General features: G+C 38.1%; 3 protein-coding genes, 1 long non-coding RNA gene and 1 pseudogene across 4 annotated transcripts in view; 2 read left to right on the forward strand and 3 right to left on the reverse strand.

Annotated features, from left to right (window-relative positions):
* LOC111409254 overlaps positions 1-2,067 on the forward strand; it is a 2,529-nt gene extending 462 nt beyond the window's left edge. The window contains exon 2 of the mRNA XM_023039272.1: positions 1-2,067. This exon is cut by the window's left edge and continues 132 nt beyond it. Within this exon, the coding sequence (XP_022895040.1) occupies positions 1-140 (140 nt within the window). The 3' untranslated portion in view covers positions 141-2,067.
* A 10,218-nt stretch (positions 2,068-12,285) lies between these two features.
* LOC111409666 lies at positions 12,286-12,990 on the reverse strand. The gene is made up of 3 exons (XR_002705510.1): positions 12,957-12,990; positions 12,530-12,568; positions 12,286-12,357 (listed from the first exon to the last, which is right to left on the reverse strand). It is a non-coding gene; the product is annotated as an uncharacterized LOC111409666 (long non-coding RNA).
* A 14,539-nt stretch (positions 12,991-27,529) lies between these two features.
* On the forward strand, positions 27,530-31,938 carry LOC111409546 (annotated as a pseudogene).
* Positions 31,939-32,074: 136 nt separating this feature from the next.
* On the reverse strand, positions 32,075-39,109 carry LOC111409256 (threonylcarbamoyladenosine tRNA methylthiotransferase-like). Its single transcript, XM_023039273.1, has 11 exons — positions 38,880-39,109; positions 38,706-38,744; positions 37,066-37,157; positions 36,088-36,337; positions 35,795-35,914; positions 35,647-35,722; positions 35,013-35,221; positions 34,783-34,891; positions 33,928-34,020; positions 33,139-33,299; positions 32,075-32,735 (listed from the first exon to the last, which is right to left on the reverse strand). The coding sequence occupies exons 1-11, from the start codon at positions 39,072-39,074 to the stop codon at positions 32,196-32,198; spliced, it is 1,884 nt and encodes a 627-aa protein (XP_022895041.1). The 5' UTR covers positions 39,075-39,109; the 3' UTR covers positions 32,075-32,195.
* Positions 39,110-47,885: 8,776 nt separating this feature from the next.
* LOC111409547 lies at positions 47,886-52,431 on the reverse strand. The gene is made up of 13 exons (XM_023039587.1): positions 52,372-52,431; positions 52,058-52,305; positions 51,575-51,793; positions 51,278-51,451; positions 51,008-51,208; positions 50,472-50,932; positions 50,037-50,360; positions 49,675-49,898; positions 49,467-49,614; positions 48,905-49,249; positions 48,528-48,727; positions 48,260-48,417; positions 47,886-48,033 (listed from the first exon to the last, which is right to left on the reverse strand). Exons 1-13 carry the CDS (start codon positions 52,429-52,431, stop codon positions 47,886-47,888), a joined length of 2,910 nt encoding a protein of 969 aa, XP_022895355.1.
* Positions 52,432-72,089: the final 19,658 nt, after the last annotated feature.

Here is a 72,089-nt window from a genome sequence, read left to right on the forward strand (position 1 = left end):
GTATATCTACTGAAATTGATCATAAGGCTATTATCAAGGAAAGAGACAGGAATAGCGTGAAGGCACCTTTGATGATTAAGAGTCGGATCTCATTTTGTAGTGTGAAAGCAAATTGTTGCAATATCATAGAGATAAATTAATTATTTAGTTTCCTATTTTAATTCATATTTTAGGAAACATGATTAGAGTGTGATTTAATTAACTTTTATGATAAATACTCCAATATCCGATCCACATAATCAGGAGAATGGAAATATGTCAAGGCCAGATGAAGAGAATTCTCATAAGTGGGGTTCTGCATTGAGGACACCTAGGGATGGTGCAAGAGAAGTTGATGAAGAGACTGATACTTACAGATGTGTCTTAGGATGCATCTTGTCCTATGAAGAACAACATGATGTAACCGTTGGTGAAAGTTTAATTTGCTATGGCAATTCAAAAAACTTCAACTGCTCAACTGAAATGGAAGAACATATAAGATCATCTGGTGAAAATGATAACCGTGTCCCTTTTTGTTCCAAGAAGGTAATGATAAATCCTAAAATGTCAGGGGGAAGTGAAAATATGTTGTCTAGCAATGATGAATCAGTCAAAATGGATCCTAGAATGACCGAAAAAAGTTAATGATTGCTTTCTGTTGTATGACTCAACTGAGTTGACAAAAACTACAAAAGTTTTTGCCAGGGATCATAATTCCTCTTTTGTTGGATTTATACTGAATGAAGATATCAACACAAATGAGTTAGATAATGGCGAGCAGTCTGTTGTAGAAACTGTATCTTCTCATCATGTTATACACGTCGTAGCAAGAGCTGGGGTTCCTTGGGGTAGACCTATGATCCCATTGAAGTTTGAAGGTGGATTAGGTTGGAAGGGTTCTGCTGCAACCAGTGCTCTCTATCCTGCTTCTTTTTCGAAGAGTTTTGATAAGAAACCATATTCTAGCAATTTCACGGAATTGACCTCAATGTCGCTGCTATAGAAGATACTTCAGAGATTGGATTTCAAATGGAGCATGAGCATATTCAAGATTCTTGTTCAGGAGTTGGTTTCAGAAGAGCAGAGAGGCTTGACATTATTCTCAATTGCCTTTGTGATGATGTTGATGAGTCCCCTCAATCTTCTCTTCCAGCTGAATTGAGAAATTTCTATTTGGCAGATTTGGACTTAAATGCTAATACATCAGCCAGAGACACATGCAATGATGTTGACTAGCAAGGCCAAGTTGGCCAACCATTGGAAAACAGAGCATCATTTTCTATGAATTTCATAGAACACGATTTTAATTTTACTAAATCCACTTACTTGCCAAATTTGAGTTCTGTGAATATTTTTACTCATGCTCATGCCCATTCACACTTGATGGCTGCACCAAATGTCCTAAAACAAATTGAGGAGACGAAGAGAGTTTCTCCACTGCAACCAAAGTTACCATACCCCTTACATATATTACCACATCACAATTACCTTTCTCATGCTCCATTGTACATTGGCCCTATGAAGCCCTTTATGTTCAATATGCACTACCCTGGCACCATACCGTGTGTGAGAGATCCTCAGTTGCTGAAGCCTGAAACAGTTCTCACCTCTCTTGGGATCCCACGTCTAGTGGAGGTTGCTCATGGACAGAACTGTGTTGACGTTACAAGTTCTAGACACAAAATTGTTGTAGAAAGTGAGGACAGCTCATCAACAAGCGTAAGCAAGAGGGATAACGCTGGGGAATTTACATTGCCTGCCAAAAATTCATATGATCAATCTGACAATCAAGAAGCGTGGTACGCAAAGCTGATGAAAAGGAAAGAACCAGAGGGGGATGGGACTATTACCATGTAGGCCATAGGCAGGTGACTTGAAGCAGTGACTCTAGATGCTTCCCTAATCTAACTGGTAGATCACATTTAGGATGTCCCTGCTAGAGTATACTTAAAGCTTCTACTATAATTTACTAATCAAATATGTGCATTGATTCAGTCTTCTACTCTCCTTGAGGAGGTGACATGAACTCTGAATTTCCCCAAATGTTTTGTACCATGGGCTCCAACAAGTAGTCTTTTCTTACTGTTCTCTTTATCTGCCTGTTTATGGATCAAGTTATTAGATTACTTGATAGTTGTATGTCGTTATTATTCAGTGCATACAATTACATTGTTGATAGGCTCCAATAAGAAATAAGAGGCAATCTGTTATTACTTTCAGTTAGTAGTTTTTTTATCAGTGGGGGAAAGGGTAGTGAGTCAGTCAGGATTTGTCTATAAATGTGATGGCGGAGGGGATTTAGGGATTCATTCCAAGCAAGTAGTGGGAATAGTGTGGAGAGCCAGGCCTCTCAAATGCCTATTTCATTTTATGTTCTTTATCATTTCAGTACAATAAACATTTATGTAATGTTTTACAATTATCTATCAACCTTAAGCACGTACTTCGCTGTATCCTAAAATGTCTTTTCAAATAGCATTTCTATCAAGGGTAATCCCTACCATATGTTCGTTTTGAGGTCTACGGTACGGTAAGAAGTACTTGAAATAGTTCCTTTTAAGTCTGCAGGTTTCAGAAAGTTATTTTGCAGTACCTTGGATGATAGAATTAGATTAATGCAGCGGGAGCACGCAAGTTAGTAAAGGCGAGAAAGTTTGGTGTCTCTGTTTTACACTTTTGACTTCCAATTTTCTGCCAAACTTTTTAGTCCATAGAATTTGGGCCCATTTAACATGGCTTTTGATTTCTGTTAAAGAGGGTTATGAGGAAGTTATTTTAATTTTTGTCTGAAAACTAATTTTCAAAAGCTTCTTATTTCGAAAGTGTTTTTAAAAGAAATCACATTGAACTAAATTTCTTTAAAAGCTCTTTTAATTAGAAGTACTTTCATAAAATTACTTAAAGGGATTCAAAAGTAGCTTTTAGATCTCAAAAACTTCTTTTGGGTTCTTAGAAGTCATGCCAAATGGGCTTGAATTATCCTTTGGGTTTAGATATGAAACAATATGCCAAGATTTACAATTTCTTGTTAAACTTTCGAATGGGGTTTGTAGTGCTTCTTTTCATGTTGTGCATTACTCATTTTATCATCTTTGTTTTGCAGTTTCGATCCCCTTTTTTGTCTTCATTTTTTTTTTTGGCTAGAACTACCTTGTGATTATTCAGTATGTATTTACCGTCTGTTCTTATGTATTTTGCAACAGTTGATTGTATAGAATCATGAATATCTACAAAATACAAAAGACATGTTTTACATGTTTGTTAGATTATACTCAATGTTGATACTTTACTAGCTAAATAAAGTATGTCTGAATCTCCATGGTCATGCTACTATTGGCATGAGTTGTCTACAGGAAAATTATAGGAGCAAATTAAGGAGGCAAATTCCTACATTATGTGGCCAACAGATCAATCAAGAGGCAAAATTATCATTAGATTATAGCAAGATATATGTATACCAAAATAGGATGAATATTCATTGTGTTTATATACCGTTGTCACTGTAAAGAAATACAAGAAAATAAAATATGATTTTCTTCTCCAAAATAAAATGGTATGAGAGCAGCTGTTACTTTACCCTCTATAACCTTGAAACTAGAACCCAGTAATGCAGAGACAAGAATTTTTCACCATGGTTGATGCAGACCTACATTTGGAAGAATCTTCTGCAACTACTATTCTGTCCGAACTCACTGAAAACCCAACTCAGATTGCCAACATGTCCAATCCACCAATCAGAATTAAGCTGGATGGGACCAATTACGCCCCGTGGTCTCAAAGTGGTGGAAATGTGCATAGCTGGCAAAGATAAATTGGGGTATATCAATGATGATCTTCCCCAAACTCCATCGATCTACCCAACTTTTCGGAAATGGTGCACCGACAACGGCATAGTGAAGGGTTGGTTGATCAATTCCATGGATCCATCATTGATTGGAAACTTCATTAGATTTCCAACGGCAAAAATAATGTGGGACACCATTGCAACAACCTACTTCGATGGGAGTGATGCCTCCCAAGTATATGACCTCCGTCACCGAGTAATACACTTAAAACAACCTGGTGACTCACTGGAAAAATACTACAACAACTTGCAGGGACTATGGAGAGAAATTGACTTTCGAAGGCCGAATCCAGTGCAGTGCTAGACTGATATTCAGAAATATAACAGCGTGTTATAAGAAGATTGTGTATATACCTTCCTGGATGGCCTAGATGATAAGCTAGATGGTGCTCGAAGAGATATTTTGCAAATGAAACTTTTCCCTACCGTGGAGCAAGCATATGCCCATGTCCAACGCGAGGTGGTATGGCAAGCAGTAATGACAAAGGCCACAAGTGAGGAACCACCGGGTGCTGTGATGGCATCCAACAGCTTGAAGATTAGAGCGCCTACACCAAAGGTCATGGAAAGATGAATTCCACTTCTATATTGAAGACTGCATTCGACAGGGAGAAATGCTCTTATTGTGGAGGATCTAAACACACTCGGGAGACATGTTTCAAGCTCAATGGCTATCCCGAATGGTGTCATGAATTACAGGCAAAGAAAAAAACGTGATAATGGTATGGGTGCTTTGGTGGGCCAAGCTTCACTTGTTGCAAATGACTCGACTCTCTCTCTCTAATTCCAGCTGAAGCCCATAATTTCACTACACAGGAAAGCTACAATGATGCCACCACAGGTACCATTCTGCTTGGGTCCAACATGGAGGATGCTTATACCGAGTGGATACTTGACTCGGGGGCTTCTGACCATATGACTTATAATAAAAGGGATTTTTCCTAATGGTTTACACCCTGAAGAATGAGCATTGCGAATGCTAATGGAAAAGTTTGCTCGGTAATCGGGGCGGGTACTGTGGTATTGTAATGGGACCTATCTCTATATAACACATTACTTGTCCCTTCCCTTTCTCATAAATTATTTTTTGTGAGCCAGATTACCAAGGAATCAAAATGTGTTTGATTATTTATCTTGATGTTTGTTTTCTTCAGGATATTCTCACCCAGAAGATCATTGGGCGTGGTATTGAGAATGTGGGACTCTACTATATAGAGAATTTGAAGGTGGGACGTGCATGTCAGATTTCCCATCAGAATAAATCGAAGGAGGAGCAAATTTGGCTTTGGCACTGTCGATTAGGTCATCCTTCATTCAGTTATTTAAAGCATGTATTTCCTAGTTTATTTTCGGATGTATCAAGTTCGGAATTTAGATGCGAGACATGCATTCTAGCTAAAATCCATCGAACTAATTATCCTTTGAGTTTAAATAAAAGTACGATTCCTTTTACACTGATTCATTCTGATGTGTGGGGCCCGTCCCCGAAACCTACTATGCTTGGCTATCAGTGGTTTGTAATATTTGTCAATGACTGCACTAGAATAACGTGGTTGTATTTGTTAAGACATAAAGATGAAGTAGTTGATACATTTCGATCCTTTTATGAGACGATCTGGAACCAATACTGTGCCAAAGCCAAGGTTCTTTGCTCCGATAATGGCGGCGAATATGTGAATACTCAGTTCCATGATTTTTTGCGCCACCATGGAATTATTCATGAGACGTCATGTCCCCAGACCCCGCAATGAAACGGGCCTGTCGAGCGGAAAAATCGCCACATCCTTGAGACCGCACGAGCCCTTCTTCTTGGAGCTAATATGCCCAGCCATTATTGGGCAGATGCAGTCACTACGACTGTTCATGTTATTAATCGAATGCCATCAAAAGTCCTTAAAATGCAGACTCCTCTCCAAGCACTATCCACTTTCGTCACCTTGCCTTCCGTCTTGATGATTCCACCACGTATCTTTGGATGTGTTGCTTTTGTTCACTTCCACAAGGATCAACGCACTAAAATCGATCCTCATGCAGTTCGGTGTCTTGGGCTACAACGTACATCAAAAAGGGTATAGATGCTACGATCTCATTCATCGACGTACATATGTGTCAATGGATGTTACATTTCTAGAATCTAAGACTCTCTTTACGTCCAAAGCATCCAATTCTCCTCTTTCAAGGGAAGAATCATGAGAAACGTGATGAAAAGGTAAACTGGCTGCGATTTGATTGGCCAGGGTTTAATGACCCAGATATATCTCCACTAATGGAAATTGAAGGCACTACAGAGACAGAGACGACCCCTCCCGTAGATCCCCCTCACTCCTCAACACCCAATGACACTTTTCCTGAGAATATCACTGAGGTAAACTCTCCTAGCTCTCCAATTACACCTCAAATTTCTAATACCATAAATATCCTTGCTCCAGTTAGCCATAAGTTACCTTTTAGGCATAATTGTGGTAAGCCACCAAATCGATACTCTCTTGAGGTGGAAGAACAACGGTCGAAATGTTCTATCGCCAATTATGTATCCACTGATAAGCATCTTAAACTAATAAAGAGTTTTGCTGACAATCTTTCGTCTCATCACATTCCTACCGGAGTTGAAGAAGCGTTAAGGGATCACAAATGGGTCCAAGCTATGAAGGAAGGGATAGAGGCCCTACCAAAAAAAGAGACATGGGTACTAGTTTCAATACTTGAAGGAAAGAAGACGATGGGATGCAAATGGGTCTTCTCCATCAAATATAATGCAGATGGGTCCGTTGTACGATACAAGGCAAAATTAGTGGCTAAAGGTTATACCCAAACATATGGAGTTGATTATCAAGAAACCTTCTCACCAATTGCTAAACTTGACACAGTTAGAGTCCTATTATCTCTTGCGCAAATCTTGATTGGCCATTACATCAACTAGATGTGAAGAATGCGTTCCTTCATGGTGACTTTGAAGAAGAAATTTACATGGACATTCCTCCATTCATATGACAAGTTCTGAAGCAAATGTCGTATGCAAATTGCAGAAAACTCTGTATGGTTTGAAACAATCTCCTCGAGCTTGGTTCGGGAAACTGAGTTTGGCAATGAAGAAATATGGCTTTCAATAGAGTAACTCTGATCACGCTATTTCTAAAACGCAGACAGGGTAAAATTACAGCACTAATTGTCTATGTTGACAATATGATCATTACGAGAGATGATGCAGACGAGATTGCAAGACTTCAAAATTAGTTAGCATCAGAGTTTGAAGTGAAGAACTTAGGAGGGCTCTAGTACTTCTTGGGAATTGAAATTGCTAGATCTAATCGTGGGATATTCCTTTCTGAGCGAAAATATGTACTAGCTAGTTGAAGTTGGGCTACTAGATTGCAAGCCAGCTGATGTACCAATAATCCAGAATCACCGACTTGGAGAATATCTGGACCAAGTTCCAACAAACAAAGATAGCTATCAGAGACTGGTTAGTAAACTGATTTATTTGTCACATACTCGACCTGACATTGCCTATGTAGTAAGCGTGGTGAGCCAATACATGCATTGCCCGAGTGAAGATCATATGAATGCTGTATTGCAAATTCTCCGATACTTGAAGTCGTCCCCTGGAAGAGGACTTCTATTTTCAAAAAATGATCATCTAAATGTTGAATGCTAGATAGATGCAGACTCGTCAGGAAACATATTAGATAGGAAATCTACTTCAGGCTATTTCACATTTGTTGGTTGGAACCTAGTTACCTGGAGGAGTAAGAAACAAAAAGTAGTGGCGTTATCAAGTGCAGAAGCAGGATTTCGAGGAGTGACGAAAGGACTTTGCGAGCTTCTTTGGCTTAAGAAACTTTTAACTGAGATTGGGTTTGCTCCTAAGTGCGAGATGAATCTATTTTATGACAATAAGGCGGAGATTGACATTACACATAACCCAGTCCAGCATGATCGGACCAAACATGTAGAAGTTGATTGGCATTTTATCAAGCAGAATCTGGAAGCTAAGACAATTCGCCTTCCTTTGTGAAGTCCGAAGACTAGTTAGCAGATATACTAACAAAGGCTATATGTAGTAGGAGTTTTCACAACTCACATGGAAAGTTGGGCATGATAGACATCTACGCACCAACTTGAGGCGGAGTGTTTGCATGAGTTGTCTACAGGAAAATTACAGGAGCAAATTAAGGAGGTAAATTCCTACATTATGGGGCCAATAGATCAATCAAGAGGCAAAATTATCTTTAAATTAACAAGATATATGAGTACCAAAATAGGAGGAATATTCATTGTGTTTATATACCGTTGTCACTGTAAAGAAAATCAAGAAAATAAAATCTGATTTTCTTCTCCAAAATAACAACTACTATGGGCACCACGAAGTTGTCTATGTAGAACTTTTTTAAGTTACCCTTACTTATCTTGGACCATCATTTTGAAGTCACTTTTTTATTTTTTTTTCCTGTAATTTGAGCTCTGCATTAAAGAATGAATGGTTCCTGGGGCTAATTTTTCTTTGACAAATCAAATGCACTAAGATCCTGCTTTTTCTGATCTGCAAGAAAAGTAAGCCTTTTTATTTTTTCTTCTGAAGTTTCTCACTTTTAGCTTGATTTCTTGCATTGAAACATGCAGGAGATTTTTCTAATGCAGAATTTTCTGGAATAGTCTTAGATCGCTTTTAGGTTCTGGCAGAAACAGAAATCCAAAAGTAAGATGTCGTTTTCCAGTTTTCAGTTTATTCCATGTTTCTTGAGAATTATACGTTTTCAAGGATCAAAGTGCCAGAAAAAATTATAAGTCGTTTATGATCTACTTTTATCACTTGGATACACAATACTGTTAGTTTATCCACCCCTAATTTATATATTTATAATCTAAACACTTCGTAACCAATTTTCTAGACATTGATGCTTTGAACTACTTGTCAGTGCATTTTAACAGAAGTTTGTACAAGGAAGGGCGTAGTAGTAGATTAACGTTAATTAATTGTTGTTGCATTATAAGTAAACAACTTAAGCTCCATAAATCTTTCCTCTCAACCTAAGAATAAGTTAATGATTTCCAGTTTGATTATATTCAGTCTGTCCGAAGATTAAAAACAATTAGAAAGGCAAACTCTTAATGATATTTCAGTAGAAATTTCAACAATCTAGGTTAATATGATTTTTTGCATTGGCCTCACCGCAACATTTCTATCTTTAAACCCACAAAAATTAACAATTTCCCCACCCCTGGCATTTGTAACATTTTCCACTACTTAGTTCATAACGACTCGGCCTCTATACCCAAATAATTAACTTACATACTGTCCAGAGTCTAGTGCATTTTATCCCTCAATGATTTTTATCGTATCTTTAGAATTTAAGAGAGACTTAAATTAAATTCTGGTACCAATTGAGTTGTAACGGTCTGACCTCTACACTTTAGCCGTTAACATACGTAGTGTCCACTCTTGAAGAACCTAAACTTATCTAGGAGAACCTTCTTACCAAACACATCTTTTATCATTAAACACAATCTCTTATATCTTTGAACGTTGAAACCCTTTATGATTATTGGCAATGCAGTCAGTGACACAGCTAACAAGAGTTGGTGATTGCTCCGTTATATTTTTATATTTCTTGTAGAAGTTTTGAAAGTATAATATATACATAATGCACGTATGTTTTCCTCCAAAAATGATTTTGGTTCCTTATCTTGAAATTTCTGACTCCACCACTCAATGCATACATTAACATAAGATTTAAAGAGGTTATTCATCTACAAGTAAAGGATTTCTATACTGCTTAGCTTGCTTGCACATATTTGTTTCAACATTTTTGATTGATTTTATCTTAACTGAAAAGTAAACCATTAAGAGGGACGAGTTCATAGATCTACTTTATTTTCGACATTTTTATTCCATGTGAATAGTTTACACTAATACTTTATGGGAAAAGGTTGAACCCTAATCTTAAGGGTCTCCACCGCCCCGTCCCTCCCCTGGAGTATCGTGAGGGAGGTAAATTACAGGATGTGCTCCAGCAGGCCAGGGAATAAGAACTTGCCCGTACACTGGTATCCACAAAGAATCCAATTTCATATCTCAAGAATCAAATCATCACATTGTGACTGCCAGCAAGATTGAGACTACCTCACTCTTGTCATTTGTACAACTGAATTATACCTCGAGGGGTTTTATGGGCGACATATAGTACAAGCTCCAAGTGACCCCTAAACCTGGCAATGTCAGAGCCAATACATAAATAAAATTATTTATATCTTAATCTTAATTATTTGTTTAAGAATAATTCAAAATTTTATACGCGACAGAGTGTTGAATTCGGCAATAATGAATTCTCTCTCCCCTCCTTGTCGATGGAAATACTGTTTATGTCTGTAAAAAATTTGAATTTTCCTTATCTTATTTCAATAATTTAACCTTCCAATTTGTAATAATTTATATGTTAATCATGATCATGTGTACTTTATAATCTACTTTCATCTTGGACGGACCCAGACCTTTAGTATTGTGGGAGTCAAATTTTAAAAATAATTTTTTTAATAAACAACATAATATCAATGAAAATAAGTTTATATGTATTTTGACACTTTGAAAACGTCGTATAATTACATCATTATTAATATTATTCAATAAATTTTACTACTTGTATAGTTTTGTTTATCATTTCATTGGCAAATGCTGAGCTAACATTGAATAAATTAAATTGAATATATAGATTAAATGAATTGAAATAAAATTCAAGTTTAGTTCAGGAAATAAATGAAATTCAAATTTAAAGCAAATATAATTCGAAAGTAATTCAAATTGTATTTAATCCGTAACGACCCTAAAAATTTTACGTCATATTTCATGTAAGACTTCCAAATGAAACGATATAAATTATATTGAAAAATTTATCGTACAAAAATATTAATTAATTGAATTTTTTAAAATAAAAAACGAGTTAGACGTCTTTTTTGAGGCGTACGTTCGATACATATTTAATTATTTTCGATATCCGTTTGGACCATTCGATATGAAAAAGATGTAGTTTTCGAAACAAACTTTTACATGACATAGACGATTTGTGGATTCAGATAGCATATGATCGCAAACGAATTTTTAAAGTTAGGATATTATCGAAATTCTCAAAATACTAGTTTCAAACGCCCTACTTTAACATGTCATAACTTTTGCTATAGTTGACCACTTCGCATGTCATTAATGGGTGAAAAACTAGATCATGAGTACTTCGAAATGGTTTTAAGGATGTAATATTTTGATTTCATTTGGCATCCCGACGAATGCATCAAAGTAGATTGTACAAAAAAAAAGGGCAAAATTTTGTGGGGTCATTTGATCAAACATGACCCCATGTGGGTCCGCCCCAGACTTTCATTATATTGCTATTTGAAGTTAAACAATCCCTTGATACAAAAAAGTACAATCTTACAACAATGGTGCTAGGGGTACATCACCATGTATAAGGGTGTACATAATGGATACCCGGTGCCTCGTCATTGGCGAGGCGCTTGCCACGCTCAAGGGCCCACAGGCGCGTCGCCAATAATGAGGCGCTTGGTGTCCACAATGGACACCCTTAGGTATATGGTGACGTACCTTTAGCATTATTCATCTTACAATATTAAAAATCTTGACACGCGTCCTCTCTGTTATTGAGTCTATCACATGCAATTCTGACAAGGGTTCAACTAAGATGGGTTAGCTCTCTGTCAACTTCCATCCACAGCATCAACAACTTTGTGGTAATTGAGTTGAGGGACCCTTTTAATTTACCCATTCAACTTTTAATTTTCAAAGTTGTATCTTTTCAAACTAATGGCTGATGTTCAGGGGCGGATCCAGCCCGAACTTTCAGTTAGGGCGGACTTTGACTTTGACTTTGACCTTGACCATTGACCGTGAACAATCAACGATCGTAATAGCCCCGTCTGGCCGGTGTCCGATCGTTTATTAAATTTTGATTAAATAAAATTAAAAATTATTCAATATACATGTAAATGCACTAAAACGTAAAAATTATATTTTATATGATTTTATATGTAAATGCACTAAAACCATCGACAATCAGCGATCGTAATTAAATCTATTGTTTCATTATGAATTCCTCAGATAACGTGCCATCAAAATTAGCATCACCAGGAACACATGTTATACCAACTAGCAGGTTCTATTTGTTGTTCATCTCATAAACAATAGGGACCCGTTGAAACTTTCATTAAGGACAATCAATTTATCATATCCAATCCACCTTAATTTGCTGTAAGCCATAGATGCAACACAAAATTATCATTAGTTTTGTTCTCATTCTCCTACTACGCAGCCAGTAACAACTACCACTAAAATGACTGGCTAAAAAATGTATTGCAGTAAATTCAAATGCTAATGTTTGCAACCATTGAAGCACATGCATTCATACAAGGGTTCAGTGGAAAAAATTACAGAAGTGGAAAAATCATCAATTCACCTCACCTGCCAATATTTTGACACACAACGGTCAATGCAACTGTTTTCACCCATGTTTAACTCAGATTCCTTGTACCTGAATACGCATGGAGTAAAACCCCTTTAAGCACCCAAATTGAATACAAAAACCTTTATTCAAATGGAGCAAGTGTTCTAAACTGCTCCAAATTGCAAGATTTATAGAAGTCAGTACTTCAATTTCATGCTTAAAATGAGTAATTTCAGTAAATGAGGTTTAGAACGCATACTTGTTCTCAATGCACTTGTTGAAACACGTGTGCGTAAGCCTAGATTAAAATAAATCCATCATCAAATAAATTCTGCAGGAAAAGGTGCACAAAATTGCAGGCATCAATAATGTAACCAAGATATAGTTGTCGTCAACAAGTGCCAAGCATTCTAAGTTTTCATCTTTCATCAAGTTAAGCTCACAAGTCAGAAAGTTTTAATTGGTCCATTAACAAGCAACATCCTTGTTAAAATAAGCCGGGAAGAAATTCTTAACATAACTTTCAATTTAGCTCAGAAAAGACATAATTCCAGTGTGTCTAAATACCAAGTTGATTCAAGCTCTGCATTAACATTAAACCGCCAAAAAAATAAAATATTTTCACCAGAAAGATGGAACATTAATGTTAATAAGAATTATATGCAAGGGCAAAAGGCAGGGTTCACCTACTTGTTGAACAAAACCACACTGTATTCCATCCCTTTCTCTGCCATCCCAAATATCTACTCAAAAGTAAATTAAATTATCCAAAATCATGAAAGCCATCATCTAAATAGACTCAATCACAGTCACGTACTCACGATTTGGGGGAAATTGAAATTATAATGGACCAAGACAATGGGCAATTGAATTGGGCCTATGATTTTTTAACAAAAAGAGGCCCATTTGTGAAGAAAATCAGCCCAACAAGACAACAATTTAAAAAAAAGGGGCCAGCCCAGGAGCCATTTCTTTTTTCTCCAGATTTCCTCCTACCGGCTCTCCTCCGTCTAAATCCTGCAACGCCTGCAACTCAGCCACCAGCGCCTCGCGGTCTGAAGATTCTGGCGGAGCCAGCTAGGGCGGCTGCCCTAGCTCGCCACTAGCTGGATCCGCCCCTGCTGGTGTTTGTCATCTTTATTGCCATCTTCCAAGAAGCTTAACGTCTAAGGTATTTCTTTGACTTTGAGTCAACTAAAGTTTTATTTGAAGAAAATTTGTTAGAATTTAGATTTGTAGTGAATCACGATCTTATTTTAAAATAATTGACCAAATTAGTGCCTTAGGGGCATATCTTCAATTCAGCAATTGTTACAATTTTTCGAAATCGCCCACTGTCAAATACATCCTTGGGCATTAAACCCATTATCAAATACGGCCTTGTGTAGTAAGTGGTTGTTTGGTAGGAATTTGGATAATTGATTTTTTTGATTGTTAGAGATAAAGTGCGTCCTACATGTGAGAGAAAAATTTAAAAATAACGACTGAAATAATGAAATAACGATCAAAAAATTGATTTTAATTGACTTTTAAGCCATACCAAACAATCTCTAAATTGAATTTATTAGTGAATCTAGAAGGATCAAACAAGCTACATATAATTGTTGGCCTGAATAAAAAAAATGATTATTAATTTGTATTTGGCTTAACAAGATCAATACCCTTTTTAAATATAAAAAAGAAAAAGAAAAGCCCCACTCTAAAAATCATCCAGTAATATTATTATTATAATTATTATGTCAATGCTTTGGATATATATTGTAAAGGAAAAGAATATCAAAGTACATGAAGAACTATTCACGTACAATAACTTTTCGACAGAGATTATTATTCTCCGAGTCAATTCGTTTTACAGTTGGAACCATTTTTTTGAAAATAATATACTTATACCGAAAAATTAATTTCATAACTTCTAATTTAGCCTGTTTGATTTTCATTATAAGTTTCTTAAATTATGAGTTGATAGAATTGAACGATAAATAAGTAAATAATAGCATGATTAAAATTAAAAATTGACTTTCACCATTAAATTTTGATGAAAATTTATTGATAACTTACTTGATAAAGTAAGCATTAATGAAGACTGTAACTAATTATTATATGCCAAACACTTCAACAAAAATTGTAACTCTTTTAGTGCCCGTTTGCTCCCCATTATTCTCTCATGTAATGAGAATTTAATTTCGAAATAGTAATTTTTTGAAGAATGTGTGATTAAAAATGAAGGAAAATTTTTGAATTTATGCGTAATAAAAAATACTGCTGAATGAAACTTAAATTATTAGGGATAACCTGTGGTGCAAATTTAGAGTTTATACAATTGTTGACCTTAAAGGAATGATGTATTTTCCTTGAAAAGGAACTCCATCCAATTAACTTGAAACAAATACATTTATAAACTTTTTCTTAATTTCCATGAATGAATCTATACCACTTCATTCTCCCTATTCCTAAACCCTTTTAATCAATTCCATTTAAAATTCAACCCCTCATCCACCCCCGCACACTGTGATCAATTCCACACCTACTCTCCCAATATGCCCCCAACATTTATATATGAACACGTGGAAAGATCGTTTATTAATATTATTTTATGAAAGATTGTGTGATTGAAAATATGAAAGAGAAAAATGAAATTTAATGTAAAGGGGACAAGTGAGGGCGTGGTATCTCGATTCACAAATCATTCAAGTTTTACAGATAATTTGAATGTAGAGTAAGTTGGCTGATTCGTTCAACAGCTTTAGTGCCGTGACATGAGCAATTCGTGGTCTAATTGATCATGATTTGAGTAAACAATCCTTCAACTTGTGCATATAAGATCATTCACATATAGTATTTCCATCATCTAATCGAGCCCTCTTCTCTCTGTATGACTGCATAGAACACGTAGAGATTTATACATACAAGATTCAAGAATGTATAGGAGATATACAAGCGTAGAAGCGACCCTCACTCCCACGGTCCCACCAAAAACACAATCGTGTCTGTTTCTCCAAGATAACAACTTACAAACGTATGTTCTCTTACGCCAACTAGTGAGTACCCTCAATGACATCCCCACTGACTACTACTTTTCTCCACCTCTCTCTCCTTATTTCTTCATTGTCGTTTTCTTTAATCCTACTCTCTCTCTACCCACTTTTTTTTTTCAACCATAATTTCTTTTGCTATCTGTTGACCCCAAAAAGTGTTGCCAACAGATGCCGGTCCCATCCGCGCACATGTGGACGAATGTCCAACACGCTAAGACAAGTGGACGGTCCAAAACGAGCGGTTCAAAGGGCGTGGGAGTAGCCCAACGACGCGGGACGGTGACGTTCGGAATCCGGCGGGTTGTTCGTGATCCGATTGTATAATAATTATCAACCGGTGTTCGTAATTGTATATGTAAATGTGTATAAACTCAATTTGTGTATTGCAAGTAAATGAGAGAGAGAGTTGAGTAAAGTGTAGTTCCTTGTGTTGATTCTTCCATTAACTTTTTGATGTTACACAAGGAAAGTATTTATAGTGGTACATGTGAAATGAGAGTCCTTGGATGAGGTGGCACGTGGCCTCATCTTTTTGATTTAAACATCTTATCAGGCATGAGGTTTGACTTGCCAGCTTGCGGTGCATTTATTGCTTGTGTAGAGCCCCATACTAGTGACAAGACTTGATCTTTATGCTTATGACAAATGTTTCATCAATCATTCGAATAAAATCTTTATGCAAACGATCTCTTTGGAGAAGTGAACATGGAGGACACTCCCTTGTGGTTCGGAAGCTCCTGCATCAGCTTTGGGGCTTCGGTCATTTCACACAATACTTTCGCTTGAGGGCTTCAGCTATCTTCAACTAGTTTCAGCATCATGGCTTTGGTTCATGGGCCTCGGCATGTGGACCTCGGGTATGTTCACAGGCCTCCATAAAAAGGCGCCTCGGTTAGTGGACTTCGGCTTGAACGGCTTCGGCCATTGTCCACCTCGGTAATATATGCCACCTCGGCTGGAGTGCCACGTGGTTCGGCCTGAGTGGGTCATTGGCCCAGGTGGATTGGCCAAGTATGACAACACGCAACAATAGTTCCCCAAGTCCAAATATGGTCATTCATGTAATACGTGGACTTTAATGAAGTAAAAATTGAAAGAATTTTTGAACCCCAAATAATAGTCCAAGTGTAGATATTTATATCAGAGTTGGAATTAGAAATGTGTTGCCGTGGGAGAACGATGAAGAGACCGAGGCTGTGTTGATGTTGAAGACGAAACTAAGCTGGTTGTAAAGTCGAACCTGACTTGTTGGCTGAATGTTGAAGTTGAAGCCGAGGTGGTTAGGAAATCGAACCTGGGAGGCTTGGTGGCTGAATGTTGAAGAAGAAACCGAGGTGGTTGGAAAACCGAACCTGCGAGACTTGTTGGCTGAATGTTGAAGTTGAAGCCGAGGTGGTTGGGAAACCGAACCTGTGAGGCTAGGTGGCTGAATGTTGAAGAAGAAGTCGAGGTGGTTGGAAAACCGAACCTGCGATACTTGTTGGCTGAATGTTGAAGAAGAAGCCGAGGTGGTTGGAAAATCGAACTTGCGAGGCTTGGTGGTTGAATGTTGAAGAAGAAGCCGAGGTTCAATGGTAATGATTGTGCCTTGATAGCTGTGCCAATGATTTGATGTTTTGTGCTTGTTTTCGAGGAAAAGTGGCTGAACTGTTACGACTTCTAAGGTGCCTGCTGCCGTCAAATTAAAAACACAATTATGATGGCAGTTGGAGCTTCTAGAAGCAGACGCGTTGGATGGGGTGCGTGGGAGGCATGCTTGAATCTGAGGCGTAGGTTTGAAAAATTGTTTGAATTCAACGCCTCGGATTTGATCTACAATGAAGGGCTCATATAGACTGAGATTCGATCTGACGGCTGGGGTTCGTCCTGGACCTCTATAAAAGGTGAGAAAATTCTATTTTTCAGGATTTTTGAACACTTGCAATCTGATTCTTTCTCAAATTCTTGAACTTTCCGGCGTCGATGCTGCCCGTTCTTTAATTTTCCGACCTATATCCGTTTGCGTAGTTCTTCCCTTAGGTATTATTCGTAGAAAAGCCCTTTTTGTTGTGTTAATATTGTGAAATGGAGTCCACCTCAGGTAGGGAGTTGGTGATTGTAGCATCGTTAGATTAGGGGGTCAGTCAAAGAGGGGATGCCGAGGCTGATAGGTACGCCATGACTGAGGAGCCAGTAGATTATACCGAAGAGTGGGGGGCATCTAGGGTGCCTTCAAGTATAACGTGGAAGAGGTTGGGGGAGATTAGGGAGAGATACAGTGTCCCCCGTACTATAGAAATGTTAGTTCCCGAGACGAACGAGCTGACCTACTATCCGAGGCCCGGTTGTGTGGCAGTCAGTGAATACCTATTTAAGGTAGGTATGTGTCTTCCTTTGCACCCCTTCTTTAGGGTGGTGCTAAGGAATTTCATGTTGTCGTCGACCCAGGTTCTGCCAAATGGGTGGAGCCAGCTCGTCGGCTCGTACTTCCTGTGGAAGGAGGTGTTACTTGGGGAGGACATGCCTCTCCATGTATTCATGACCCTTTTCCAGCCTCGGGTTATAGGGAAGGAGTCCAGGGGGTGGTATTACCTTACACCTTGGGGGGCTCACGTACCCTTTGTGGTGGAACTGCCTTCTTCCATCAAGGGATGGAAGGAGTCCTGGTTTTGGGTGCGAGGTAAGTGGCAGGCAATGGAGGGGGACAAGGCCCTTTCTTGCACAGTGCCGACCCAGTACTACGAAGCTCATGAGTCACCCAGTCCCTGTTTGTACTTCTGAACTGAATACTTGAACTTTTCTAACTGTTGGGGCTTCCATTGTAGATAGTAGTACGAGGTTCGAGCTCAGCAAGGAAGAGTTCGAGGTGATAGAGGACATCTACAAGAGGCCTCTGAAGCTCCGCCACTTTGACCACCTGATCGACAGGAGTCGCTACTTCCTGGATTTTGGACTGATGGCTTCCAGAGGTACGAAGCTTCCACAGTTGTAAATTTTCTTGTTCTTTTGTTTTGATACTGATGTCCTGACGTGCTATGCAGATAAATTCAAGAGGAGGGAGTACCCAGCTCCGGACATGGCTTCTATTCTGAAGGCCACATCCACTGTCAAGATGAGGCCCCTGAAGCCAGGGTCTAGTGGAGCCAAGAAGGTTTGAGGCAGGGTGGAACGCCTTTCCAAGGACTGCACTCCAAAGGCTTTCAAAGAGGGGACTCCTCAGAGGCAGGAGAAGCCAAAGAAGCCTCAGGGGAAAGAGAAAGTCCCTGAGGAGGCGAAGAGAAGGAAGCTGGTGCACGTCACCAGCTCGTCAAGGAAATTTGGGACATCAGTGTCCCACGAGGCTAAATCAACTGGCGAGCCAAAGCTGCTCGCATCCGCCTCCAAAGGCATTAAGATAGAAATGGTTAGAGAGACCGAGGCTGAGGAGGCCAGAGAAGAGGCTGCGAGGAGAGCCGCCGAGGCTGCTGAGGAGGAGACAGCGGAACAGAAGCCTCTTCGAAAGAAGGGCAAGTCTCCAAGCTTCCTAGCTAGTAGGGAGGAGACCTTGGCCCCAGCTTGGTGGAGGCTCTGCCCCAGGTGATCCGGAGCGCTACTGAGAGCTTCTACCTGTTCTGGACTGATAGGTGGCAGCTGCATGCCTCGTCCTGTGACGCGACTGACCTGATGAGGGCCTTGGTGAGCCAAAGTGTCAGAACCTTTGGCCTCACACTTGAATGCAGGGAGGCCCTGAGTGATTTTCAGACAAGGACCCAGTCTTCGGAGGAGAAGACAGCCTCCCTTGCAGAGGATTTGAAGGCAGCTAAGGCTGAGGCGAAAGAAGCCAGGGCCCAGAAAGTTGAAGAACTGGCCACACTTGAGTTTGCCTTGGCTCAAATTGAGGCCTTGAGAAAGGAAGTGTACAAGTCACAGGTGGCTTCCCTGACAAAGAAGGTGGAGGTCTCCAATGAGCACCAGAAAGTGATCGCCGAGGCCCTGGAGAAGGCAAATGCCCACTTGGCGTCATCCCAAGAGGCTTACCAGTTCTTGGAGGGCCAAATCAAGTGGTATGTGGATGATGCCTCCCACACAAGAGAGGAGGCCCAACAGGCTAGGGAGGAGGCGGTGCAGGAGTATGTCGCCAACTTCCATAATACAGAGGAGTATAAGAGCTTCAATGCTTACTAGAGAAACTTTGCCTATGCTGAGGTGATGGAGCGGGCAGAGGAACTGTATCCCAATTTGGATCTGACTCAACTCAGGTCTGGATTTGTAGACGAGGTACCTCAGACTCCTGCTGAGGAGGTGTAGGGTGATGAAGTAGCTGAGGTAGAGGAGATAAATGCCGATGCTCAAGCTGCCAAAGCCCCAAGTGCTGAGGCACCTCCGCCATCTACCCAGGCTTAGATTAGTTTTCTTTTCAAATGTAATGGCCTGAGGCCCACTTTTGTAATCCTTATTGAAGATCAATATAATGCCTTTTTCATCCATTGTTGTTTCTTTATCCAAGTGTATGCTCCTCATTAAGAAAATGAACTTGAAGTTGATAGAAGCATTAACTAAATAACTTTAACTTGATACCTTAACTCCAATCACTTAAAACAACTGGGTTGAATGACTGTATGAGTCTCGAACTTAAACAAATGAACTTTACTTAAGCATAATAACTGTATGGGCCTCGAACTTAAGCGAGCCTCGAATTTAAGCAAATGAAATTTATTTAAGCATCTGTATGGGCCTTGGACTTAAGCGAATGAACTTTATTTAAGCATAACTGTATGGGCCTCGGAATGCACGTGAGGTGGCTTCTCCCCTTGTCGTTCAGCCTAACCAAAGGGAGGCATGTGCTAGCGCCTCAGTTTTCAAGCGAGGTGGCCCAGAGGTGGGACGCGAGCCTCTCCTTTGAGGTGACGATGCATCCCAGACATGGTGAATGGTGCAGCCATATTGAGGCTTCTTCCCTTGGCCTTCAGCCTGGCCAAAGGAAGGCATGTGCTAGCGCCTCGAAGTTCAAGCAAGGTGGCCCAGAGGTGGGACGCGAGCCTCTCCTCCGAGGTGACACGCATCCCAAACATGGTGGATGGTGCAGCCATGTTGAGGCTTCTCCCCTTGACGTTCAGCCTGGCCAAAGGGATGCATGTGCTAGCGCCTCGGAGTTCAAGCAAGATGGCCTATAGGTGGGACGCGAGCCTCTCCTCCGAGGTGACGACGCATCCCAGACATGGTGGATTGTACAGCCATGTTGAGGCTTCTTCCCTTGGCGTTCAGCCTGGCCAAAGGGAGGCATGTGCTAGCACCTCAGAGTTCAAGCGAGGTGGCCCAAAGGTGGGACGCGAGCCTCTCCTTTGAGGTGACAACGTATCGCAGACATGGTGGATGGTACAGTCATGTTGAGGCTACTCCCCTTGGCGTTCAGCCTGGCCAAAGGGCCAAAGGGAGGCATGTGCTAGCGCTTCAGAGTTCAAGCGAGGTGGCTCTGAGGTGGGACGCGAGCCTCTTCTCCGAGGTGACGAGATAGTACAACACATTAATTTAATCACTGAATTTTATTAAACCATAGAAATGTTACAAAGGCTGGGAAAGGTCATCCAGCAAGATAGTACATTTATTGGTAATAGATTCTGAGGTGTCAATGTTCCATGGACGGGGTTGTGTCTTGCCATTCATGTCTTCAATCTAGCAAGTCCTAGGTCGAACCTCTTCTCTGATTTGGTATGGACCTTCCCAGTTCGGGCCTGGGGAACTGGAACCGGGCTCTTTTGAGGACAGGAAGACCTTCCTGAGTGCAAGGTTGTTGATTCGGAATGACCTCTTCTTAACTTTCGAGTTGAAGTACCTTGTCATCTTTCTCTGATATGTGCCGAGCTTGAATTGGGAGTCATCTCTTCTTTCCTCGATGAAGTCAAGGTCGCACCTCTGAAGCTTATCGTTGGTTATCTCACTGAAGTGTAGACGTCTTGGAGATGGAAGTCTGACCTCCACGGGGCTTATCGCCTCAGTTCCATATGCCATGAGGAAGGGCGTCTCCCCTGTTGGGGTCCTGGTGGTGGTTCGGATCGCCCAACGGACTTGGGGCAGCTCATCAACCCAGACCCCTTTTGATACATCAAGCTTCATTTTCATGACGTGCTTGATTGTCTTGTTCATAGCCTTAACTTGGCCATTTGCTTGTGGGTGGTGAGGTGTGGAGAAGTGCTTCTTTATGTCGAGCTCTTCGCATAATTCTCTAACCTTCTTGTTGTCAAACTGTCTGCCATTGTTTGAGACAATTGAGTAGGGAATTCCGAACCGGCAAATAATATTTTTCCATAAGAACTTGGAGGTGTTGGCTTCAGTGATTTTTGCCAGAGGTTCAGCTTCGACCCACTTTGTGAAGTAATCAATGGTCACAATTGCAAAACTTGCACCTCCTCTACCTTTAGGTAGGGGACCTATGAGGTCTACACCCCATTTTGAGAAAGGCCAGGGGCTAGAGACGGTGGTCAAATCCTGTGATGTTTGTCTTTGCACAGGAGAGAAGGACTGGCATTTATCACATTTTCGTACAACTCGAGGGCGTCCCGCTTTAGGGTAGGCCAGTAGTACCCTTGCCTCAATATTTCTTGTGCTAGAGATAGACCTCTAGAGTGGTTGTTGCACACGCCCTCGTGGACTTCTCTTAATATGTAGGTAGCATCTTCTTCCCCGACGCACCGTAAGAGTGGAGAGAAGAACTCCTCTTGTAGAGAATGTCATCAATGAAGAGGAAGTGGGCTGACCTCCTCCTTAGCTTGTAAGCCTCATTCTTGTTAGTGGACAGTATCTGGTCTTTGAGGTACGCTATGATTGGCTGCATCTAAGTGGGAGTTCCAGCGACCCACATTACAGTAGGGGCCGCTCAATAGGTACTACTGTGAGTAGCTCTGAGTCCTTGCTACTAGCCAGCTTCGAGAGTACATCCGCATGTGCATTTTCGATGCGGGGGATCTGGATCAACTCAAACTTTTCGAAGGATGGGATAAGGTTCATTACCATTTTCAGATAGGAGGCCTTCGTTTTGTCTTTGGCTGAGAAGTTACCATTGACTTGGCTAACAACCAGCTGGGAGTCACTATTGATGAGTAGCCTCTTTACTTGCATTTCTGTGGCCAGCCTGAGGCCTGCAAGAAGTGCCTCACATTCTGCTGCATTATTGGTAGCTTTGAATCCGAACCTCACCGTCGAGGTGAGTTTGTGACCTTCGGGGCTGATGAGGACAACCCTGGCACCTGAGCCGACATCCCCAGCCGACCCATCGATAAAGAGGTTCCACGTGGGAGGCTCGACGGGTTCCATGATTTCATCCACCTCGGGTAGGTTGGCGAATTCAGCCACAAAGTCAGCCAAGGCTTGCCTTTTGATGACTGCCCTAGCCTTGAACACAAGGTCAAATTCACTTAGTTCCACTGCCCATTTTAATAATCTTCTTGAGGCATCTGGCTTTTGGAGTACCTACCTCAGGGAAAAGTTCGTCAGGATATGGATGGTGTGAGCTTGGAAGTAGGGTCTCAATTTCCTAGAGGCCGTGATCAAGGCCAAAGCGAGCTTCTCCATATTGGGGTAATGGGTTTCTAGCGACAGGAGCGCTTTACTTGTGTAGTATACGGGGAGTTGGGTGGACCCTTCTTCCCGTATCAGAGCTGAGCTAATGGCCTCATTGGAGATGGCCAAATATAGTTGTAGGATATCACTGGACTTCGGTTTGGAGAGGAGGGGGGCTTGCCCCAGGTGCCTTTTCAGGCATTAGAAGGCCTCTTCATAATTCTCAGTCCACTGGAATTTCTTCCCAGCCTTCAGCACTTTGAAAAATGGGAGGCATTTGTCCGTAGCTTTGGAGACGAAGCGGCTAAGTGCTGCCACTCGCCCAGTAAGACTTTACACCTCCTTTGACTTTTGGGGAGACCTCATCTTACATAGAGCCTCAATCTTCTCGGGGTTGGCCTCAATTCCTCATTGGTTGACCATGTACCCCAAGAGCTTGCCGGAGGCTATCCCAAAGGTGCACTTGAGGGGGTTGACCCTCATCTTATACCTTCTTACTATTTGGAAAGTGCTGTTGATGTGCGTTATGTGGTCCTCAGCCTCCAAACTTTTTACTAGCATGTCGTCCACGTAGACCTCCATTGTTTTGCCAATGAGGTCTATAAACATCTTGTTTACGAGTCTTTGGTAGGTTGCTCCGGCGTTTTTCAACCCAAAGGGCATCATTCTATAACAATAGAGGCCTTGGTCCGTGATGAAAGAGGTGTGCTCTTTATCGGCCGGGTGCATGGGAATTTGGTTGTAGCCGGAGTATGCATCCATAAAGCTCAACAACTCGTGCCCAGCTATGGAGTCCACTAGTTGGTCAATCCTTGGGAGTGGAAAGCTATCTTTCGGGCAAGCTCTATTGAGGTTGGTGAAGTCAATGCACACCCTCCACTTGCCGTTGTGTTTCTTTACTAAAATTGGGTTGGAGACCCACTTCGGGTAGGTTGCCTCCTTGATGAAGCCATTTTGGATAAGCTTATGAACTTCTTCCTTTAGGGCCTCATACCTCTCAGGATTGAGGGCTTTCCTTTTTTGTCTATGCGGGGCAACCTTAGGATCGATTTTCAGGTGGTGGCAGCTGACCTTGGGGTCTATGCCTACCATGTCCTCATGCTTCCAGGCAAAGACATCAAGATTCTTGCTCAGGAAATCCTTAATCTTTTCCTTCAGAATGTTGGATAGGCATTTGCCTACCTTCAGCACCTTTGATGGATCTCGGGGGTCTACCGAGAAGCTCTCAAGTTCCTCTACTGGGGATGCTTGAGGCTCGTGTTCCATTATGCGGGGGTCAATCTCATCAATGACCAGCACCTTCGGATTAGGTGGTGCGTCGATCATATCAACATCTTCTTATTTGATGGGAACATCACCTGGGACATCAGCCATGACCACATCAACTATGATTACATGGACGTCTCGGGGCTCTAACTTCTTGATGGAGCTTAGATAGCACTCTCTCAAGCCTCTTTGGTCGCCTCTCACAGTTGCCACCCCATTTTCTGTCGGGAATTTCATGCACAGGTGGTGGATGGAGGTGACTGCTCCCAATTCCTTTAGAGCTGGTCTGCCCAACACTCCATGGTAAGCCGACCAGCTGTCAACAATGAGGAACTCCATGAAGTTCATCATTGTTTGTGGGGATTCTCCCATCTCCACTACAAGTGTTATCTTTCCCCTCAGAGTGATGCTATCTCTGGTAAATCCGTGCAATGGAGTGGTGGTGGGCGTCAACTGGTGATCCAATATCATCTTGTTAAAAGCAGATCCGAATAAAATGTTGACAGAGTTGCCGTTGTCAATTAACATTCATTTGAGCCCATTCCGGGTTATGACATCCCTCACCACAAGTGCATCGCAATGTGGGGAATAAACTCCTTCAGCATCTTCCTGGGTGAATACAATGGGTGGAACTTGGTTTTTCGGGAGCTACTACCCACAATGTAGCTTGTCAAAGGGGGTGTTTAGCCTCCCGAGCGTAATTTCTTTTGGCGTTTCGTGTTTCACCGCCAACATACGGGCCTCCAAATATGGTATCCACCTCGTGAATAGGGGCCTCATCTTGAGCTTGCCGATTTCTTCGATGCCTCCGCCCTTCTTTGGGCCTCTCTAAATCATGCTCCCTTCATCGTGGGGATACATCCCTTTGAATGGGAGCGACCTCCTCACGCCACGTCGGTTGTCGTGTCTGGGCGGGGGCCTGTTCGCCTGGGGCGAATCATGTCTATCTCTAGCGGGTTCCTGCTGGGAGTGGTGTACATAGTCTCTGCAATTCGCTATGTCATGTCCGTAGGACCTATGATGCACACAGTATCCTGGGGGGGTTCGAATTTGACCTATTTCTAGGTCCTGAACCTCGGCCTCGGCCTCTCCCCTGATGGGGTCCTTGCTGGGCCTCCATCTGATGGGGGTCAGTAATCGGGTTGACATCTTCATATGCAAAAGTAGGAACCGCATTCAAAGTGGCGGCGGCAAGTGCTTGGCCAGAGTTTTCATTTTCGGCCTGGTTCATTTGGTAGCCCATCAGGTGAGAGGTCGGGCCTATACCATACTGTCTTTGAGGAGGTGGGAGGTCTCTACTTGCCCTGTTCCTATGCTTAATCAATTCTTCATTGATGATCTCCCTTCTCATCATTTCGAGTAGGGTGTCATAGGTGGTGGGGTCTTGATTCTGCACGTCCCTCCAGAATAGGGTATTCATGTTCAGACCTCCCCTCAATGAGGATAGTGCCTCTCGGTTAGTGACTTGTACGCAGTACGTCATCTCATCAGTGAAGCGTGATAAGAAGCTCTTTAGGGACTCCTTATGTGCTTGTCTCATGTCTTGGAGACGTTAGATGGGGGCTTCTCCTTCTTTGCTCACCGCAAAACCTCTTCAAGAATGTCGTCTTGAACTCGGGTCAGCTTCTAATGCTCCCAGGTGGCAATATCCTATACTAAAGTTCAGCTGCTCCACTAAGTGTTAAATGGAAGGCTCTGCACTTTACGGCTGGGGTGGCGCCCCTTAGGCTCATGTGAGTTTTATAAGCATTCATGTGCTTCTCTGGGTCGCCTCTTCCGTCATACTTTGGTATTTTTGGCATAGCATAGTGGCTCGGGACCTGGGCATTCTTTAGTTCCCTTGAGAATGGTAGATTCTCATCATCATCGTCCAAGTCGCAGGACCTCTGCTGTTCATCAGAGTCGTACTCATCAGCTTCATACCCTGATTGTTGGTGAGAGGTTCTGGGACGGTCCCTAGCCTCTTCCTCCCTCCTCTGCTGCCTATTTCTAGACGGAGCAACACGGGGGGCATTTTCATGTCTTCTCTCCGGCTGCTGGAGTATTGGAGGTGGAGGAGGTAGCCTTGTCCAAGGCTGTTGCCTGAGCCTCGGTTCGGCGGGATTGATTTTGTCAAAAATACTTCCTACCCTCCTATGTGTTGGATCTTGCTCATACGGAGGTGGAAAATTATCATGGCTCATTTGGACCTCAGTGGGTCGGCCAGAAGCGTAGTTGGAAGAAACATCAACTTCCACTTCCCTTTCAAATGGGCTTCCACCTCGGCCATAGTCTGGCGAGGCAGCTCTATGACTTTGAACTTCATCCTCTTGATGGTAGTGCCCTTGGGGGCGTATGGAGGAATGGGGAAGCCTCCCTGGCCCTGCATTTGGGCCATAAGCTCTCTCATAGCCAAGTTTTGGCTAGCAATATCCCTCATGTTGGCTGTCATGGCGGCCATTTCTCTTGATAGTAGTGTTGTCGCACGCATCCCACCTCTTCTTTGGTGGTGGTAGAGTCTCTGCTGAGCTGCTGGGGTAGCGGGCTAAGGAGGCGGTTCGTGTTTTCTCTTACCCTCCTGGGGGGAGTATCTTCATTGGAGCTCATTTTCTTTTTTTAGACTTCAAATTTTGCTTAAGTAATGGGGCTTTCTCCTGTTCTTTTTCAAGAACAAATCCTTTTTCAAGGGGGGTTGCCTAAATATTTTTTCAGTAAGCTTTTACCACAGGGTTGCTCGTGGTTATGGTATGGTTTCCCACAGATGGCGCCAATCTGTTGACCCCAAAAAGTGTTGCCAACAAATGCCGGTCCCACCCGCGCACATGTGGACGAATGTCCAACACGCTAAGACACGTGGACAGTCCAAAACGAGAGGTTCAAAGGGCGTGGGAGTAGCCCAACGACGCGGGACGGTGACGTTTAGAATCTGACGGGTTGTTCATGATCCGATTGTACAATAATTACTAACCGGTGTTCGTAATTGTATATGTAAATGTGTATAAACTCAATTTGTGTATTGCAAGTAAATGAGAGAGAGTTGAGTAAAGTGTAATTCTTTGTATTGATTCTTGCATTAATATTTTGATGTTACACAAGGGAAGTATTTATAGTGGTACATGTGAAATGAGAGCCCTTGGATGAGGTGGCACGTGGCCTCATCTTTTTGATTTAAACATCTTATCAAGCATGATATTTGATTTGCTAGCTTGCAGCGCATTTATTACTTGTGCAGAGCCCCCATACTAGTGACAAGACTTGACCTTTATGCTTATGACAAATGTTCCATCAATCATTCGAATAAGATTTTTATGCAGACGATCTCTTGGGAGAAGTTAACATGGAGGACACTCCCTTGTGGTTCGGAGGCTCCTGCATCAGCTTTGGGGCTTTGACCATTTCACACAATACTTCCGCTTGAGGGCTTCAGCTATCTTCAACTAGCTTCAGCATCATGACTTTGGTTCATGGGCCTCGGCATGTGGACCTCGGATACGTTCACAGGCCTTGGTAAAAAGGCGCCTCGGTTAGTGGACTTCTGCTTGAAGGGCTTCGGCCATTGCCCACCTCGGTAATATATGCCACCTAGGCTGGAGTGCCACGTGGTTCGGCCTGAGTGGGTCATTGGCCCAGGTGGATTGGCCAAGTATGACAACACGCAACACTATCTAAATTTTCGGCACGGAATTTGGCCGAATCATCAATGGCGAAACTTGTGGTCTTGACGCTAGTGATCTCATGCCTAAAGATGGCCATGGCTCTGCTAGTCCCTTTGTAGAAGTAGAATTTGAAGAACAACGCTAAAGAACCTCAACAAATCCTAAAGATCTCAACCCTCAATGGAATGAAAAGCTTGTTTTCAATATAAAGAATCCCAGAGATTTTTTAAATCAAACCGTTGACGTTTTTGTATACAATGATAATAAAGAAGGACATCATACGAATTTTCTAGGCCGGGTTCGGATTTCTGGTGCGTCTGTTCCTTTTTTTTAGGCTGAAGCCATGGTTCAGAGATACCCTCTTGTTAAAAGAGGGTTTCGTTCTAACATAAAGGGTGATATTGCTTTGAAAATTTATGCAGTGCACGGAAATGTTAATGGATTTCAGGCTCAGGCCGAACCTCTTCAGCCACCGGAGGAAGTGCAAAATCCTTCTTATCATCATCATCATCATCATAAAGCAGAAATAGGAGGTACTCCTTTGTAGGAGATTAATACTAATAAGCTTGATGAAGAAGACTACTACAAGGAAATTCCTGAGAAGAGCAAGAAGAAAAAGAAGGAAAAGGAAGTGATGACCTTTTACTCTCTTGGAACTGGTCCTGGTGGTGCAGCAGTTGGGACGCCGCCTCCTTCGGCTGAAAAGCCAATTTCCATGGAAACCCGGACTGATTTTGAGAAGGCTGGACCGACCCCTGCAGCCAACGTTATGTAGATGCAATTTTCGGGGCAGAAACCTGACTATGGATTGGTAGAAACTAGGCCTCCTTTGGCTGCAAAATTGGGCTATTGGGGATGGGACAAGATTTCGAGTACTTATGATTTGGTAGAACAGATGAATTTTCTGTATGTACATGTTGTCAAAGCCAAGGATCTTCCAGTGATGGACATATCAGGGAGTCTTGATCCATATGTTGAGGTGAAGGTTGGTAATTACAAAGGAGTGACTAAGCACTTCGAGAAGAATCAGAATTCGGTATGGCATAAAGTTTTCGCGTTTTCTAAAGAGGGATTACAGTCCAATTTGATTGAAGTTACAGTGAAGGATAAGGATATTGGGAAGGATGATTATGTGGGGAGAGTTTAGTTTGATATAGTAGAAGTGCCCGTTCGCGTGCCACCAGACAGTCCATTGGCTCCTCAATGGTATAAATTGGAGAATAAGAAGGGGGAGAAAATTAGTCATGGGGAGATAATACTTGCAATTTGGATGGGAACACAAGCTGATGAGGCGTTCCGTGAGGCTTGGCACTTTGATGCTCACAACGTAAGCCAACTAAGCCTCACCAGTACGCGATCGAAGGTGTATTTTTCACCAAAATTATATTATCTCCGAGTCCATATTTTCTCCGCACAAGATCTTGTTCCTTCAGACAGGGGATGACAACCGGATGCATTTGTGAGGGTGCAGATAGGGCACTAGAATAAAACTACTAGGCCTTCTCCAGAGAAACACATCAATCAACAGTGGAATGAGGGACTTATTTTTGTAGCATCCGAGCCTTTTGATGAGTATATAATTCTTAGTGTCGAGGACAGAATTGGACCAGGCAAGGATGAAGTACTTGGAATTTTGATCATACCAGTTAGGGAAGTTCCGCAGAGAGTTGATACCCCTAAGCTTCCGAATCCACGTTGGCATGCTCTTCACAAGCCTTCTGTAGCAGAGGAAGAAGGAAAGAAGAAGAAAGAACCAAAATTTGCAAGCAGAATCCTTCTCCGGCTCAGTATAGATGCCGGTTACCACGTTCTTGATGAATCTACGCATTTTAGTAGCAATCTCTAGCCATCATCAAAGCATCTAAGGAAGGCCAACATTGGACTTCTTGAAGTTGGAATTTTGAGTGCTCGCAATTTGCTGCCAATGAAGGCTGTTGACTCTGAAAAGTGTTGCCAACAGATGTCCGACCCACCCTGCGCACACGTAAGCGAAAGTTCTACATGCTAAGACACGTGGACGGAAAGTTCTACATGCTAAGACACGTGGAAGGTCTGGAACGAGCCTCTTTAGGGGCGTGGGAGTAGCTTAACGACGCGGGACGAGTACGTTCGGAATTCGACGAGATATTCGTAATTCAATTGTACAATAATTACCAATCGGTGTTCATGAATGTGAATGTAAATAGGTATATATTTGTGTTGTGTTGTAAGACAATATTAAAGAGAGAGTAAAGTGTGGTTCCTTGTATTGATTCTTGCATCCGCCATTCGATGTTATACAGAAGAAGTATTTATAGTGTTAAATGTGAAATTGCAGCCTTTTGATGAGGTGGCACGTAGCCTCATCTCCTTAACTCAAACATCCAATTCTAGGCATCATCCTTGACTTGCTAGCTTGCTGTGCATTTATTGCTTGTGCAGAACCCCCTTGCTAGTGATAAGACTTGACATATGCACTCATGACAAACGTTTCATCAATCATTCAAACGTATCTCTTGGGAGAGGTGATTGTAGAAGATGTTCCTTCATGGTTCGGGGGCCTCTGCTTCAGCTTTGGATTCAGGGCTTCTGCCACTCACGTAGTACTTCCGCTTTAGGGCTTCGGCTATCTTCACTGGCCTCGGCATATGGGCCTCGGATATACAAACCACTTCGGCTGGAGCGCCACGTGATTCAGATTGAGTGGGCCATAGGCCCACGTATGTTGGTCAAGCATGACAACACGTAACAATAGTCCCTCAAGTCCAAGTATAGTCATTTATGTAACGCGTGGACTTCAATGAAGTAAAGTCAGTGGGTTTGAAAGAAATTTTTGAACCATAAATAAAGGCCAAAGATGGAAGAACTGCATATGCTTATTGTATGGGAACAAATGGGTTCAAACTCGAACACTTCTTGACGCACTGAATCCTCGGTGGAATGAGCAGTATGCTTGGGAGGTTTATGATCCATGTACGGTGATCACAATTGGTGCTTTCGACAATTGCCACATCAATGGAAAAGATGATGTTAAGGATCAGAAAATAGGAAAGGTGAGAATTAGGCTCTCAACTTTAGAAACTGATAGAATTTATACACACTTTTATCCACTGCTGGTTTTTTCACCTTTGGGATTGAAGAAACATGGGGAACTCCATTTAGCAATACGATTCTCCTTTATTGCTTGGATGAACATGGTAACACAATACGGGAAACCATTGCTTCCGAAGATGCATTATGTTCAGCCCATATCGGTTAGGCACATTGATTGGCTCCGCCACCAGGCAATGCAGATAGTGGCTGCAAGGCTATCCAGGGCTGAGCCACCACTCCGAAGGTAGATAGTCGAGTACATGCTGGATGTTGATTACCATAAGTTTAGCCTCAGGAGGAGTAAAGCCAACTTTTATTGTATAATATCGCTTCTTTCTGGGATTTCACTTGTCACTAGATGGTTTGATTGAATCTGTCACTGGAAAAACCCCTTGACCACTATCCTCGTACGCATTTTGTTCTTGATACTGGTTTGCTTCCCGGAATTGATCTTGCCCACTATATTCCTCTATCTTTTTGTCATTGGCCTGTGGAACTACCGGTTCAGACCTAGGAATCCACCCCACATGGATGCTCGACTCTCTCAGGCAGAGAATGTTCATCCCGATGAACTGGATGAGGAATTTGATACATTTCCAACCTCTCGACCCTCAGACATTGTGAGGATGAGGTATGACAGACTACGAAGTGTTGCAGGCAGAGTTCAAACTGTGATGGGAGATTTGGCAACACAAGGGGAAAGAGCCGTTTCCATATTAAGCTGGAGAGATCCCAGGGCTACAGCTATTTTTATCATCTTTGCATTGATCTTGGCTATGTTTTTGTATGTAACCCCATTCCAGGTCGTGGCAGGGCTGGCCGGGCTTAACTGGTTGCGCCATCCTAGGTTCAGGAGTAAGATGCCATCCGTACCCGTCAGTCCGCGTACGCGTAGGGTAATAGGTCCGTCCACGAGCCTCCCAGTTCGTATAGAGCAAAAAATGGGCATTTTCGCCTACCATCCAAATTAGACATGCTTCTATGAGATTTAACGTAGTCCAATCTGAGTACGCAGAACGATAGCTTGCTACATACATCTAATAATGTTTGCGACGGAAGAAACAAAACTTTGCATTATTGCTTGCAACTTTTACTTCAAGAGATACTTCCAGGTGATCCAGATGTAACAGACCGGACACGTTTCAATTTTCCAATGAATTAGATGCAAGGAACTGGGCGCAAGCGTTACTACTTGTTTAGATGTAAATAAGGATTCATATGCCATGTTCAATAAATTCTTTCATCAACATATGTTTAAATACTTAGCACATAAACCCAATGGAATACAAGATCACAACATAATTTTGAATTTCTATCACTATGATGATTCAAAGGTCTAGAATTAAGTGCAAAATTTAGGACCCAAAACGCAACAGCTCCCCCCCTAAAAACCCCCGCAAGTTCATTTAGAAGACAAGCCTCTAGAGCCTAGATACAAAAATGAAGCAATTATTGTCAATAAGCTCACAAGAATTCCACCAAAAAGAGCTTTATCAGCAGGACCCCAATTGCACCCATGATGAGAAGTTCCTGGGTTTTCGTCATATTCCAAAACTGCTTCATTTTCCATCCTTTTGTGAAAACTGTTCTTCCGCTTTCGAAGTAACCATCCAATGAGGTTTTGGCTACTATATTCACTGGGCGTTGGGACATTCCTGAGAACCGAAACAATCTTCTCCTCAGTATGTCCACAGCTACTTTTCAATTCACAAGCACATGGTTCTGGCTCTTTTGAACACGCACAGGTTCCATCCAAGTTTGAGCGTGGTGAGTTTATGTTAGCCCGACTCTCACTAGAAGCACTACCTCTATTGAGAATCTCAATCACCTCTCCAAAAACGGACCATCTTCCAACAGACATTATCTTCACAATGGCTGAAGTCCCCAACATGCTTTCCTGCCCAAGTACCAGCACTTGAATGTATCCCTTTGTGTGGCCCACCTAAAGCAAGGGAAATGTGTAATAGTGATATGGAAGGCACTTAACAAAGAACATGATATCTGAAAACCATTTGCATGTTTTGATTGATGGGATGCTTGAATAGGTTTTCTAAGTTCCACACAGTTGCACCAAATTCATTCGAAATGTTGGTATCAAAATGAAACTTCTCCTTTTCTCTCTTAAGTTATAAGTGCTGAATTCAAATATAACTAACTGCCCGTAATTGCACTATAGTTATCAGACCATTCAGATAAATTAACAGCCGAACTTAATATAGAACCACTGACGGGTATTCCTCAATTGAACACCACTTGTGACTGACTGTGAGCGCCACATAAGAAATGAATAAGATTTCTATAAAATTCACAGTATCAAACATCAGTAAACCCCAAGATGATCTTACCAAGTGAGTTCCATCTGTGGCAATTTCTGTAATCCATATCCTCTCCACTTTGCCTTCCATTCCAACATATGGGGTAAATGATTCGAATACACTAGTCAATTCACGACTTCGTCTCTTCACTACAGTACTAGGAACCTTTTTCATCCTTGCAGCTGGTGTTCCTGCATTGAGAAAAAATAGGCAATAAAAAATCCATCAACTACAATGATTTGGCTAAGCAACTTTTAGACAACCAGATAGTTATAAAATAAGCATAATGTAGTCGAATTACACTTGCACATATTCATCCTGGCAACTACACGATGAGGCTTCAAAATTTCAGGAGAAAAAAATCTACCAGTAAAGGAAGACAGTGATAACAGACAAAATGTGAAAGTACCACTGCTTAAGTTACGTAGCATATGCAGGGCACTAAAAATCGAAAAAACTTATTCAGTTTCTCACTTTTCTCTTTGGGAGTGAGGGGTTGGGTAAAGATTGTGGGGGCTACATCCTGTTTTATAAGAAAATATAAGTTCACCGAGTAATATAAATTTTTTTGATGAGTAAATATTCCCCATAGTTAATTTATCACTTTTATGGAAAGTTGATTTTTTAGTTTGTCGCTATCATGCTTTGAAAGGCAGAAAGATAGCACATGACAGTGGTAGCCAGCTTATACTTCCACAAATAAGGATCTCAAGGTGCAAAAACTGTAGGGATCTTTGAGAGGACACGCAAGAAATTGAAAAATGAAGTTAAAAATGAAAAAGCTAGTACGAATTAGAACTACAGAAAGATGAAAATTACCAGGCCGAGGATAGAATTGTGATATGTGAACTTGGGAAAACTTGTACTCCTTGATAAGGTTGACCGTCTGCTGAAAATCTTCATCAGTTTCACCTGAGAAGCAGAATATTCCTTATATATATACACACATCACATTAACTTCAGACTGACTGTGGAATGGATAGTGCAACTTGCCTAATTAATATTATCAGAGGCAAGGAAGAACCCTCAAATTTGGGAAAAATAAAATAAAAGAAATTAATTTCTGAAAATATGAGAAAGAGACAGAAAATTGTCCCTTTGTAACATCATTTGAACATTACATTTACGCCCGTCTTCCAGAAAGACAACTGATTTATTTAATCCAACAAATTCATCATATCCCTGAATCAAACTACGGAAACCAGCAAATTACGATATCTCAAAACATTGAACTCAATCATATAGTTAGGATCTCAACATGGTCCTTAATTATTTTATCATATATGAGGGTTATGTTCTTTTTTACTTTTCTTCAGTATGCTTCTCTGTGGGCAAACCTATATTGAACTCTTTCATTTTCAAGTGGCAAACAAAGACTATTATCAATCATCTAAATTTTGATATATTAAGCCTGCACCGTTCAAAGAAAACATAGAGGGTGTTTGGTGGGGATTAAAATTAGATTTTTTAGTAGATTGTGGTAGAAGTTATTGAAATGTGTTGTTGAAAAGTTGTGAGACCCATGAAAGATGTGGTTCATATTGATTGTTTGATTTTGACTTAGATTAAAATCAAATTTTAATTCAAACCAAACAGGCTCATAAAAATCTTAAATAGAAATTGAAGCATAGAAGGGAGTAAGAGTAGAATGAAACCTAAAATTGTACGACATACCAGGAAATCCACAAATTATATCAGTTGCTATCTGCATTCCAGGGACCATTTCAGTTAATGTATCAACCACCGTCTTAAACTCGCCCACTGTGTACTCCCGGTTCATTGCCTGTAAACCGATTGCAATGGGAAAAATGACAACATTTCATAGTTGAAGTATCATTTCACAAACTTATATCCACAGCATACAATCACATGGTTCATACGAAGAAAGACTAATTTATACTCACACTCAAGATGGTATCACTTCCAGATTGAACTGGGACATGAAGGAAGGAATACACACACGGGTGGCGCAAAACTTCAGCTATTTCTTTCAAGTGCTCTAGCATATAAGGAGGATTAGTCATCCCAATTCGAAGCATTGTGCTTCCATCAGAGGGAAGCTCTACTACTAAAGCGTTCAACAAAATTGTAAGATTAACTCCTAGGTCACGACCTGTAGATTCCAAAGCCAAAACTATAACAGTTGCATATAACTTTTGATAATCATAAATACAAAAGTAAAAATATATATATTTACTCACAAATTAGCAAAAAGAAATTATTTTCTTATCAAACCAGAAAGGTATCAGTATCTCAACATCTTCCATCATAAGAATTGACTTAGGCATAGAGTTGTAGCAAAGGTGGTGGCTACATACACCATGTTTTTAGAAGCTTTATTGTATTTCCCATGTTCTTTTCAAACTTGTAGAAGTGACAAATTATATATTCCATCATGGTCACTTCCTAATTTCAATAGTGGAACAGTCTAAAGTAAATGAAGGCTTCAGGAGAAGCCAAAACATTTTTTATACACATCCCACTGCCAATAATACTAGTTTTCTGTATGCAAGATCAGGAAAGAATAGTGCTAAATACCATATGCTCCAGTGTCTTCACTACTTAACCAGATCTCCCTTACTCCATCAGCTATGACACTTCTGATACGACCCACCTACAATATCAAACTTATTAAAAGAATTTCAAATAATTGATGATGTTTAAGTCTATCTGGTGGTAAGCTTACAAGGCTGTCAACTGTGTAACTTCCTAAATGACCACGAGCATGCTTTGTCTTGCAATAAGTGCAAGCACCTAAACAACCAACATTGATTGGAAGGATCTCAACAAACTTGTTCTTTCTCACCTGAAGGAGAAAATAGCTAAAATGGCTTAGAAATCAATTAATAAATGAATTCTTCAATCCGATAATTCATAAAACAATCTGAACTCTGTCAAGTACTTTAAAAATTGCCATTTGAAAGAAATACAATATCCTACAGTGAAAAGTAATAAAACCATAAGATACAACTATCACACCTTTGGGAGGTCAAGTGCCGGTAATGTCTTCCGGGTCAGAAGCCGCACCTCATGACCTTTCAGAGTCTCTTCCACAACTTCTACTACACGGTCAATTTGCTGAACTCCAACTATACTTACTCCTTCCAGCTCTTTCAAATCACGACTTCCTTGAGGCACACAGCCTGCAACTACCAGCGGCTTATTTCCATTTCTACATTTAGCTATTAGCGTCTCCATGGCAGACTGACTAGGTGACTTGACTGTGCAGCTGTATGATCACGATCAACATGTGGTACAATTAAGATAAAAATCAGCAGAACAAAGTTCAGACATGAGAAAAGTTCATGCAACCAGGTAAGCTTATGGCATGATGGAAATGCACATCTTCGACCCCTTGACCACATATTAAAAAATGCAAGGACCAGTCTCCAATTAATGTCCAACAGATACCATCCGAAACTCAAAGTAACCCAACAATGTTACTGCAGTCTGCAGTGTTATTAAAATGCTAAAATTGAAAAGACAAGGAATGCTGATCAGTGGCCACAAAATCTAAGCTGCAGCACACACAAAAGATCTCAATGAAATACAAACAGTTTCACAAATTTTAAGTACTTCAATTTTCGATGATCTGCTGCCCGTACTCTTAAGAAATTCTTTTCATCCAACCTGATCAGCTACAGAATTTAGACATTTAATAAACAAAACACCTCAAACACAAAAGGAAAAAATGGAAGAGATATATAGAGTAAGAATAATATTATGTCCACTAAAAAAGCAAGTTAAGGTTCAATAAAAGAGAAGATAGACATTTGTTTTTATTTATCGTGATCTATGAGAATCATATAGCAAAAATTGTTTTAAAGAAATTACAGATCCTTAACTTCAAGCAATAAGACGAGTCATAGACGAAAAAATTTCTCAAAAGAAATTCTTGCTTGTGTAGGAAAAGAAAAAAAAAAAGAAGGATGTGAAGAAGACTGAGTAGATCCTCACGTATTTATCAGCCACAGGTCAGCGTCATCTGGATTATCACTCAAATTATAGCCAAAAGCTGAAAGCTGGCCTGCCATATATTCGCTATCGCTCTGGAAAAAACATTGTTGTAAAATGCATTATGGTCATAAAGAAAATCTACATTTAAAAAGATATCTAAAATTGGAAGTTGAGGGAAAGCTAAAAGTGAAACTAAACAAAGAGAAAATCAATAGGGAAGAAGAGTGACTTCTACAATCTATTTATCTGAAATATTCATTAAAGAAATTGGAGAAAGCCATTTGTACAAAATAAATTCTCACAGAATGCTGCCAGAACCTCACATGTAGTGGCCCCCACGTTGTGATAAAAAATTGTCAAAAAACTCACCCATCCCCTACTGTGAGTTGTTTGTACAGCTTCTGTGAAATTTTGTTCTGGACACACAGCACCTCCCAAAGAAATTTACCTCCGACCTCTTACTCTAGAATATTCTACATGTCATCCGATCTCCAAATTAAACCAAACCATCCAGAATGTTCTACTCCCTTCTTCCCTCCATCTTCTTACTCAGATCTCTCTCCTATCTCCCCCCCATTCTCACGTGTCATGTAGTAACTTCATAAAATCATAAAGAAAAATTGCTGATGCACATCATTTGCTGGAAGCAACAACTATTTTTGGAAGTTTTAGGTTATTTTGCTAGAATTATCAAAATACAAGCCAAAGTTTTATCCTTTTTCTCTTATTTTATGTTGTTTCTAAACAAGAGAGATAGAGAAAGAAAGAACGAAGTGTTTCAAATCTGTTGCAATGACGATAAGTGTCAAACCGTTGCTCCATTACGCGTGGCATGTCTGTGCAATAGCAACACTACATTTCCAATGAATTTTCAACTCTTGTATTCCTTATGTACACATTACTGTCACTTAGTTCTTGTTTACATTGATAAGGAGGTGAAAAAAAAATTCTTGTTTATATCAACAAAATATCCGTTCATCTTCACTATGAAATATATTCGAAAGAATATCCAATTACCAAAACATGCAAATATATGATGCCTTTCTTCTCTCAGTCACCAAAATTTTCTTCCCAATTACCAGTAACCCTAATCTATCTAAATGGTCTCATTAGTTCTTAAAAGCCCAACCAAAACTACAATTCTGATCTTCTACCATTTTAACTCAAAACTTAACAGCAGTCACGTGGCCTCCATCCTCACAGAGAGAAGAAAATTTTCCATCCAAAGATGGTTACTTTTATCTTTATTCATCCAAATCTTTGTTCTAGTGGATTTAGATCCATTAAACATGGTGAGAATTTATCTTCAACGAGCACAAGCTTCTCTATCCAACAGTTTTGTTACATCAAACAAAATTTCTCTCTTACACTTTCTTACCATTGGAAAGGACTCAAGCAGAATGGAAAAGCAGAGGCAGATGCTAAAATATCTGTTTTTCCGCCACAGCTTATTATAGGATCCAATATTTAGAATCTGCCATTTGGATATCTACATAACATTTAATAGAAGCTAAAACCATTTCATTTAAACCCAAAACATAAAAAGGATAATATCTTGTCTCACGCTTCTATAACACAATGAAAATAGTCACATATCCCTAAATCGGCACAGACATATAGTGAAAAGGCTAGAACTTCACCTGATTGTGTGAACATCCGAAAGTCTTCATATAAATCGTCTGGAATTATATCACGAAAACATGTGAATAGTAAACATCAGAGATTCAATAAAGATTCCATAAATCAACATACCCAAATACACACACACACACACACATTGGTATGGAAGAATTTGGCTGTGTATAGAGAGAGACCTCAGTTCCTGGGATTTTGGTAGTGTCATAGCTACTGACAGAATCATGGAGAAAAGAAGTGGACTTCGAAAGGGTGTTAATAGTCTTGTTCTTCTTTTTATATTTTGGGTTGACACCTACAGACGCCGTCAACGGCAAGCGGAACCCTGGTGGCGATCCTCCGCCGCCAGCCAATAAATCCTCTATGTCATCCATTTTCTGAGCGATAGAGAGACTGTAGAACAGGGCATCACCACTGAAGACGCCTATGTATTTTCTTTATTTCACCGTGTTATTAGAGAAAATTGCAACACTGATCCTCGACATATTTGCCTAGTTGTAAGTTGGTGCTCAATATTGTTTTAAGTTATAAAATCGATCCTCAATGATGCAACAAATATCTATTAAATAATCACGAGATCCTCATATATTAACTTAACCAAACGTGCTTGTAATCAATTAGGACCCATCGCATACTAGGCAAAACCTAACCTAGTGGCTTGATATGTGATGTTTGATATGGAATCAACTCATCTAGGATATCTTATATTATAAGTGCTTTTAATTTTTTTTCTTGCCTGAAAATGATATACTTCTGCCATTAGGAGCAATAATATTACTTAAAGAAACGAATAAAGATCCATGAGAACATTTATAAATAGGTTGAGGATATCAAGCAAACAAAAAAAATCTTCTTATGACGTAACATGTGCACGTTTGTTTTTCAAAAACCTTGTACTTTTTGTAAGTTACCTCTTCATTATTGATTGCTCTGTCTAGGCGGGTTGAAGTATCAACCTAGTCTTGGTATAGTAATAGAACATGGACAATCTCAAATTTTTCAAAGCTTCATAGATGGTGTCTAAACCACCAGTTTATAACTATGCTAATATTACATAGCCTTTAGGGATGGCAATTTGAATCTTCAAAATCGAAAATCACGGTTAGTCAAACCGATCGGGGGGGGGGGGGGGGGGGGGGGGAGGGGTTGAACCGATGGTGCAATGGGATGAGAATGATATTTGATTTTAATGACTCGATTCGGGGCGGAGCGGGTATGGTATTTACGCCATTGACCTGCCTCGAACCGATTACATGTTAATTTTTTATTTTTTTTATAAGTACCCATTAAAAAATAATAATTGGGCAATTGGATTTTCCATTATTCTTTTTATGAATGAAGATTTAATATGAATTGAGGTTGAAGCTTTTGAGTTATTGAGTAGGAATCAAGTTCGATACATAAGGATCAAGAGACAAGGATATTGTTTAGTATTGTTATGTTGATAATATCGTTTGTTAAGTTCAAATTCTGCATTTGGAAATTAAGATAGAGTTTGCATTCTTATTTGGGATATTATTTACTAAATTGACTTAGTATTGTGTTTTTATTTTTATTTTTTATGTGTTATATGAGAATATTTCAATTATGAATTGTGATATTAAAAATTAATTTAAGTATTGTGAAATGTGATTATGTGATTTGTGAAAATTGAAAATGAGAAATTGGGGAATTTATAATCTGTTATAAATTGGTATTGAGAATTGAAAATTGAAACTTTAATTAGATTTTAAAATCAATTTTAATTCTAATACAGATTGTGCAATTATTTTTTCAATCGATGTCCCAACCTAGTTTCTTGTAGTGATGCATATAATCCCGTAACTTCTTCTAATCGAGCAAACGATTTATTAAGCAATAATAATTCAAAAAAGTCTCATGTGTCATTTATTTTTTATTATTTCGGATTGTATTGTACAGTAATTTGATATAAATATATTATTTTTACATTTTAGTGTATTTACATATAGATAAAATAATTTTTAATATTATTTAATTTCATATTAATAAATGACATCGCTATATGACCGTTGACTGTTGACGGTCAATGATCAACGATCGCCCTAGTTGGGTCGAAATCCTGAATTTGCCCCTGTTCATGTTTATTAGCTGCTCGAATCGAGACGAACAGAGATATGAATTGAACCGAACTGACTTACACGGTTATAGTGTGGTTATGATATTGCCAAAAAATTGGTGGTTCGGTGATGATTTTGGCTGAACTGATCCCAAACCTAACCATTGTCAACCCTAATTAGGGGTGCCAATTTGGCTCGTCGGCTTGGGTTGCTGTTGGCTTAGCTCAAGAAAAGCGGTAATGGCTCTGGACATGTTCAGCCCGTAACGAGTCGAGCCCGAAATAAATAAATCTGCAAAACTTTAAAAAAAATACTTCTCGTCCCATTTATATAGTCTTACTTTCCTTATCTTCTTGTCCGAATTATATAGTCCTATTTTTTTTATTGAACTTGTTTTGTTTTGTTCGTTTACTAATATACTATTATTTAATTTGTCTAGTTATTACCAATTTTTCTACTTAAATTTAAAATTGTACTATTATAAATAATGGTAAACTAAGAAATTTATTGAAAAAAATTGTTCATTCAATAACATTAAATAAGATTTCTTAATCCGTATGAAAAACAAAATAAGTCTATATAATAGAATGGATGAAGTAATAAAATAAAATTATTTAGCTGCCTTATCTATATGAAGGCAACAAATACAGCTACCTGCTATTGCAGGTAGCAATAGTTACCTTAAAAGTCATCAATAGAGAAAGAAGAAAGAAAAGAGCAAGCCGCGACACGAGCCGAAAGCTATGATCGAGCCTAAATTTTTTTTGCCGAGTAAAAACTTGGCTTGACTTGAGCCAATAAAAGCCCGATTCATTTTATTCGAGTCGAGCTCGAGCTTCAAGTTTCGATCAGCGAGTCTGCTTAGCTTGACTCTTTGACATCCCTTCATAGCCATACTTAAATCTGTTAATGCTTTAGTGGTAATGGGTGGTAGCTATGGTATAGAGTTGTGGAAGTGTCCTCCAATAATCTCAACTTATAATTCATTTCTTAAATAAACCAATGTTAATTTAAATACGCTTAGTCTTCAGTCTTGTGTCTTAAATCTCTTGAAGAAGTTTATGACTTCGTGATGTACGGAAAGCTTCCAAATATTTGTGTTAGCCAACCTTTAATTTGAATCTCAATCCAAGCTTGATGCTCAATTATTTAAATTTTGCTAAAGAGATTACAATTATTAAATCTCTTTTCATGATATTCATAAAACATGAATATCTTATTATCAATTTAAGCATTTTATTTAATGCATGCTTGATTAAATTTACTCATGATAATTAAGTAAATTTTATAATAGATAATAAAACTAAATTATTTATTCTAATAGCTAGAGACGCTATATGTTTTGCTAAGCCTAAAAGTTCTACGTATGTTTTCATATATTAGTTATTCATACTTATATAAAAAATATATTAGTTGTGAGTCGTGACCAAGAAATAGACGTTATGGTCAAAATAAATAACTTGCTCTAAATTTGATCTTTTCAATAAAAATAATATTTGTTAAAATTTATTTATTTATAAATTAATCTATGTATAAGCATATTCTTGAAATTGAACCAAACATGGTTATGAATTAAATCTAATTTCCTTGGACTCTCATAATTCTTAGTCTTTTTTTCTCACATTGGAGGGGATTCATCACTCACAATGAAATGAAATGATATAGAAGATCGATGTCCACACCAAATAATATTTTGAGACCATAACATATAGTGGTGTATTATTGGTTGCATATTTCTACCAAAATCTTCTAGTTATTTGGAAAAATTTATCGTCAAAGTTATTTAGAATTGTATTCATTAAATAATTTATTAGTTTTTTTATTGGTGGATATATATATCATTTTGCTTATTCCGTTCATGATTTTGGCTAGTTTTTAACGCGTGAATTTATTTTCTTTTCGGTAAGAAAATATAAAAAGATCGAGGAGGACATCTAGACTTCTTTTATTTCATCATGTGTCTTTCACTTTTGTCATGAATGTCACGAGTTTAGCATCTTACGATATGAGTTCATTCGAAATTTTTTTAAATTTTAGCCCATCGAAACGTTATTTTCTAGCTCCATCACTGTTCCAAATTGAATCCAAAAGACAAAAAGTAAACATAGCCATTGTATTTTTTAATTAATTTTCTTTGTTATGATTTTCTAATTAATGACTTGTTACTTCTATTTTTGGAATATATTCAACCATCATTAGTTTTGCTTTGTACTTTCAGGCATCTGATCCGTCCCCTATGAAAAGGCTATAGTTCGACCCAACCAACACTTAGAGGGGGGGTGAATAGGTGTCTATGCGGAATTTAACAATTTAATTAAGTTATGCAACAATTCACATAAATTAAACGTTGTCCAGATTTATTCACATGATTTTACTACCTATGTTGAATTGAAATTGACAGAAAGCAATACATAATACAAAAATTGTTGACGAAGAAAACCCAACTGGATAAAAACTTCGGACACAAGCTAATAGGGATTCACTATAGAAGACTCCAACTTACAGTACGCCAGACATGACTGTATCTAACAACACTCTGACCTCCATACTGTATCAACCAAAGCTCTCCTGGATTCTGCAGATCTGCGCCAAAATCCCGGCCTTGTATTTATTCTATTTCCCGTGAATCAACAAGAACTCCAGTCTTCAATCAACCTCCTTCCCGGATCTTCAATCAACTGATCTTCTGGAAGTAGTGAGGATTTTTTTTATAGGTGTTTTGTTTGAAAAGGTGTTTGATGTTTTTTTTTTCAATGAATCATATGGTGAAGAGTTTTACAATTAATTCTTTGGTAGAGAGGAAAATATTGTGCTATGTGTTTTGCCAAAGGTTCTTAATGAAAAGCGGAATTTTTGTTTATATAGTAGGTCGTTTTTGGTAGTATGGAGCATTTAAAATTCACGAGGAAGGAAAATTACCAAACGCCGGATGACACTATCGCTCGAGCAAAGTGCCGGCGAAACTCTAGCGACGCACTCTCAATCGAGCGAAGTGGTGGCGAAACTCCAGCGACGCAGGTTCTGTTATTTAGGTTCGAGCGAGGTCAGGGCGAAACTCTAGCACCAATCTTGCGTCGTTTTCATCTTCAAAGCATCCAACTTTACCCTAGACCTATACATTAATTATTGCAAAATTGCAACACAAGTCCTTGAACTTTTAGACATTGACAAATTGGTCCTTGACTTTACAAACTCAACAAATTAGTCCTTTTGGTCACAGATTGCCAATTACAACATTTTCCTAACAAACTCCCCCTTTGACATTCTGTGACAAAATTACACAAGATAGTCAAGGACAAAAAAAAAATGTAACTCCTAACGACCTATTCATTCAACCAAAGCAACTATCTCCTGTCGAACCTTTTTCCTGAAATACAGAAACTCAATACCAAGTGTAAAAGTACGTGAAATAGAAACAGTAGATAAAACAAGGAATATTGCATATGTAATTAACCAGATTAAGAAGCAATAGTAATGTAAGTCAAAAAACACCAAAAACATACATCAATATTGCTAAAATATCAAAACTTAATCTAGTCATTAAATAGATATCAAACCACAGTTATATCACAATTAATCCAATATATCACAGTTAAATTGAGATTAAACTATCTACTCCCCCTTTTTGTCACAAATGACAAAGGATCAAAAACTAAAACTAAAACTAAGAAGCAGCACCACCCGCACTCGGTGACTCATCACCAGGCTCGTCACTCGGGCTCTCATCCAATCGATCACGAATCCAATGCAACTGACGCTAACACACTGATAGAGCACGCTGAAATGAAGAAAGCTCAGTAGACTAATGTTTCGAAGCAGCACGTAACTGCGTGATCTCTGCCATCATACGAGCCTGTTGCGCGACTAAAGTAGACATATGACCCATAAGGGTCACCATGGGGTCAACAGGCAAGGAAGCCACCCCTGGAACAGAAGTAAATGTCAAAGGAAAGGCAGCTCGAAGCGGAACAGCTGAAGAAAAATCCGAACGAGGCGGAAGAAAGACACGGGAACCCCCAGTAAGAATATCAGTAATAGGATCAAAGGGCTCCGAAAAATCAAAAATATCAACGGGCTCAGCCTGAGTGGCAGCATGAGCCGAAGAGGACGGGACATGGGATCGACTCTGGTGAATGGTCCGCTGTCCTATCGGGCGACCTATATGAGTAGAAGACCCCTCAGGGAAAGACGCACTAAGAGAAAGGACAACCCGATAAATCAAATAGGCATAAGGTAACCCTAAACGACCCCCAGGAGTACGAAAAGAAGCTAGAATCTGCTGGCACACAAAAGTAGGAAGGTCGATAGAGTCCCCATGAAGTAGGGCATATAGAAAACGAGCCCGTACCATCGGTAAAGAAGAAGTATGGGCAACAGGCCACAGGTTTGTGCACACGATGTGCAACAAAACCTGTCGATCAATGGGTAATGAACCCGTGGCCATAGCCGTAGGCCCCCCAGTAGACGGGGTGTTCAAAAGAGTCGACTGAACAATGGCATCGGCCGAAAGAGAAGCAGGGAGAAGATAGGGATACGTCGGATGAGGAATCTGAGCTATACCTAACACAAGAGCTACTGCAGACGGAGTAACTTAAAAAGAATGACCTCTAAGAAAACTCCTAAACGACGACCCATCAAGCTCATGAATATTAGTATAAAACTCTTGAACGAGGAGTGGAGGCGGCGGTGTAAGACCAACAAGAAGGGGCTCCCAACCCTGGGAAACAAAAATAGTGGCGACGTCAACAGGAAGGTTAGATAGAATTACCTCACGCTCCATAAGAACGGGGCGTAAGGAGAACTGAGACGTGACGACCTCCTGAATTGTAGCAGAAATAAACCGGGATCTACTATAAGATGTCGATCCACTAGCGGGCTGTGCAGAGGTACGGGAGTGCTTACGAGCCATCTGGCACATGCGGAGATGAAAAGAATAAGCATAATGTGAAATGCACGCATCACGATGCAACATGATATGAGAAGATGCACACACGAAAACACATATGATCCAATCACAAAAACATGAATGAAAACACACACGGCATGCAACGACACTCAAACAAGTAGAAAAGAAACAAAGGAAAAGAAGGAAATTAAAAAAAAAAATCAAAAAAAACCAAATAAGCATAAAAAAGTGAACTTTCATCGAACACGTGGCGTGCGTGACTTCGGCACCAAATTCCAAGCACATACGAGACCCAATCACAAATCCAAACACATCCCTAAAAACTACATGCTATGGACTTCACAATTAAACTAACCACACATCAAACGAATCAACGAGGTACAAGAACTACATTGATGAACATGGACCAAAAACTTAGAAAAAATGTGAAGAAAACCATAGGAATGCACTATAATTTGGGAAATGGAAAGCAATACTTGATGCAAAACATGTGTACAAGCAAGATGTAATGCTAAAATAACACAAACCAACACAATGATCAAGAAAAGAAATCAAAAAAATAAAAATAAATTTGAAAGCAAAGAAAGTTGGGGATTACCTAAAGATTTTGCCAAGAAGTCAGTGTTTCAGACCCAAGATTGTGTTAAAGATGTCGAATTGAGGCCAAAAATGAATTGGGAGTGAATAATTTCGATGGAAGAAGAAAAGAATTGAAGGAAAAAAAATGATGAAATGCGCGAAAAATTGAAACAGCCGCATTTTAAATATATATATGTCGCTCGAGCGAGACCGGGGCGAAACTCGAGCGACATCCTTTCTGCTTTTGTCGCTCGAACGAAGTCCAGGAGAGACTCGAGCGAAAATGAAATGTCAAAAATAGCACCAAACATTTGAAATTTATGAAAAGTAGCACAATTTTGGAAAATAACGAAAATAGGTCCAAAAACTTTTATTTTTATTTTCAGTTGTATGTATTATTTTTTTTTTGTTTTTGTAAAGACAAACTAAAAAATCGATGATGAAGCACATACCCAAATATGTAGACGATACGAATAATATGCACAAAATCACAAACCCGACATTCAGAGCATGTAGACAAATCTTAAGTCCAAACATAGTTCAAAATTTCATGAAGTAAATTTTATATAGAACATCAGCGTGAAATGTGCCACGTAGTCCATGCAAGTTAGACTCAAAACCTTAAATTAGTGAGAAAGGACACGTGAAAACAATTGTAAAAGAGTGTATATTGACCAAGTGTCAGTTAAATCCAATTCCACGAGGACCTATATCAAACAGTATAATTGTCAGATAAGCCCCGAAGACAGAAATAAGTTCAAAGAATAATGTAGAAAATGGGGAAAGACAATATTGATTAGGTTACACTCGTCACAGATCAAGTCAAATGGACAAACAACCTCAATCACAGAAGAATACCATCCCAAGTCTCACCCATGCGGTTAAGACCTACCTACAGGACTACAGTGTGTGCTGTGCGAAAACGCATGACAAGCCGTATGCCAAGAACTCCATAGAAAGTGAGAACTACGATGGAACCTCAAACTGGTACACATGATGAAAAATAGAGTTTGATCCTGAATGCAAATATCATAACGTCATACACGATGCACACAAAATTATTTATTTATTTATTATTATTTTTATTTATTTATTTTAAATTTCAAATGCAAACTTAATTCTCAAAATAAAAACTAAAAAAAATAACTAACAAACAAAATGCACCACACACGCATTTATCACATACAAGATATGAAATGAATAAGTGCAGATTTGATAAATGCATGAATATCCATGAATTCATGATCAGATAGGCAAACAAACACCAACAACCGTCCGAAGCGACTCAAACCTCATCCCATGTAGTGGTTTCGTAAGTAGATCGGCTAATTGGTTGTCAGTAGAAACATGATCTAAGGAGACAACATGTGTTTCAACAAGTTCACGAATAAAATGATGTCGTATGTCAATATGTTTTGTTCGAGAATGTTGAATGGGATTCTTAGAAATATTTATAGCACTGGTATTATCACAGAAAACAGTTATGGTCCCTTGATTAATCTCATAATCACTCAGCATTTGCTTCATCCAGAGAAGCTGAGTGCAGCAACTTCAAGCTGCTATGTATTCGGCCTCTACTGTGGATAGGGATATGAAATTTTGTTTCTTACTTAACCAGGCTACTAGACTGCCACCCATGTAGAAACAGCTCCCAAAAGTACTTTTTCTATCATCTGCATTCCCGCCCAATCGGCGTCGGAGTAGCCAGCCAAATCAAGATTAGAATTTCTAGAATAGAAAATCCCTAGATCAACAGTACCACTCACATATCTAATGATGCGTCTAACAGAGTTTTAAGTGTGATTCTTTGGGATCTGCCTGAAATCGAGCACACACTCCAACACTAAAAGCAATATCAGGTCTAGTAGCTGTGAGATAGAGAAGACTACCTATCATGCTTCGATATAGGGAAGGATCTACACTCTTACCTGAAGGATCACGACCTAACTTCAAGCTAGTACTCATAGGTGTCCTAGTATGCTTCTTACTATCTAACCCAAACCGCTTAACTAGATTCTTTGCATACTTAGACTGTGAAATAAACAAGCCATCCTCAGTCTGTTTCACCTGAAGTCCAAGGAAATAACTCAACTCACCAACCATACTCATCTCAAATTCTTGCTTCAAACACTCGGCAAACTCATATGCTAGAGACTTAATAGGAAAACTAAAAATGATGTCATCGACATAAATTTGAGCGATAGTGATAGTTTCTTCAATGTGTCTAATAAATAAGGTCCTATCAGCACCACCTCGAGAGAAACCATGTTCCTCAAGAATGACGTAAGTCTCTCATACCAAGCTCTAGGAGCTTGTTTCAAACCATAGAGTGCTTTGTGGAGTTTGTAGACATAGTGGGGAAACTTTGGATCAACAAATCCTTTTCGTTGTTCCACATAGACTTTTTCTTGAAGAAGTCCATTCAAGAAGGCAGTCTTAATGTCCATTTGATGTAGCTTGAACCCTAAGGTACAGGCAACAGCAAGCAGAATCTGAATAGACTCAAGTCGTGCAACAGGGGCAAAAGTCTCATCAAAATCAATTCCCTCAACTTGAGTATAACCCTGAGCAACTAATCTGGCCTTATTCCTAGTTATAGTACCTTGGTCATCTGTCTTGTTCTTAAAGATCCACTTAGTACCAATAACGTTACAATTCTCAGGTCTGGGTACTAAGATCCACACATTGTTTCTTGCAAATTGATTGAGTTCCTCATGCATTGCATTCACCCAACACTCATCACTAAGGGCCTCTTCGACTTTCTTAGGCTCTACCTGTGAAACATAGCTAGTATATGCTAGATTGTACAGTACTCTCTTACGAAACCTCATACCTTCATCCAAATCCCCAATGATATTATCCTTAGGATGATTAGACTTGACCCTAGTTGATGGTTCCTTAGGGATTGTGTCTTGTTTCCTTTTCAGGAGTTTCAGGAATTTTAAGAGATGATTCAGGCACAAGCGGTTCAGTAGGATCACTAGACCTTATAAGATTACAATTTCTATCATAATTTTCAACATTCTCCCCCTCACTCACACCATCATCTATCACAACATTGGCTGACTCTATCACAGTACGAGTACGTGAGTTATATACTCGGAATGCTCGACTATTTCTAGAATACCCTAAGAAGATTCCTTCGTCACTCTTAGATTCAAACTTACTCAAGTTCTCTCTATCACGCAAAATGTAGCACTTACTCCCAAACACACGAAAGTATTTGACAGTAGGCTTTTTACCGTTTAGAATCTCATATGGAGTCTGATCGGTTTTGGGTCTAAGGTAGACTCTATTGATTATGTGGCATGCAGTATTAACAGCTTCTCCCCAAAAATGTAAGGCTAGCCCCTTGTCATAAAGCATGGCTCTAGCCATGTCCTGAAGAACACGATTCTTCCTTTCAACCACCCCATTTTGAGGAGTGATAGGGGAATAGAACTCATGTAGTATCCCTTCACCCATGCAGAAGCTCTCAAGATTGAAATTTTCAAACTCTTTTCCATGATCACTTCGCATTCTGGACACTTTGTGATTGAGTTCATTACTAAGCCGTTTACACAAAGATTTTATAAGGTCACACGCATCAGATTTTTCCCTAAGCAATTCTACCCATGTGAACCTCAAGAAATTATCTACCACAACCAGAATATACCGCTTACCTCCTAAACTCTCAGTCCTAGATGGTCCCATTAAATTCATGTGTATCAATTCCAGGGGTCTTTTGGTCAAAATTTTAGAAGTCTTTTTATGGATTCCTTTAATTTGTTTACCCAGTTGACATGGTCTACATACAACATTTTCACTAGGACCTATTTTAGGCAAACCATTTACCAACTCCTTTTTAGCCAGTTGTACTAGACTCTTATAGTTTAAATGACCCAATCTTTTATGCCAGAGTTCACTCACATCAATTTTTGCACTCCTACACACATGGTTAGAATTAGGTAGGACTCCATAACAGCTATCAGACGTTCTAACCCCTTCAAGGACCACCCCACCGAATGAATCATACACAGTACATCTCTTTTCCACAAAGCTAACCTCAAAATCAACATCACAAATCTGACTAATACTTAACAAGTTCGACTTTAAACCTTCCACATAAAGCACATTTGAGATCACAGGTAATCCATGTATTTGTACAGTACCTTTGCCAAGAATAGGTGCAGAGCCCCCATCTCCAAAGGTAACCATACCCCCATTACATTCATCAAGAGTAGTGAATAAAGCCTTGTTACCACACATATGCCTAGAACAAGCACTATCAAGGTACCACATATTGAAATCTTGGGCTTTTAATGCAACATGAGCAACATAGCAATTTACCTGACCTGAAAGTCCGAGTAGATCCTCCTTTTTAACCCAAACTTTCTTAGATGACGTGGTTCTCCTAGTCAGCCTAGTAAGCATCTCAGTCAAATGACTAACCTGATTAGTCAGAAAACTGACCTGACTTGGAATATTCTGATTTCTACGCTCATTGCCTAACTTATAACATCTAGGTCTAGTGTGTCCTAGAGCTCCACAGTGGTGACAGGTGGGAATGAACCTAGGCTCAAAGGTACGTGTCTGTGGGTGTTTGGGCATAAAATTTCTACGTGATTGATGACTTTGTTCCCTCAAAACATTCTTACCCTTATTTGGACTGTTGACAGCGTTAGACTTCCTAGAGGCAGAAATGAATACAGTTTTAGATGGATCAGCACCATGTGTATTACCCTCAACATATCCTAGACCTTACCTATCTCCCGTAGGCTTATTCATTCCCAAAATATCATCCAATTTCTTAGTTCCACTTATGAAAGTCTGAAGATGAGCATTAGATTTCTCCAATTCACTAGTTAATGTCTTAACCTTGTCTTCCAACTTCTCATTGACACATTTTAACTCACTGACACTCTTAAGTGAATTCTGGAGATTACTAGCATGTCTCTCTTTTTCTCTTTCAAGTTCATCAACCTTTTTGAGTAGGGCTTTATTGATCTTTTTGATTTTAAGACTCTCCTTGAACAAGAGTTGATAGGCCTCATGTATGTCTATGTCATCCTCATCCTCATTACTAGAATTATTGTTGTGAAGTTCTTCCTGAACCTTGTCACTCTCCTTATCAGATTCACTCTTAATAGTCGACACAAATGCCATATAGTTCCCTTCATCTTCACTACTAGATGACTCTTGCCTATCACTGGTCTCAGACTCGTTATCAGTAAGTGAAACAACTAAGGCCTTACCCTGCCCTTTTCTTTGATTCTTCTTATAACTAGGGCACTCATTCCTATAGTGACCTATACCTTGACATTCATGGCACCTAACCAAACGTGGTTTATCACTAGAACTTTTATTGTTAAACCTTTCAGTTTTTTCTTTTGAGAATCTGCTAGGGACTCCACTTTTTCTATCCTGAGGCTTTCTCCTATTCTTGAGAGCCTTTTGAAATTTCTTCACAAAGTAAACGATTTCATCGTCCCTCAGAGACTCAGTATCGGAAGATTCATCCTCTTTGATGGATTTTAAAGCAATAGACTTTCTTTTCTTAGGTTGTGTGATAGTGAGTTCATAAGTTTGCAAGGATCCTACAAGTTCTTCAATTTTAACTTCATCTAGATCCTTACTTTCCTCAATGGCAGTTACTTTAGGCCTAAATCTCTCGGGCAAGGACCTAAGTACTTTTCTAACAATTTTATACTCGGGAATTTTCTCGCCTAAATTGAAACTAGAATTAACAATATCATTCAATTTTGCATAAAATTCATCAAAGGTTTCGTCATCTTTCATCTTCACTTCTTCAAACCTAGAAGCTAGCATTTGTAATTTCGAGTTCTTTGCCGTTTTAGTTCCCTCATGTGTAGTTTCAAGAATATCCCACACCTCTTTAGCAGTTTCGCACATTGACACTCTCCTAAAATCTTCGGAAGACACGGCCATAAACAAGGCATGAAGTCCCTTGCTATTCCAATTACACTCAGCTATCTCATCCTTAGTCCACAGTGATCTATCAGTAAGGGTAACAGTTCCTGATACGATAGTGGAGGGAGGTTTCTAGCCATTTTGCACACTCAACCAAACATGCTCATCTAAGGACTTAAGAAACACACGCATTCTAACCTTCCAGTAAGCATAATTACTTCCGTCAAAGTACGCAAGTACAGAAAGTGATTGACTCATCTAGACAACGATGGGTCAGGACTCGAAATTTGGCTCTGATACCACTTGAAAAGGCTATAGTTCGACCCAACCAACACCTAGAGGGGGGTGAATAGGTGTCTATGCGAAATTTAACAATTTAATTAAGTTATGCAACAAGTCACATAAATTAAACGTTGTCCAGATTCATTCACATGATTTAACTACCTATGTTGAATTGTCGGTTGAATTGAAATTGACGGAAAGCAATAAATAACACAAAAATTGTTGACGGAGAAAACCCAACTGGGTAAAAACTTCGGACACAAGCCAGTAGTGATTCACTATAGAAGACTTACAATACGCCAGACATGACTGTATCTAACAACACTCTGACCTCCTTACTGTATCAACCAAAGCTCTCCTGAATTCTGCAGATCTGCGCCAAAATCCCAGCCTTGTATTTCTTCTATTTCCCGTGAATCAACAAGAACTCCAGTTCTTCAATCAACCTCCTTCCCGGATCTTCAATCAACTGATCTTCTGGAAGTTGTGAGGATTTTTTATAGGTGTTTTGTTTGAAAAGGTGTTTGATGTTTTTTTCTTCAATGAATCATATGGTGAAGAGTTTTGCAATTGATCCTTTGTTAGAGAGGAAAAAATTGTGCTATGTGTTTTGCCAAAGGTTGTTAATGAAAAGCGGAATTTTTGTTTATATAAAGGTCATTTTTGGTAGTATGGAGCGTTTAAAATTCGCGAGGAAGGAAAATTACCAAACGCCGGATGACACTGTCGCTCGAGCGAAGTTCCGGCGAAACTCTAGCGACGCATTCTCGCTCGAGCGAAGTGGTGGCGAAACTCCAGCGACGCAGGTTCTGTTATTTAGGCTCGAGCGGGGTCAGGGCGAAACTCTAGCACCAATCTTGCGCCATTTTCATCTTCAAAGCAACCAACTTTACGCTAGACCTATGCATTAATTATTGCAAAATTGCAACACAAGTCCCTGAACTTTTAGACATTGACAAATTGGTCCTTGACTTTACAAACTCGACAAATTAGTCATTTTGGTTACAGATTGCCAATTATAACATTTTCCTAACACATAAGAATATGACAAAATGTAATTTGTCCTAATTTGATTACTTGGAATTGGTGGAAAAATTATCTAGAATATTATTAAATATTTTAATATCAATTTAGATGAAAATGTGCATCATTTCATATAAAAAATCATGACTTTTGACATAATTATTTTCCAATGGGTATGTCTCTTTATAGAGATTAATTCAAGAGGTGTGTCCTCTTGTAGGATTGTGTCTTTTAAGAACAAAACTTTTCAACCGATGGTTGAAATGAAACTATCATGTAAAATGTCACAAATGAAATAAGTTGCATATGTTTGAAGAAGTTGCAATGCTTGGCCCTCTTTATTGTTGAATTTGACTTCAATCATGAAACCAATTAAGTTGGTGTATATTTTGAAAGCATTACTGGTCCATATGACGTCCTTGATTTAATTTGGATGATCAAATTAAAATAATTTGGATTGAAGTACATTATATGCAACTTTAATTGAAATATATTGTGAGTCGACGACCACTATTTTAAAAGTACTTAAACTTTCACGAAGAACTCAATACGGATATTATCTAAGAAATAAATGAATTGAACTATGAAAGAGTTGCTGAATCCTAAGTTCAATTGTAACCCAAAGATGTGGGGGGTTTTCATAAATGCTTGTGAACTTGAATGAAAAGTTTAAAACTTATGAATGCAACGTTACTAGATTGCATATGTATTCTTAATTGAGAATTGTGGGGGTAACTCAGTTTAACAGTTACATTTGCTTCTATTTTATAATCATAGAAATATATCTATGAGGGTGGAAAAATAGAAAACCCTTATACTAATTATAAGGATGATATACACTAAGTCTAAGGTGGATTAAATGAGCGGAAGCCAATTGTAGCGATTGTTTGGACATGCAAGAACAATTGGAATATTTGAAGAATATTCATAAAGTTCAAATGCATGGTAATGTTTCAATGATGCTATAGAATACCCATGGTTCTGAAATCCACTAGTAAAAGTGATTGACTAGTGTAGTGTTTGATAGAAATCTTCCAACCATATTTGGAAATTGATAAAGCTTTGGAGGATTTCTTGGTGGCGAAAATTTGTATCTATCAAGTGAATCGATCATTGGCTAGCTATATTTGATAAGATATTAAGTAATGGTAAGCCTAGACGTATAAGTCATAGACGTAATACCATTAAGTAGTTAATCTCAATGGTGTAAACTCATGGTACCTTTAAATTTACTGAGAGATTAAACATACTGCATATCGAAAGGAAAAAGATTGATACGTCAAAGTCCTTGTAATGGTAACCTTACCTTGTTGACTAAAGATCCCAAGATCTTGGTTCAAAGGGAGAACTAAGTTATAAGAATTCCATGAAGCACTAAGGAAAATAGTTTCCTAACTCATTTCTATGATATTAAAGTGCTTTCTGCAGAGTTGGAAGAGGTTAAGATAATCTTTTAATGATTCCTATATTTTGATTAAGTCAAGTGGAATAGAACAGAATACTCTTAATAGGAGGTCATCTATGTGAGTGTGAAATGAGGCCGCTTCAATGAGAATTTTTCAAGACTTGAATTCTTTAAACACTCGCAGAACCAAGAAGGGTTCAGGGCCAAAATGAACCAAGTCATGAGAACCATGACCTGTTTAGGAAAGACATCTGTGTGAGTATCGTTGTCTTGGCTTACACTAAAGGCTGAATGGTTCAAGACATCATGTAGAACCCCAAATAATTCTAGACACCTTAGTGGCACTAAGACATGAATATTGGATGACTAAAGTATACTTCAGATTTTTAGTCTCATTTGAGACCCATTTTAGACATATAGGAAACATTCGATTTGAAAAATAATATCTAAATAAAAGTTGTAGCTCTTTGAGTTAGCTTTCCAACGCACTTTGAATTACCTCAATCGGATATCGGGAGAAGAAGTTATGATAGAAACACTGAAGGCTGTGCAGTGTCAACCGGACTACAACTGGTCGACCGAAACTGCCTGAAATGAAAATTCTCGTTTTTCTCTAGAATTTAAATATTTATTTTCATCAATTATTTTCTCAAAGGGCCACCCACGTTTTTGGCAATAAAAACCCCACACTAAATTGAAGCATTTAACCTCAAACTTAAATGGCACCCATGTTTTCTCTCTTAAATGAAATTTGACCCTTCATTTGCTTTAAGTTATGGGATATATATCTATAAATAGAGACCTCATTTCACTCATTTTTTCTCACACCAAAAGCAAAAGCTTTTACATACTAAAGAAAGAGTTTCCAAGAGAGAAAAAGAGAGGGAGGAAAACTATTTTTCCTAGAAGCTTAAGAAGTGTTTTCAAGCATCAATTCTCAACGGTTTTCAAACATCCAAGGAGTGTATTTCTTTCAACGTCCAAGTTTCATCGAAGTTTTCAATCCAAGTTTTCAAAGTTTCAAAAGTATCAATCAAGGTAGGTAGAGGTGCAATGTGTTTAATCGTGTTAAGTTATAAGTTTCGATTTATGTTAATGTTTGTATGTCAAATGGTACTCCAGTACGGCATATCCCTCTATGTTAATGGTTGTATATCAAATGGTACTCCGGTACGGCATACCCCTCTATGTTGAAGAAATGTTCGTATGTCAAATGGTGCCCTCGGGTACGGCATACCCCTTCATGTCAAATGGTGCCTCCGGGTACGGCATGTATGAAAAGTTATAAAGTTAATATTTTGAAATGTATAGCTTGATCACGAATGCACCTATGACACCTATTGAGTTTTTCAACTCACGGGTTTAATCTCATCTCTACAAATTGAAGGAATTCTACTTCTGGCATGGATGGAGCAGAAGATGGAGAGTGATGCAACGAGCCCATGAAAATTCGGTGAATAAGTGATTTGGATTTATTTTTATGAAATGTTTTCCAATGTTAATTCTTTAAAGTTTTGAATAACGCACAATGCGAGAACAAGTTATGTTTTCTTCAAATAAATTACATTTCGTTGTTTTGAAAAATGATTAAGTGTTTTTGTATAAAGTATATGAAGTATTGTTATTTAAATTATTATCCGAAGATGTAAGCTTCCGCTAAAACGTATACACTTGTTACTAAACCACCGGTTAAGCTAAGTAAAGTAAGTAGCGTTCCGGTCCACTAGGGGCCGGGGCGTTACAGCGTGGTATCAGAGCAAGGTTTAGCCGGTTCTGTAGACCAAGTATGTTTTTTTTAAAAACAAAAGGAAAATGAAAAGTTTAAGGTACTCCATGGCATCGTGCATCCTCCATCAATCTCATCCTATGGCCCAGGTATGTTCATGTTTAAAGTTAATGATTATGTTTATGTTATGATGCTTTCATATGATTTAGAGATGTGTTATTTAAAGATATGTAATGGACTTGGGCAAAAGCTAAGGGCTTAAAGGGAATTGCATGATATGAAAGTTTAAATATTTGCATGTTTTCTTTAAGTAAAGAAAAAGTATGATGTATGTGAAAATGTAACAGATATGACTCGTAGAACGGTTAGGGCATATAAAGAAGCATTGAACCGTAGAATTGCTATTCATTCCTATGAAAACTATGTAACTGATCCGACCCGACCGCTTAGCGAACATGTGTATGACATCTATGAGAAATGCATGACGGCGGTTAATGCTGGAATGGAGATCACGCATATTAAGGCCATAAATAACCTCACACACTCCCTCCCACCTCAATGGGGAGATATGGGAGTCACGGTTAGAGATGAAATGTTAGAAGGCAACCCAAACCTGTTCGAGTTTGAGAGGTATTGCCATGCCCTAATTGATTTATGGGATGATGTAATCCATGAGGAGCCTGAGGAGGAACCTTCGGCTGAGGAAGAAGATCCCGAAGAAGAACCCGAGGATGATTTAGAGAATGATCCTAAGCCTGAGCCACAGGTTGAGATGGACATAGAGTCCGGACTTGAGGCGAAAGACTCTCCGAAGATGAAGCTCCACCAAAGAAGATCCGTAGAACTTATAGGGATTAGATTTAATTGCACCATGTTCTAAGTGTGGAAGGACACATCGTGGCGAGTGCTTACAAGGGAAAAATGTCTGTTTCCGATGTGGCAAGCCAGGACATATCATTAGGGATTGTCCCACACATACCCAGAAGAAGGATGATAACAGCGACCAATACCAAAAAGGGAAAGCACGAGTTTTTGCATTGACTCAATAGCATGCAGAGGAAAACTCTAATGTCATAGCAGATACTCTGCTGATAGCCAATACACCTGCTTATGTATTGTTTGATTCAGGAGCTACACATTCCTTTGCTTCAACAACTTTTATGGCTAAATCTAGTATTACTTGTGATACGTCGGAAGGTACATTAGAAGTTAGTATTCTTTCGGGCAACCCTTTGAATACTGATAGAATAGCCAAGTCAGTAAGTATCGAAGTGGAGGGAAAACCAATGGAAGCGAACCTATACATGATAGAAATGAAGGATTTTGATGTAATACTAGGCATGGATTGGTTAGGTTGTAATTACGTCACCATCCGATGTAAGGAAATGGAAGTGTCATTTTAGAAACCAGGAGAGAAACCATTTTCCTTCCTTGGAATGAAGACGAAATCCCTTATTCGACTAGTATCGGCTTTACAAGCTGAGAAGATGTTGAGAAAAAAAACATGTCAAGGATATCTAGTAAGTATCTCAGGAGGGAAACAAGAGATGATAAGGGTTGAAGGTGTACCAGTAGTACGAGAATTCTTAGATGTGTTTCCAGAAGATCTATCTGGTATTCCACCCGATAGACAAGTGGAATTCACCATAGACCTAATTCCCGGGGCGACACCAGTATCTAAGGCCCCATACCGAATGGCCCCAAAGGAACTACAAGAATTAAAGAAGTAGTTGCAAGAACTCCTAGATATGGGCTTCATACGACCAAGCGTATCTCCATGGGGTGCGCTGGTGTTGTTTGTAAAGAAGAAAGATGGAAGCATGAGGATGTGCATCGATTATAGAGAGATAAATCGATTAACCATCAAGAATAAGTACCCACTCCCGAGGATCGAGGATCTATTAGATCAACTGAAAGGAACTAAAGTATTTTCCAAGATCGACTTACGATCGGGATACCATCAACTGAAAGTAGAGACAAAGGATATACCTAAGACAACTTTTAGAACTCGATATGGACACTACGAGTTTATGGTGATGCCTAACAAATGCACCTGCAGTGTTCATGGGCCTGATGAATCGAGTGTTTCATCAATACTTGGATCAGTTTGTCATGGTCTTCATCGATGACATTCTGACGTATTCCAAGAGTAAGGAGCAATATGAAGAGCATTTGAGAATAGCCGTAGAGGTATTACGCAAGGAGAAGCTGTATGCCAAATTTAAGAAGTGCAAATTTTGGCTTGAACGAGTTGGATTTCTTGGACATGTAGTTACTGCCCAAGGGATTGAAGTAGATCCAGCAAAAGTAGAAGCAGTAACCAACTGGAAAGCACCAACAAATGCTGGCGAAGTACGGAGTTTTCTAGGATTGGCTGGATATTATAGGAGATTCATAGAAGAATTCTCCAAAATAGCTGGACCAATGACGCAGCTTACAAGGAAGGGAGTAAAATTCCAATGGATGGAAAAATGCGAACAAAGTTTCCAAGAACTTAAGCAGAAGTTGATAGCAGCACCTGTATTAACAATACTTGAAGGTACGGAAGGGTTTGTTATATATAGCGACGCATCCAAGCGAGGATTGGGATGTGTACTAATGCAGAATGGAAAAGTGATAGCCTATGCTTCAAAACAATTGAAGAAACATGAGCAGAACTACCCGACGCATGATTTAGAACTTGCAGTGGTAGTACACACTTTGAAGATATGGCGACGCTACTTGTATGGACGGAAGTGTGATATCTACACAGATCACAAAAGTCTCAAGTATTTCTTCACATAGAAAGAATTGAATATGCGACAAAGACGATGGTTGAAATTGGTGAACGATTATGACTGCACTATTCACTACCATCTGGGTAAGGCTAATGTTGTGGCCGACGCTCTAAGTAGAAAATCAATAGGACAATTGATGTCACTACCCACCTCTCAAGTGGAGTTAGTCAAGGACTTGGAAAAGTTGCAGATCGAAGTGGTTACCACACCAGGACAAGTCACTACTCGTCTAGCAGCTTTAATAATTCGACATACTCTTAGAGATCGAATTATAGAAGCACAAAATAAAGACTCATTTTTGTAGAAGATTAAGAATGAAGTAGGTACCGATAAGAAAAAGGACTTTGGAATAACTGAGGATCAGGCACTGATATTTAGAGGAAGAATTTACTTGCCTAATGATGAAGCCTTGAGAAACGAGATATTAAAAGAAGCTCATTCCACCCCATACACCGTACATCTCGGTGGTACGAAAATGTATCGAGATCTTCGAGATACATTTTGGTGGAGAAATATGAAAAGAAGTATAGGGCTGTACGTGCAGAAGTGCATGGTATGTCAACAGGTTAAGGCAGAACACCAAAAACCAGCTGGATTGTTAAATCCACTAGATATACCTGAATAGAAATGGGAAAATATCACGATGAACTTTGTGGTTGGATTCCCGAAGTCAGCAAGAGGAAATAATGCTATATGGGTAGTAATGGATCGACTAACGAAGTCAGCTCATTTTCTTCCAATGAAAATGACATTCAGTTTAGACCAATTGGCATAGTTGTACATTAAAGAGGTTGTGAGATTACACAGTGTACCTGTATCCATTGTTTCTGACAGAGACCCAAGGTTCATGTCCAAATTTTGGAAAAGTCTACAAGGAGCTATGGGAACGAAGCTGAACTTTAGAACAGCATATCACCCTCAGTCCGATGGTCAGTCTGAAAGGACCATCCAAACTTTCAAAGACATGCTGAGAACATGTGTTTTGGATCTAGGAGGTAATTGGGAGTCATACTTACCTCTAGCAGAGTTCGCTTATAATAACAGTTTCCAAGCAACTATTGGAATGGCACCATACAAAGCTCTCTATGGTAGAAGATGTAGATCCCCTGTTCATTGGGATGAAGTCGGAGAGAAGAGAGTTTTAGGACTAGAAATAGTTGAAAGGACGGTCGAGGTAATCGATAAGATCCGTGCAAGAATAAAGGCAGCACATGATCGACAAAAGAGCTATGCAGATACAAGGAGGAATGATTTAGAATTTCAAGTTCGGGATAAAGTGTTTCTGAAAGTAGCACCAATGAAAGGTGTACTTAGATTTGCCACCTGAATTATCGGCAGTGCACAATGTGTTCCATATATCGATGATAAAGAAGTATGTACATGATCCTAATCATGTAGTGAGTTATCAAACCTTGGAGGTACAGAAAGATTTGTCGTACGAGGAACTACCGATCAAGATATTGGATCGAAAAGTACATAAACTAAGGAATAAAGAGATTCAGCTAGTTAAGATACAATGGAATCATCACAACGTAGAAGAAGCCACTTGGGAAAAAGATGAAGAAGCCAAAGACAAGTATCCAACACTATTCGCCCAATTAGAAGGTAAATTTCGAGGACAAAATTTTAATTAAGGTGTGGCGGATGTAGAACCCCAAATAATTCTAGACACCTTAGTGGCACTAAGACATGAATATTGGATGACTAAAGTATACTTCAGATTTTTAATCTCATTTGAGAACCATTTTCGACATGTAGGAAACATTCGATTTGGAAAATGATATCTAAATAAAATTTGTAGCTCTTTGAGTTAGCTTTCCAACGCACTTTGAATTACCTCAATCAGATATCAGGAGAAGAAGTTATGATAGAAACACTGAAACCTGTGCAGTGTCGACCGGACTACAACCGGTTGATCGAAACTGCCTGAAATGAAAATTCTCGTTTTTCTCTAGAATTTAAATATTTATTTTCATCAATTATTTTCTCAAAGGGCCACTCACATTTTTGGCAATAAAAACCCCACTAAATTGAAGCATTTAATCTCAAACTTAAATGACACACATGTTTTCTCTCTTAAATGAAATTTGACCCTTCATTTGCTTTAAGTTATGGGATATATATCTATAAATAGAGACCTCATTTCACTCATTTTTTCTCACACCAAAAGCAAAAGCTTTTACATACTAAAGAAAGAGTTTCCAAGAGAGAAAAAGAGAGGGAGGAAAACTATTTTTCCTAGAAGTTTAAGAATTGTTTTCAAGCATCAATTCTCAATGGTTTTCAAACATCCAAGGAGTGCATTTCTTTCAACGTCCAAGTTTCATCGAAGTTTTCAATCCAAGTTTTCAAAGTTTCAAAAGTATCAATCAAGGTAGGTAGAGGTGCAATGTGTTTAATCGTGTTAAGTTATAAGTTTCGATTTATGTTAATATTTGTATGTCAAATGGTACTCCAGTACGGCATATCCCTCTATGTTAATGGTTGTATATCAAATGGTACTCCGGTACGGCATACCCCTCTATGTTGAAGAAATGTTCGTATGTCAAATGGTGCCCTCGGGTACGGCATATCCCTTCATGTCAAATGGTGCCTCCGGGTACGGCATGTATGAAAAGTTATAAAGTTAATGTTTTGAAATGTATAGCTTGATCACGAATGCACCTATGACACCTATTGAGTTTTTCAACTCACGGGTTTAATCACATCTCTACAGATTGAAGGAATTCTACCTCGGGCATGGATGGAGGAGAAGATGGAGAGTGATGCAACGAGCCCATGGAAATCCGGTAAATAAGTGATTTGGATTTATTTTTATGAAATGTTTTCCAATGTTAATTCTTTAAAGTTTTGAATAACGCACAATGCGAGAACAAGTTATGTTTTCTTCAAATAAATTACATTTTATTGTTTTGAAAAATGTTTAAGTATTTTTGTATAAAGTATTTGAAGTATTGTTATTTAAATTATTATCCGAAGATGTAAGCTTCCGCTAAAACGTAAACACTTGTTACTAAACACCGGTTAAATTAAGTAAAGTAAGTAGCGTTCCGGTCCACTAGGGGTCGGGGCATTACACATCACGTTCACTAATTAGCCGAGTAAGTCCGATGGTATTTCACTACGGGAGGTTCAAGGCTAGAAGCTACTATCCCCAATGCAATGGCTTTCACACTCTCTCTACTTGCATCACATCATAGTATTACATTTGCATACTCGAATTTCCATTCATGTGGGGGATTGTTGGAATTGGTTCAAATAATTAACCAAAAATTGGAAAATGAAAAGGTGTGACTACGTGTCAATTTCGACCAAATATTTGGACTTGATCCAATGGTCAAATTACAAAAGTAAATAGACTAACTTATTCTATTCGTCGAGTAGATCGTCGTGGTATATTTGAAATCTTGAAACCACTTCCGGATGAATGAGAAATTGGGGACCAAAGTTGGAAGAAATAAAGTGTTGCAACTTTTCGAAAGAATGTAGGTTTTGGTCAAGTGTCGCAACTTTTTGAAATGATGCATGTTTTGGCCTACACTATTTCATTTGCACCATTTCTACATGTATAAATAGAACCCTATGGACATAGTTTTGAGTACACCAATTGCATTGAGCATTCATTCTTCTCATACAATTCTCTCGTTTCTAATTTCATAGTATTTTTATGCATTTCCTTGGTAGAGGGAATTTCGTTCGAGTTCGCTGGTCAAAGTCATTTGGAGTGCTCCTATAACTTGACGTGATCGTTGTATATTGGGAGATGATTGTCAAAAAATCGTTAGCACCGATGCGGGGCAAATTTATCTTAAAGACCAAGTGTCAAACACTTGTCTCGACCAAAAATTCATCACTTACATCTTTCTTCCTACAGTTTTCTAATTTCTTTTTATTATATTTTGATTTCCGAAAATGATTAACATTGTTTACATGTTTATGTTGTAAGGTTCGATTAAAAGAATAATTTTCTTTCGTTCAAGAATCGAAAGGGGTGAAATCATAACAATGTATTCAGATTCGGTAACTTTTATGTTTTGCTTCTCAAATCCTATTTCGGTACGTCGAAATTACGTTTCGATTTCACGCAAATAATCGGTATGCTTTTGTGAATATAATATACACGTAATCAGTGCAAATTTCCCCAACAATATAGTGTTTAAACCAGTAGTTTATAGTTACTCGAATATTACGTAGCCTCATTTAAATTGGTTGATGCTTTATGATTAATGTTTGGTTGCTATGGTATAGCGATCTTTAATAATCTCAGCTTATAACTCTTTTCTTACAGAAATATGGTTTGATTTCAGTCTTACATCCTTGTGGGAACAAACAAGCAGCTTAGATCTCTTAAAGAGGTTTATGACTTCTTGATGCTTGGAAAGATTCCAGATCGTAATCCAAATGGCAAAAAAGTAAGCCTAGCTACCAAATTCTTTAATATGATTTTCTGATTAATGACTTCTCGTTACTTCCATTTTGGAATATATTCAGCCATCATTAGTTTTGCTTTGTACTTTCAGGCATCTGATTCGACCCCTTGGATTCCTCGAGAAAAACAAAAAAGAATAAGAGGAGACACATTGTTTGATGAAGTATAAGCAGTGCCGGTCCTGTGCTTTTGGGGGCCTGAGGCGAACTTAAAACATTAGGCCCCCTTCCCCCACCAAAAAAGGGAAAAAAAATCTGCATGCAAAATATATGCGTATTATGGTACCAACTGTTAACTTAATACTCAACTGTAAAACAAAAAAAAAAAAAAAACAAAAAAATTGTCTACTACTCCAAAATGCATTCTATACCAAAAATGGGGGCTCAAACAATTGATCCTACAATTAAATCTAACAAAAGTCAATATAATTCGACAAGAGTGCAATACTACAATGCAATATATAAGTTGACAAGACTTCGAACATTTCCTATATGTTTAATAGTTTATAAATAAGCAGGGGCAAGCCATTGCTTACCTGAAAAATATGAATTGAGCAAAAATTATGAAATGACATAATGCGGCACTTTGAGAATTCCACTGTCACAACTCACAATTCTGAAATTAAAATTTAACAGCAACCACGACAACCAATTAATTGTTGAAGATAAATTTAAATTTTATATGAAAGATAAATTTAATAGCAACCATTAAAACGTCTCTGCATTTCTCTCCCACTCCATTCTTCTCTCCATTTGCATGAAGTAGAATATAATTTTCAACCACAAGAAGGATCTTAGCTAAATCCATTCTTGAAGTGGACAGACATGAATACGTGGGAGCTCAAAATCTTTCGATCTCAATACATCATTCTAGAAAGACTCACACAACTAAGGTTCTACATTTCTAGTACCAATCCATGCACTGATATCTCATTAAGAGACATCAATTAACTTATAAATAATTTTGTGACCAATTAACTTGATAAGTTGTGACCAAATATATAGATTTGTGGCCTTAATATGTTTAATTAATAAAATATTTTCTTAATCAATTATTTCATTAATAGTATCTGAAATTTGAAATTGCAAACCTTATCCTCTTAATTTTGAAGTAGGCTATGAATAAACTCTTACAAATGAATTTTTCCCATTTGTAAATTAGACCCCCAAAAGTCAACGTAATTACAAAATTCAACAGTGTGTTATGAACCCAATATTAAAATATAGTGGGAGCGAGACTAGTGCTTGATCCGGTGAGCTAGATCAACCGTCAATCTCCGTCTTGGCGAGATAGTTTATTAATACATATTAAATAATATTAAAAAATTTCAATCCATATATAAACATAATATAACGTAAAAATCATATACAAATTCCCCTCACAAAAATTCTTTTTTCAAAAATCTCTCTCTACATATTCACAATTTCACAAATTGTCCTCACAAATCATAGTCCACATATTTACAATTTCACAAATTTTTTAGTTTTCATAAATTATAAATCATCACAATTCACATACTGAATCATCAATTAAATGATGGAGACATATAAAATATCACTTCAAGACTTTATGTTCTAAAGGAGAAAGGCATGAAATTGAACTTAAAAAAATAAAAACGAAAAAAAAGGGAAAAAGGAAAAGAGAGGCCCACAGTACCAGCGGCGGAGGCTCACGGTCCTTGAAGGTCACAACCACTGTTCACAATTAGCACTTGGCTGGAAATGAGGAGGAAGATACTCATTAGGGTAAGTATGAATTAAAGGAAAAAAAAAAAAAAAAAAGGGCAGCCAACAAGCCTTTGGCCCAATTGTTTTAAAATCCAAAAACAGGCCTAAAACAAAGGCTCATTACTTAAAAGAAGAAGGGAAAAAAAAAAAACTACTAACCTTTTCATCTCCTTCAACCTTCAGCAGCGGCAATCATCTCCTTCAGCAACAGTCGGCGATGACTGGTTCCAACGTTGGACTTCCAACCAGTAAATTTCATCGGAGTCATTGGGGGCGACCGACCCCACTCGGCCTTAATGGGTCCGCCCCTGTCTCCTTCCAGCTTTTTCATTTAATTGCAAAAAAAAAAAAAAAAGAAAAAAAGAAAAAAAAAGGAGAAAAATGGCGAAGTGAGGCCCCCTTCCAATTTTGGCTTGAGGCGCAGGCCTCATTTGCCTCGCCTCAGGATCGGCTCTGAGTATAAGTTGGAACCTACAACCTGACGAAGGAACAATTCTGTCGAACTGAGATGCTACCAACAGCAAACAGTTCGACAGACTCAAACAATAGTCATCGTGGCACTGGTAATAATTGAAAGGCTTACGTATTTAAATTCTAACTTTCTTCTATATCAATTTGATGGTCTCTGATATTTATTTTTTATATTTGTTTTTGGGTCTTTAGAAAACAAGAAAAGAAAGCCGGTCGAAGAAACTTCAACTCAACAAATTAGTGAAGCAAATTCTTCTGAAGAGAATCTGAGTGATGAGGAAAATGACATAGTGTACAATCTTTATGATATGGAGCCAAACACATGAAAAATTAATCTCTCTAATTGTGTGCCAACGTTTTGGCTCGTTGTATATTCTTGCCTTTTCTTTGTGAATTGAAACAAGTGTGGTAGATAGGGAGAGAAACAGAGGCATCCGTGCCTATTTGTTGAGGAAGAGCTTGGGCAGAGCTATCAGGGACAGACACAGACATTTTACATTATGGGGTCACAATCAAATTTTTAAAAAAAGTGACGAAATTTTTTTTATTACTTTATATAGGTTATAAACTATTATACTATTTTTTCATTTTGATTATTTTTACATCTAAAATTTATATATATATAAAAAAAAAAATTCGATCATTTTTAGGATTTTTTATTAGTATTATTGTTACTTTTTCCTCTCAATCAATTAAATTTTTTTTTTAAAAAAAATAATCTAATAAATTTCCTAATAAATTTTTTGATATCATTTGAAAAAAAAAAATTAATTGATCGAAAGGAAGATGTAACAATAATAAAAACAAATCCTAAAAGTTACTGAATTTTTTTTATATATAAATTTTTTCAGATATAAAAATAATCAAAATGGAAAAGTAGTATAACAATTTATAACTCCTGTGAAGTAATGAAAAATTTATTAAGAATTTTTACGTTAAAAAAAAAAAATTTGACGTCATACCACATATAAATTTTTTTAATAAAATGATGTAAATTATATTGAAAAATTTGTCGTGCAAAAATAATAAATATTAATAAAATAATTAAATTTTTTTTTCAAAAAAGACGAGTTATACGTCTCTTTTTAGTATATATGTTTGATGTACGTTTAATTATTTTTAATATTAATTTAGATCATTCGATATGTTTATGATATAGTTCTCAAAATGAGTTTTGAGAGAATATAGAAGATTTATGAATATGGCTAGCGTATAATCGTCGAAATTTTTTTAAAGTTAGCTTGTTATCGAAATTCTCGAAATATTAGTTTAGAATCACCTATTTTGACGTGTCGTAACATTCGCTATGATTGGCCATTCCGCACAACATTACCGACATGAAATACTAGGCCATGAGTGCTTCGAAACTACGACCAAAAAAAAAAAAAACATTGGAGGGTCAAGTGAGCCTAGGGGACTCCCCTTGGGTCCGTCCCTAAGAGCTGTGTTGTCTTCCCTTTGTTCTTTGTGAGTGTAAGTGAAGCAACCGGTTCTTCTCCTCTTTGTGGATTTGTGGACAACCTTAATGGTGTTGGAGTAACGTTGTGGTGCGTGGATTGATTTAAATTGAGCCTTAACCTATGGTCACCAAAGGTCTCAGTTTTTGCACATGTTGAAGCTTCTAAAGGGTGAATATTTCAACTCAGAATATTGTTAAATATCACCTAGAAAAAAAATATTTCGGAAAAACTCATCTAATGAATCATATATCAATGAAATTTAAATGAGTCGGGCTGCAGACAATAGAACAGTTAGTAATTTGAGTTTTTACATCAGGTTTGGGATTTTTTCGTGACAACTTCCAAGACTAGTAATTTTATCATACCCTTGAATGCTTACAGCTGCTCATTTGCTTAGTTCTTTTTTGACCTTTCAGTGTCATTTGATGACTGATCTTTGTGCTTTCACCAATTATTCTTTATCTACTGGATATTTTATTTGAACTTGACTTTTCATTTCCATGTGTTTAGGTCTTTTCCTCAGATTTTTGGTCTGTTCCAAGCTTTTTTTTTATCACTACTATATAAAAATGACAATATTTCACTATTGTAGAAAGAACAGTAGATTTTTCCATTTTATCTCACTGTAGCTTTAGCTTTTTTTTTTTTTTAATTGAGAGAAAGAAACGGCATCGTTTATCTTACGTGTTTGATACAGTAACTTTGTTGTTTTTCCTCAATTTACACGGCGTGGAGGATTATGTCATAGAGTCCTCTTTACTCTTTCTCCATTTTTACACGTTACAGTCGTGCCTCTATATTTCTCCACACTATCTCTTTCACCATTTTCTCACGCTATCAACCATGTATCTTTAGAAAGTTTATTTTTGAGCACATAAGTAAGTTTAAATAAAAACATTATTTTTATATATGTACGTAAAAGATATACAGTAATCATTTGGTTGACCAAAAAATAATATCAATTAAAATGTTTACGAACTGTTTAAATAATAATTTATTGAGGGGGTTAATTTAAAAGTAAAAGCGTGAATTCCATAAATATATGATTGAAAATATGTTTGAAAAAAAATAAATTTTAAAAAATGAAGATCAAACATGTTAACAAATATATATATTTATTTTTCGAGAAATGAGTTTTTATTATCATTTTATTTTTATCATGAAATGATTCTAATCTTAATATGTTAGATTGTGCTTCAAAATTATATAATCTATAAAATATAATTTTTATAAAGTAATATGTTTTTATGATTTTTTTTAGTAAAATAATAATGGAGGCTCATACTCGAGTCTCCATAATTGTTATGGAGGCTCAAGCATGAGCCTCCATTATTACTTTACTAAAAAAAATCATAAAAACATATTACTTTATAAAAATTAAAAAAAATTTAATTATTTTTTATTTTTTAGTACTATTATATTTCACTTTCCAAAAAATAAAAAAAATCATAAAAATATATTACTTTATAAAAATTAATTTTAAAAATTATATTTGATAAATTATGTAATTTTGAAGTACAATCTAACATATTAAGATTAGAATTATTTCATGATAAATATGAAATGGTAGTAAAAACTCATGTCTCGAAAAATAAATATATTCATTTGTTAATATGTTTGGTCTTCATTTTTTAAAATTTATTTTTCTGAAAACATATTTTCAATTATATATTTATGGAATTCACACTTTTGCTCTTACATTAACCCCCTCAATAAATTATTATTTAAACGGTTGGTAAACATTTTGATTGATATTATTTTTTGATCATCCAAATGGTTACTATATACCTTTTAAATACATATATAAAAATAATGTTTTTATTTTAACTTACTTATGTGCTAAAAAATAAACTTTCTAAAGATACATGGTTGATAACGTGAGAAAATAGTGAAAGAGATAGTGTGGAGAAATAGAGAAGTATGATTGTAGCGTGTAAAAATGGAGAAAGAGTAAGCCTCCATTATTTTATGTATTTTTATTTTAAGAATATTAAAAAAATTAAGTTGATTAAATGAAATTAAATTATTGTATTGAGAGCTAATGAAGGAAAAAGAAAGTAAAAAAATGCACGTAATTACAGAGGCTCAAGCACACACGAGCTATCTCCACGAAGTCTCCGTATCATGGAGGTTAGGCCTCCATAAAGCCTCCGAAATACAGAGGCTCTATCATGATAGATCCTTCGTATTATGGAGGCTTTCCTCCATAATATATATATATATATATATACACTAAAATTATTATTATTTTTTAATATTGTTGGCATGATGCATGTGTGGAAGAATATTTGTCAATTACCATAAACAAAATTCTTCACAGAATGCAAAAAATAAAAATGCATAATAAATCTTTTTATTACGCTAATAAAATTACAATAATTTTTTTTTTTTTACAAATAACATAAAAAAATTATTTTTATTTTCAACCAAAAAAACACATTTAAAAATTAGTAATTTCATAACCAAATTTTTTTTTATTTTCGGAAATACAATTATAAAAAAAGAAACAATATTGAATTACAAAATTTAGTACTTAAGATATTCAATATTAAATAAATTTTATACATTTATAACAAATTATAAATTCATATATGCAGCTTATCATATTTGCAGACAATTTACCGTATATGCTGTCTACCGTATTTGCAAACAACTTACCGTATTTGCACCTTACCGTATTTTACTCCTTACCGTATATGTTGCCTACAGTATTTGCAACTTACCGTATTTGCAGCTTACCGTATTTGCAAACAACTTACCGTATTTTTACCTTACCGTATATGCTGCCTACCATATTTGCAAGTTACCGTATATGCTACCTATCGTATTTGCAACTTGGTGTATTTTTATATACCGATTTTTGCACTTACAAATATCGAGAATGCAGAACACCGTACATTTACTTACCAAATCGAATTTCAAAAAAATTTCTAGATTTTTATTTTTTCAACATAAGTATAAAATAAATATTAAATATATATGAAGCACAAAATATAAATACATATGAATATGGTGCCGAGAGAAATTAGTATCGTAGTTTTATTTTAAAAATAATTTTTTTTCAATTTAAAATTCTTTTTAATTCTTTTCTCTCCAAATTTTTTATTTACAAGTAACTTTTTGTAAAATATTTTCTGTTTTATACTATCTTTATTTTTTAATTTTTTGGGAGGTATGGAAATTGCGTGTTGCAGTGTTTTCTTACAGTATAAATATTTTTTTAATTAAAATTGAAAAAATTAAGTTTTTTCATAAAGAAAAAAGAATTAAAAAGTATTTTAAATCGAAAAAAATATTTATAATATGAATAAAACAAATAAAAAATAAATAAATGAGGAAAAAAATAAAAAAAGGAAAAAGAAATCTCCATGAATCCTGCGCTAATGTAATGAACCAAACGATTAGATTTCATCAAATATTTCGAATCTTCAATCAATTTTGAAAAATCTACAATTTGGACGCTAATAAAAATACAATAAATACAAAACTCGTGTAACGCATGTGTCAAAGACTAGTATTTATTAAAAAAACAAATAAGATCTCAGTACTGGTGAAAATATTGAAAAGTTTGATCAACTGATAGAACATTATCCAAAATATTCATTGATTTTTTGGGATTAGAAGCACATTATGCTTCGAATAACGTTCCAGTTAATTCACACGAAAGCTGTTTGTGGATACAACTAATAATTTGTCACAGTGAATATACTCTCAATATGCTTCCCAATGCTGACATCAATATTAGCTTCTGTTTGATATTGATTAAAATTTAGATTTTAATTTAAATTAAAGTCAACAATTCATTTCAATCACGTATTTTATTTGTCCTACAACTTTTTAACCACACATTTTATCAACTTTTATCAAAATGTACCAAAAATCTGATTTTAATCTTTACCAAATAGGAGTTTATTTGGAAGCAAGTAACCCCTTTTCACATCCTTAACATCGAAACCAAGCCATGCATTATCTCTCTAAATATCGTCCTCCACATCATCCAAAACATTTCCGCCATTAGCACCATAAAATATTTTTCAACAACAGGAATATTCAAAGTGGTAATGTTTTCATCATTTTTCAAAAATGAATCCCCCAAGGCAAAAGAATCATGACAAAATTCTCAACATAACACAATTGGACACAAACTTTTACCCTAAAATTCCGAAGGAAAAAAAAAAAAGGCAAAACATTTATAGCAAACAACCTTTAAAACCCAAACTCCACATTGAACATAGATTTTAAGACAACCCATATCATTACTTAAACACACTCAAAATGGAACATTATTAAAATTTAATACTCTCACTAATAGTACGATGTGGATCATATCAACAAATTGTACTTCCAAACACACAATTCTATATCAAAAGGATTAAAATAATTTATACTCAAAAGATTAATATAACAACAACAAAAAGTAGATTCTCACCCATAAGTGAACTATCAAATAAGATAAAACCACTTGTAAATGAATTCATATTAAACCGTAAGTAATTTCATGTAGTGAGTGTGTCAATAGAATCCCACAGCAAAAATAGAAAATACCTAAGAAACATATATGGACTGAAAAATCCCATGATTACCACAAAATTTGTGGCATGTCCTCTACTTGCTCT

The sequence above is a fragment of the Olea europaea genome, chromosome 14 (assembly GCF_002742605.1).
Source record: "Olea europaea var. sylvestris chromosome 14, O_europaea_v1, whole genome shotgun sequence".
Lineage (NCBI taxonomy): Eukaryota > Viridiplantae > Streptophyta > Magnoliopsida > Lamiales > Oleaceae > Olea > Olea europaea.

Bases quoted from the DNA above. Each gene is read 5' to 3' on its own strand.
- LOC111409256 (XM_023039273.1), bottom strand. From the start codon at position 39,074: ATGGATGACATAGAGGATTTATTGGCTGGCGGCGGAGGATCGCCACCA. The intron at 38,745-38,879 runs GTCTCTCTCTAT...ATATAATTCCAG, and splicing joins CCAAAATCCCAGGAACTGAG to ACGATTTATATGAAGACTTT. The intron at 35,723-35,794 runs GTAAGCTTACCA...TTGATATTGTAG, and splicing joins GTTACACAGTTGACAGCCTT to GTGGGTCGTATCAGAAGTGT.
- LOC111409547 (XM_023039587.1), bottom strand. From the start codon at position 52,431: ATGAGTCAATCACTTTCTGTACTTGCGTACTTTGACGGAAGTAATTAT. The intron at 51,452-51,574 runs GTGCCATGAATG...GTCTGAGACCAG, and splicing joins GATAAACCACGTTTGGTTAG to TGATAGGCAAGAGTCATCTA. The intron at 49,250-49,466 runs GTAAGTGCTACA...TAATCTTATAAG, and splicing joins ATACTTTCGTGTGTTTGGGA to GTCTAGTGATCCTACTGAAC.